Source organism: Nipponia nippon, unplaced genomic scaffold (assembly GCF_047370975.1).
Source record: "Nipponia nippon isolate SJK-2023a ecotype South Korea unplaced genomic scaffold, ASM4737097v1 scaffold_6, whole genome shotgun sequence".
NCBI classification, from domain to species: Eukaryota; Metazoa; Chordata; class Aves; order Pelecaniformes; family Threskiornithidae; genus Nipponia; species Nipponia nippon.
In genome coordinates this window covers 29,975,897-30,042,312 of record NW_028262380.1, presented here as the reverse complement: position 1 = coordinate 30,042,312, position 66,416 = coordinate 29,975,897, and the positions used below count along the sequence as shown (strand labels likewise).

The 66,416-nt window shown below is 39.9% G+C and overlaps 1 protein-coding gene across 2 annotated transcripts; it reads left to right on the top strand.

Annotated features, from left to right (window-relative positions):
- The first annotated feature begins 5,765 nt into the window (after positions 1–5,765).
- On the top strand, positions 5,766–40,269 carry USP46 (ubiquitin specific peptidase 46). 2 transcript variants are annotated; one of them, XM_087736027.1, is made up of 10 exons: positions 5,766–6,174; positions 18,903–18,983; positions 19,774–19,987; positions 22,248–22,477; positions 25,931–26,007; positions 33,480–33,563; positions 33,863–34,060; positions 34,900–34,978; positions 35,977–36,127; positions 39,923–40,269. In XM_087736027.1, exons 1-9 carry the CDS (start codon positions 6,139–6,141, stop codon positions 36,076–36,078), a joined length of 1,101 nt encoding a protein of 366 aa, XP_087592153.1. In that variant the 5' UTR covers positions 5,766–6,138; the 3' UTR covers positions 36,079–36,127; positions 39,923–40,269. The 2 variants fall into 2 exon arrangements, with proteins under 2 accessions (XP_087592153.1, XP_009472518.1); XM_009474243.2 differs by having other exon boundaries at positions 35,977–40,269.
- The last annotated feature ends 26,147 nt before the right edge of the window (positions 40,270–66,416 follow it).

The following is a 66,416-nucleotide window of genomic DNA, read 5'->3' as shown; positions in this document are numbered from 1 at the left end:
GCTTGACTAGTGAACATGAAAGTATTTAAGGGAGGAGAGGGGGAGTACAGACAGTTGTTACAAGAACTATACTTAAGAATCAGATACTTAATGTGCTACCTTTGTTCCGTACTGGTCACCTCATAGCGAAGAAGAGCTTTTGCTTCTTTTCGGTGTCAGAGGTTAGCAGGTTCCACACATGCCCAGGAAAAACTGTCAGGCACCCGGTCAACCATGACAATAGATGTTGTTAGGTCTGTTTACATTAGGGCACTTCCACAGTCATGGAGAAGAAAATCTGAAGGTCTGCATTTTGAAGTTAGCTAAGTGGCAGCTGGATGCCTTGGTTATTTTGTGGATTTAGTGTTGAACTTTTTAAGGAGTCTGTGGTGATCTGAACTCAGTTGTTCAAATCTTGAAGAGCAGTGCTCTAATCAGCCAAGTCTCTCTTTGTGGGATGCACGAATTTAATCTCAAAGTCCCTGGTCTGATACCTTTATCAGCTGAAAGACTTTTGAAAAACAGTTGTTAAAAAACATCATGGTGGGTTCACCAAGATGCACAATTGTCACTAATGTTTCATTTCAATTTCACTGTCTTTCTCCACACTGATACAAAGGAAAACCAAGCAAGTAAAATCTTGATGTGTCCATCAGTCTTTGCAGATGGATGATGGTATCCATCTGTATTAAATAACTGGCAGGTTTGGGACCTTACAATGCAGTAGCCTTTTTTTTTTTTTTACTTGATTAAAACTTTGACATGCTAATGTAATAAAAATGTAATTTGATTAATTTATGCCACAATTTACATAAAATGAAAAAGCTATTTAAAATTCGTGCTGAAAATAGACTAAATGCCACTTACAGCCTGTCTGCTGTCAAAATATCCTTTGTGTTTGGTCCTCAGAGTGTGTGTTAGTTAAAATTAGAGCCTGTAGAATAGAACAAAAATAATAAATAAAATCTTTGGAGAAGAAGAGGAGGGCAAGCCAGAATTGTTATTTCCTTTCCAGAGGCAGAAATAGCAATACATTTCTGTTAGAAACTTAAGTTTTCTGTTGTTTTCACTCAGTGAGTCTCGTCTCTTTTGATAAATTACTTACATGGATAAAAATTTTGGTTATCCTTTCTAGCCGATATGTATGATTAGAACTTAAATAGTATCTTTCCAACTGAAAGCACATTTTGTATAGATAAGAAAAATGCCAGTAAAGTTTGCTAGTGAGCTTCCTTGCTGAATAAAATACCCGATAAAGAGGCCATTCTTCAAGCTTCTAACTTATGGAAATGTGGGAATATTTTCAGTTGAGTAGTGAGAGTGAGGGAAGATTAATATTATGTAAACTGATGAAGCAATATACAGAAGTTCTCTTATTTTCACTGTTCAGAGCTCCTAATACTTTTTTTTTTTTAAACACAATTAAGCAGAAGGAAAAAGGCACGAGTAAGATTTTCTGAGATCATCACACCTCTAGGCCATTATCGATCATCGAACTGACTGTAAAGGCCTAAACAGCCTCTTCACAGAGTAGGCTGTTTAATGGTTATCGCTATAGAACGATTAGCCCCTTTTATCTACTGAGTCAGCCTTTGGTGTATTTGACATGAATGTATTTGCACCTGTCTTATTCTGCTGTCTTTGGGCTTTCAAATCTGATGTCTGGCCAAAAAAAATGAAGTCAGATGCCGTAAATGTATTTTGTTTTCTTCTGTCAAATAGCAATTTCTGAGAAAAAGGAAGAGATGGTATTCCCTCTCTGCCAACTAGTATAATGTTTACATTAGCAAAGGTAGGCAAGATTCAGAGATGAATGTAATGCAAAGTTTTATTTTCCGTGCTTCATATTTGGTAGGTGACAGTAAGACTTGTTAGGATTCTAAAGATAAAGTTTTACTGTATTTTAAATCAAGAGAAATAATTTCTCTGATAATTTGGAAATGCTAGGTAGGGGTTGCTTTGAAACTGAGAGTCTTAAAGAAGAATAGTGATTCCGAAGTTTGGGGGGGGTTAGATTAAGAGGCCCCCAGGAGACTCCCCATGTTTTCTGTGAATTGCCATGAATTTTTCATGGACTACAACTCACTCTTACCATAAGAATTTCAAGTATAAATAGAGTGGCTTCGCAGACCTGCTAGGAGCCAGGCACTACAGCCTCAGTCCGTGGAGTGCAAGTTGGCATTTGGCATTGTACTAAAGCTCCCAATCTGTTCTGCTGCGGGGGCCAAGCTTCATGGAAAATCCTTAGTCCTCATGCTTGTGTCTACATATTTGCCATTCTGTTAAAGACATATTGATATTTTTTGTAGAACATAATTTAATGTGAGATACAAAATATAAAAAAAAGTTCATAAAATTCTAAACATACATTGTCAGCACTGAAAGTATTTCAGATATCTGAATTCTCTTTTAATTCTTATTATGTATTCTCCCACCTTCCAGAAAACCTGAGTATTGTTTTAACTGCCTTTTCCATTAAAATGCCTTTTTAATTGCCTGGAAATGTATCCTAAATTTGATTCTGTTCCAAACACTTGTTCAGCAAAACTGACTGATGATTACCCGTTTCTGGACCAGAGTTTATTACAAGAAAAACATAAATGAACCCTCTGTGGAATTTTCCAAGATTTCTGGAGAGGAAATGCAATATCCTCTTTGTAGCACAGAGTGAGCAGATATTCTAGTCCCAGCTTTGCTACTAACTTTCCTGTGTAACTTTTAACAAGTTGCTAAATTTCTGCTGCCTGTTTTCTTGCTTTGTAAAAGAAGCTAATATTAACTTGCCACTCAATAATCTGACAAGTCTGAGTGAATGTTTGCAAAGTACTCTGAGAACGTCAGATGGAAAATGTTATGGAAGCCCAAGCCTCTGCTAGCCAAAGACTATATTTACAGTAGGTTCTTGTTTTATGTAGTGAAATAAAAATGTTCAAGCGTATAACCAGATGAGACCAAGACTGATCTAAAATTAAATGCAGGAGGCATTTTTTGACCTTTCAACAGAAATTATATAAGCACTCTTAGGTTATAAATAGTCCTTTGTTTTCCTTCTCTTTGTCTAACACTCAGAAGAAACACAGGGTTAGTTGTTTGTTATGAAGAGATAGGGCAATACTTTAGAGTGGAAACAATTGTTCACTGTTCTTTATTTATACAGTTCCTATAATGTTTGTAACTAGCATTTGTTGCTTTTCTTAGCACTTTTTTATCTTCAAAAAGCTACAGAAATAAACTTTCTAGTCCTGAAAATGACAACACCAGAAGAAAACCAAAACACTCACCAGCCTATTTCAAGTGTGAAAGTTTCTTTCCTCTTTGCTGGTTTGATATATGACTGAAGACCAAAAAAGCCAGTGATAAACTACTGTTAAACTGGCCTATGAACACTTGTATATTATTTCCTATTTTTATTATGAATCCTCAGAAATAAGACATGAAATGTGTCCACCCTTAAATGAAAGTATTTTTATTAGTGTGAAGGATAATGATACCTAATTTTTCACAGAATGATGTGTGTAAGTATGTGCATATTTTCAAATATGCTTATTTTCAACAGTAGTCATTTTCTTGAACAACCAATAAATGCTTAACTAATAGCAATTTAATTTTGTGCTTAAAAAAAAAAAAGTTTAACAAACAGAAACCACCTGAAACCTTACCCTGAACTCAAGTAACTGGCATCAGTGAGAAAGCAAGAGTATGAAAATACCACTTACCTTTTTCTTACTTTTTTGTTTTCCTACTTTGTATGATTCTCTGGGGTTCATATTATAGCAATAATGTCCTTGACATTAACATATATGTGAGGTAAGTGGCTTTATTAGTTACCACATTTTGTTTCATTTGAATTTTTAATCACTTTCAAACCCATTCATTTGCTTCATGACTTTTCACTGGGATCAAGTACGATTCTCTGCAGTAAACTGGAATAAACGGGCTGCAGCAAAGAGTATACAATTAGGCTTCTGCAATAAAAGGGATGTATCTGAGTTTAAAAAACAGCTATAGTGCAGTACTGTCAGTCTCTATAAGCTACTTAGGAATGCACTGGAGACCAAGGAGGCCTTGATTGCTTCAGAACTGAAGCTGAGGGTGGCCAGTCCTGAAATGACGCCTCGGCTTAATTCCCATTTCCCTTGGTTATGTCGAGGAAACCTGTGATATTACGTATAATCCAGTCCTCAGAGTTTAAGCAAATTAAACACTTGGGATCAAATTCACACGTAATGTAAGACCATGAACTTAATAGAATTATACTAAGGATTATTTTTTTCTCACTGTTACATTATTTGATGGCTCTTTTACATAGTGATTCGTGGATTTATGAAGCAGTTTAGTAGCCCCGATGACTTCACTCCATAAATGTCCAAAAATCTTTTTCCATCCTATACTTCAAATGTCTACAATGATTTGGTATCACTAATCCAATTTATTGAGGAAAGAAAGTTCTGTCTCTGTGACAACTCCATTTTAAGTTTCTTTGCTGAAACTGTCAACAGGATACCAACTAATGCCAAATTTGCTGCCATTTTTATAAAGTGGGAACTTGTCCACCATGAGCTGGATTGAGGCCACTTACCTAACAGTATTCTCAGGGTAGGAATTTATCTTTAGATGCTACTGCTGATGCCAGATTTTTGTTAATAATCATAGAACTTCTCTTGAAATAAAAAAAAATTATTGACTTCAGAATGTTTGCTTTAAGTAACGCCTGTGGGGCCAGGCTCTATAGGCTGAAATTATTATATTCTAACATCAGGAAGGGAAAAGCATAGCCAAGCCTGAGCGTGCCATACTTCCAGGTGCTGTTAGGAGCAGAGGTGCCTGGAGAAATGTTAGCAGTTGTCTCTCTATTTGAATGATTTCCTCAGCGTAGCAGGGGAACAATACACGGGCCTTCAGCTTCTGCTGAAAACAGTGACATCTGCCAAGGAAAAGGGGAATTCTAAGATGAAGCATTGCCCTAGCTGAGCTCCGTTCTTGCTTCTCTCAGAGATTTGCTGTGTGGCCTGAAGTTAGCTATTTAACAACCTTGTGCCTATTATCATGTGTGTAAATTTAATGTACTCATACTACTCTACCTTGGAGAAAGGCATGGGCCTTGACTGACTTGTGTTTGAAGAGGAACTGAGATTTTTGCATTAACAGTGCTGTGTAAATGCCACGTGTTGTAAACTTGTGAGCGAGCACTCTGGCACTAAGCAGCGTGGTGTGGACACGGTCCCAAACAGCATTTGTGAAGATAAATGTTGGCTGCATGAACGGCAATGCAGAGCACCTGCTGTGGGCCCTAAGTTACACTCCAGCCCACTGTTGTGGGGTTTGCAAGTGCCTGGGCTCCCGTCTACCTCGAACGAGGCGGGGAGAGCACGGCCCAAAGCACAGTGCTGCCGTCGCTGCCGCACACCCATGTCCTCCCGCCCGTCGCCCCGCTGCCCGCCCGTATGATTCCGTGGGCGCCGAAACCGGAGTCGGGCAGCCCCGCGGCCGTGCCAGGCCGGGTGATGAAGACGGCCCCGCTGCCGCCGGAGCGCCCGTCCCACGCCGCAGCATGCCGCGGGCCGGGGGAGGCGGCGGGGCAGCCCCCCGCGCCCCCTCCTCCCCGCAGCGCATTGGCTGCGGCGGCGGCCGCCCCGGCCGGGCCCGCCGGGCCGCCCCCGCGCCGGCCGCTGCCGCCGACCTGCCCTTCCCCGGCCCCGTCAGCGCGGATCGGCGGGCGCGGCGCTGCAATGGAGCGGCGAGCGGCAACGGCAGCCGCCAGGAGAGGAGGAGGAGGAGGAGGAGGAGGAGGAGGAGGAAGGGAGAGATTCGCGCGGTGCCGGCTGGCGCAGAGGCGCGGCTGAGCGCTCCAGCGGGAGCCCGGGGCCCTGCGGACCGTGCGAGAGGCAGAGGCGGAAGGAGCGGAGATGCGGCTGCTCTCCCCGCGCTGCTGAAGCGCCCGGCCGCTCGCCCGGAGGAGGGAGGGCAGGGAGGCCCGTCCTCGCTGCTCTGCGGGCGCAAAGGGTGCCGGTGCAGTCCCCTCCTCTTGCTTTTATCCCAGCCCCGGAGCAGAACCCGCCGCCGCCGCCCCCTCTCCCTTCCTGCGCTCTTCCCACCATGAGCGGGGCTGTTTTCACCTTATAAAGATGGCGGTGTGGGATCGCTGCAACCTTTAGACTAATGACTGTCAGAAACATCGCCTCCATCTGTAATATGGTGAGTGCTCGCGGGCAGGCGGGCCGGCGGGGCGGGGGCGGCACAGCAGCCCCTCCGGGGGCAGGCCCTGCTGGGGTCGGCGGAGGGGCGGCCGGGGGGCTCCCCCCAGGGGCGCCAGGCAAAGGAAGCCCCCGCATCCCTGCCCCCGGCGGCGGGGGAGCCGCGCAGGCTGCGCAGGGACGTGCCTGGGATGGAGCTGGCCGCCGGAGAGTGGCGATGTCCCGAGGAGTTTTCCCGGGGCAGCCCGGGAGTGGGCCGGGGAGGGACGGAGATTCTGAGCTGGTGCGGAGCCCTCTGGAGCGGGGCTGGCCCCGGCCGATACGCGTTGCGGACGGAGCCGCAGCCGCCCTTCCTCCTCCTGCCCTAATAATCCCGCGAAAGGACCCCAGAGTTGGGCTTTGAACCCACATTAAGTCAGTGACCCCATTTAACCCTCTCAGGCAGGTACTCTGTGGTCTCATGGGGTCAGGAGCTCCCCAGGTTTCACAGAAAACGAGGATGTTTAGATGCCTGGTAATATGCTTTTGGATCCCGATGCTAGGTACCTGTTCTAGGAAGTCTTGGCTTTAGAGGTAACATCAGGGTTTAGCTTGCACTGCATGTCACTCAGAGAGGACTGCTGTTTGTTAAGGACTCTTGAATCACTTAGCTTTCTCTAAATGAGACTAGGCAATTAGGAAGGAATGAGGAAACATTAATATTTCGGTTTCTTGTGTTCAGACTTTGCCACTTTCCTCCCCAGGAACAGTTGAAAGGACACTTTCTGCATTGTGCTTGGGTCTAATTTTAATCCTAGCAAACTTGGAGCATCTGATTGCATTTAGGTTTTTGAAACTTCTTGGCAGGGGAAAGGAGAGTTCAAACTTTGTCTGTCAAAGGTTTATTAATACAGTGAGGCAGTAATAAACTTGCCAAAGAAATGGATGTGTGCTAAGCACCCCAATGCAAAGGAGAGAAGCCTATTTCTGCACATTTTGTTGTTTTAGTCTGTATTTCCCCCCCCTTATTTCCAGGTTCTTCAAGAGCAGCTACACGCAGTTGCCAACTTCCCTCCATGTGGTGCTCCAGCATGCCTTGTGCTGGTGATGCCACACATACCATTCATCTGCCCTGGAGAATGGAGCCTACCTCTAGGGTAAGGCAACAGGCACAGCCCCAGAGGCCTGGCTCCTGCCGGGTCAGCAGCAGTGGTCTGGGGGAGGGTGTGCGGATTGCGAGCCTGCTCCCCTTCCACGTGTCCACACTTCCACTGAAGTGGGCTTGCTCTTTTGTTTCCAACCAGATGCCCAGGGCATCCCATGCATAGTTCTGACTTCAGCCTCAGTCCTCCCTTTGAAACGCCTGCTCTGAAATGCAGAGAGGGAGGGTTGGATTTGGGGTTAAAAAAACTTAATACAAAATCCAGACTTGGGGTAAAATAATCTGGATGCTCACCTTTCTTCACCAACAGCAAGTAGTTTCCTGAACTTTTCATTGTTCTTAATAGTTTTCAGTCCTGTGGGCCAGGGATACTGCAAAGAAAGGTTTAGGCAACAGTACAGGACTGAAGAGAAAACCTGGGCGCACTTACCATCCTTCTGAGGCAGGCTCTGGTTTTTATTGCTGATGAATGGTGAGTGTGATGCCCTGCAGACTACATAAGAGAGCACCGCATGAAGGGGAGCTGGAGACTCTTAGGTGGCTGTAAGACTTTAGCATTGGCATAAAGTACTAGGAGCTCCACAATTTCTTTCATGTGCTTCAGACAGATGCACTTGCATACAGTATGCTTCTCCCAAAGACTGAACAGATTCACAGCAAAACTGATGAGGTTGTTCTAATGGTGTGCTGCTCAGCTGTCGCTGCCAGTATATCCTGCAAAAGTAGCATCCGAGAAATGGAGACACTGAAGGGAAGAATTAGAGCCTCAGGCAGAAAAGGCATACAAGGGCTCATAGTTCAGCGCAATTCTAGCTCATGGTACCAGTACTGTGACAGAAGGTGAAGTTGGCTTAATGATAATGATGTTTTAAAGCTACATATTCCCTGGGGTCTGTGCACTTAGCTTTTAGAGATGTTGTGTTGTGCTGGTCATGTTTAGTCTTTTCTGGATAACCCACAGGGACTGGAAGTCCTTTTAGGAAAGAAAGCTGAGATTTTCAGAAAGCTACAGGAATTTGGGGCTGTAAGAGAATCATAAATTCTTGGAAGTATTGGGAACACTGCATTATGGCTCCTCCAAAAACGTGTCCGCGTAGATGAGGTGGTGGACTTGAACTCAATGGTCTCTAGGAGGAGCTATAACAACCCTCCATAAGAATGGGACTTTGGAAGGTTAGAGGTATATAAGAAAACCTTATACCTGTATAAAACCTGAATATTTGCAGTGCTAGTTTGATTTAGGGCATCTGTAGAAGTCTACCAGACAAAGATGTTAATTCCCAGACCTTGTTCCTGCACTATAACATAGTGCTTGAGGAACCGAACTACTTACAATTTGTGGACTAAGAAATAGCTGCCTAATTCTTAGGTAATATAATACATTTTGGTATATAATGCTGCATAAAAGTATGTTTCTAAGTTTTTTTAACCTGGTTGAACACAGTAATGAAAAAAAAATTCTGTTCTTTTTTATCTTTTTCCATTCCCTTTTCACTTGAGAGTGTTCACAGAGATTTTTTTTTCTTAACTTTTGCAAAAAAATGGATGATGCCTGGTTGATTTGGGGAGGGGGGACAGGGGGAGAGAGATAGAGGGAGGAGTTGATCCTGAAATACTTGTCCTTCTCTGAATGCAACATAGATTGTGTTTTCAATGGTAGTCCTTTCTTGACAAAGTTTTTTGTGTTTGTTTGTCCAAGTACTTTCAAGTCCTGAAGGGTAAAAATAGATGAAATTTAACCCAATTAATTTAGCTCAAGACAACCTGGCTAGTCAGCATTTTAGGGTGTATGTTTGCTATTTAATTGACTTCCTGAGGTCTAGTATCTCAGGTTGTAGTTTTGATCTCCTGAAGATAGAAGAGATTCAGTCTTTTCCAGGAAAGATCAGAACAAGTCTAGTGAAGCAAGAAAGCCAGGAACACTATTTAACTTGCTTGCAGAAGAGATCTATTACTATATATTCACTGGATAGGCTCTCACATGCTGAAGCAGACACGGTAGGAGCTAACCAGTAAGAAAAAAAGTTAGGTGCAAACATTCCACTTGGCACATTTATTTGTAATAAATATTCAAATGCACAACTTCTAGAACAAAACAAAATTCCTCTATGGTCTTTTATCAGTTTGGTCCCCCTGGTTATAATAACAATAGCACTAGTTATTATTCACTCATTTGGTTAATGAGACCAAAGAGCTAAAACTTGTTCTGCTGGGGCGGAGGGAATGAAGGGAACTGTGCCTGAAGGAATCAGTGGGACTCTTATGCGGGCACAGTGGCCACCCTCACTGAAAAGGGAAGTCTAGTCCCCAGAATGTTCCTCTTACCTGCCTTTCAGACACTGGGCAAGTTCATCCGCTCTGTCTGCTCACCAGGTTCACCACAGAAGGAGGTATACAATAGGCAGTCATCAGCTTTTACGTAGGACAGGTAAGGCAGATGTGAAGCATAAGATGCGCTGAAGAAACCCTGTTTGAGGGAATATCAACACCCAGTGCCCTGTAACCCTTGTAGACTGCAGACACAAACTAGGGATGTGCTTTTAGCCCCTAGGATGCTGTAATCCTCTTTGGTATTGTTTCTGTGAGATAACCCGATGACTCAAGTACAAAATGCTGGTTCAAAGGTAGATAGGCATGCTGGCATGTTAGGATTGTTGCTTACTGAAATCCTCTGCAGTATGTTTCTCTGTTGATGAGCTTTTGGTACAGCCTTGAGGTCTGAATTAAGCTCGTGCTGCAGCTGTGGCCTAGGGATATACTGTTATGTGCAGTGAAGGACATCTACCCATTTCAGAACGTATTGACATATTTTTACAGAGATGGCTAACAAGCTGTGTGGACCATATTTCTCCTAATACCTTTTAGTATTCTGCTGAGAACAGGTATTAATCCCCCCTTTCATAATTTTGTAATAGTATTTCAAACAATTTGATCTGCACTTCAGAGTGCTCTGTCAAGTTAATAAATGGGACATTCTGAAAACATTTGGATTGCTTCTGATACAAGGTATCATCTGAGATACCTCACAGTTGCTCCTGGTAGTTGTTGTATAGATATCCTTTGGAAAAAAAGTTGTACTTCCTCACATTAATTTCATTTTTTATTAATTGGGTTTTCATGCTACTCATTCTTCTCATAGTCTCTATGAGTTTCATAACAATTGGTGTTTTTCTTCAGGAAAACATTCACACAATTCACCAGAAATTATGTGAATACCTGTGAATTTCAGCTTTCATTTTTAAAAACAAAAAAAAAAACTTTCTAACCATCCTAGAAACTAGTACTAGAGAAAAAACATAAAAACCTGGGAGTTTCTGCATTCAGGAAACAAATTATTGTTGGATTTTTTGTTTGTTTATTTGTTTTTAATGTCATGATTTTAGAGACTCATTGCAGGATTTGTTTGAATATAGGGCATTGGCAGAATGAGGACTCAAACTACAAACATACATTTGGAAAATGCTTGATATAAAAAAATTACAATTGTAATGCTGTAAAAATAGTCAGATTCTGCTTCGTACAATAGGAGTGTTATTGGATTACAGAATTGATCACTATGACTTTCAACTGGATTTATTCATTTGGACAACCTGCAGTGTATATTTCTTCATGGCTTTTAAAACGTCTCATAAACAGAGATTAAGGCAGAATAATACATGCCAAGACAGTAAAACAGTTACCTGAAGGCATATTTAGATTGATGAAGGAAACCAGATTTTTACATCTGAAAAGATTAGTTACATGCAGTTCAAGCAATGCAATTTTAGAATCATAGTCCCAAGAGTGCACAATTTCAGTATGATATATATAGACAATATAGAAACAAAAATTTGAAAAATATAGAGAATGTGAAGTCTAATTATTGTAATACCTTTCTGAAGTAATGAGAAACTTGAGAGTATGGCTAACAAGTGGGTACCGGACTGACAAGCAGAAAGTGTGCATTCCATCAAAAGATAAACAGAAGTCCACAAAAGATATTTTTTATTGAATAGAGGAGGATATGCAAAGTGATAAACACCCTAATACATCATTTCCAATGTATAACCTGAATTAATGACTGAGGCTTGTCTTGCATGAATACCTTTTTTATGGCTAAAGTGGTTATCGTGCACTTGCTAGTTGTTCAGAACATAAGCACAACAGGATAATTCATGAATACAGTTTGTGGCTTACAGTGTGCTTCTTTTAGATGCATATAGTCTTTGGCTTCAAGTTGCTGAATTAAGAGCAAACTAGTGGTTATGCTAAATACCTTAATAAAGGAACCTCTTAATTACAGCTCAGCAAGGCTGAGTGAGTCCGAATTGTGGAAGAGATGGGATTAAAAGCAGACTCTGAACCCTGATTAACTGTGCACGGTGGGCAAGTGCCACGCAGGAGGTGAGGTTCTGATGGGCTTGAAGAGCCACAGTCTGTGGCGTGTAAATCATGGCCAGTCAGAGAAGCAGTTAGCAAAATCTCTTCTGCTGATCTTCCTTTAGCCTCAAGAAACTGTCCTTGGCTGGCTGTTTGGTAGATACACTTATATACCTTATGTACTCTTAACATCACAGTATATCTGTACTTCTGGGGAAGAAATGAGCTTGCATCTCCACCGTCGGGGCTCCATTATAAGCATGTTCTTGGGTATGCTCAGACTCTGCAGAAAAGGCTGCTGTGCTGATGGTTTCAAGCCAGCCATTATTCAATATTGTGTGTTGTGGTTATTTACTTTGATTTCACAATTAATGACCTAATAATAGTGGCATCTAAACTGTCCTAGGACAATAAAGTCTCCAACTGTTCACTGGGATTCTATTTGATAAACCTGTGTTACTTCTGATGTACGTCTGTCAAACTTGAAGATTCCCAGTGATGGTGACTACATCATTGCTCTAGGCAGTCTATCCTAATGTTTCAATGTCCTTATGACTAGAATGTTTCCTAATGTCTTACCTGAATCCACAGTACTGTAATTTGAGCTTGGTACTTCTCACCCTGTCCACCCTTGAGGCTGAGAACAGACTAGTTCCCTTCTGTAACAAAGTATATACTTGAAAATATTGTCATGCCCTGCTTCAGCCTTTTCTGTCTTATGCAACACAACCCTGTTCAACCCTTTTTTACAGGTCATTTTTCTCTAGAGTTGAATTTTTTATTTGGACTGCCTTCTGTCAGATTCTCTCCAGTTATCTTCATCTTTCTTGAAACCTAGCACCCAAACCTGGATGTATGGTCCTATCTGAAGTCTTACCAGTGACAAATCAAACAGGAAAGTTACTTTAAGAACTTCGTAGACTCCTGTCTGTAAGAATTTCATTATGTTGTCAACATTTTCTGTTGTTGTTTTTTTGCTTTTTGAAATAACACTGCACAACTGATGCTTATTCATCTTATACTACACTATAGTCTCTAGACTTTTTTTTTTTCCTTTTCTTTTTCTTTTAAGCACTACTGCCTTAGTCAGCTGTTTCCTGTTCTGTACATGTACAAGTGATTCTTCTCTTCATGTGCAGAATCTTGCCCTTGTCTCAGCTGAATTTCAACAGGTTTTAGAACATTTCTCTAAAAGAAAAACATCGTCAAAAATTGACTGTCAAAATAATTTTGAATTCTAAACCTGTCCTGCAACATAATTGCAGCCCTCATAACTGATGTTATATCGAGATTTAATGAAGATATTCTTTCTTCTGTCTCCGGGTTATCAAAGAGTACTCCAGCTGGTGCAGCTGTGATGAAGTCTAGAAGGTGCCTTGCCTTTAGAATGCTCTGAGGCACCATGTATGCAGTCTGGGTGGCCCAGACAAAAATGTTATGGAAGAAATTATAGTCTGTAAGCAAACCTCTGTCTCTTTTTCACTTGTGAGGCCATCTTGAGGTTATTTATTCTGAAGAAGGAAACTGGCCAAAAAAAAAATGGTTTTGCTACTTGTTCCAACAAAAGCGTGAGTGCCACTAATCCAAGAACAATTAAGCTGGGAATGGAAACAGATTCATGAGAGAATACTGAGTTGCCGTTCGGTAAAGGTTGTCTAATCATGGAAACTTTAAAGGTCAATATTTTTAAAAAATTACTTATGGATTTAGATACTGCACTTGTGACACTTCACTAGAACCTCACTTCCCGTACCTGGTTGCTTTGTGCTTTGAGAAAAACCAAGTTTTTTAAGCTATATAAGACTGAGTGCCTTAAACACTTTGTCCAAGATTTTAAGTGATTCGGGATTTCAGGCCTCTCAGTTTTTATCCGTTTCTTGGTAACCACACAGTAAATAGCTGAAGTTATTTATGGTATATGTAATACATAGATTTGTGATTAGAGATAGTTTAGTGCATCCAGCAAAAAACAAGTTGGGCATTTCCTTTCAAGCTCTTATAATATGCCTTAATGATCAGAAAACTCTTTAGAAAAAATTCACAAAAATAATTTATTTAGATACATTGTCTTAAATCACCTCTCCTTCAAAAATACAAGTACATAGTGGTTTTTCAGTCAGTCAATATCCTTCTACTGTTTACTATGATCCCCTATGTTTTTCATAGCATCCTCTCTTTCCTCATTTATCTTGTGGCAATAAAGACCCAAAATAGCTCTGCTGGAGGAACAATAAAACATTTCTTTGCAGAAAGAAAAAAAGCTAATCATCTGGTTAAATTCTTGTGGGACTTACACTTTAAAAATTACAGAAACATTTCAGGTTTGACATTTAATATCTATGAGTTTGGAAGAAGGCTGGTTCAGGTGTTCCAATTACTCACCATACCAAAGTTGAGGTTGTCCCTGAGGATAGTCGAAGTCCAACACCGGGGACAGGTGATGTGTCTATTGAAAGCAGTTGCATATATACTGCATGGTGTGATATTGCTTGCTCTTCTCTCACTCTCGTTTTCTTTGTGTTGCTTCTGGGAGCTAAGTTTGGATTTTATTTACCGTTGCTTTCTCTCTTTTGAGTTATCCATCACTGCCATTCGGTGGCCAGGAAGCCTTCCACATCTTTCTTTACCTTCCTTTTCCCTTTTCTCCCACATGCTGTGTCTTCCAAAATCCTGAAACTCAGGATGCCTGGCCCTGAAGCCATTCCTATTTTTATTCTAATTTCTCTTCTACCAGCTCAGACATCACCCTTAGTTTGTCTCAAGTCTTCAGTTTCTCCCTTCAGGAAACAACTCTATTTCTAGCACGTTGCTCTCACTTTCCCTGAATACTAAGGAAAAAAAAAAATCTTGTTCACAGCTGTATATGATCTGAAGCCCTTCATCATGGACCAGCCATCTTCCTTCATTGATCTCTTGTTCCTTATATATTTGTTAAATTTCTGTTTTCACCGTTAAATTTTTGTGTGTTTTTTCTTATATTTTTTAGATTTTCTTGTGAACAAGATATTTCTTGTTATTTCTTATTTTGTATTTTATTGTTTGATGGTTATTCATACTGTGTTTATGTTTATTTGGCAATACCAATTTAGTAGGTTTTCCACAGGTGACTTACGAAATGTCCTAATTTCTTTACTGCACTCATTTACTTTAAATTAAGCACATGCATATTTCGACAAAGTTAGCACCATTTTTTATAGCTCTATCACACTAGAAAGTCTAGTCTGATTTGCGGTCTTCTGCTTGCAGTATCTTTCATATTAGCTCTAATCCATTTCTCATCCCCCATAGAATAATTGTATTTAGGTTATTTTGCTACATGTGATTTAATGATCTAATCTGATGTCTTTTTTTTTTTTTTTCCCCTGCACTGTTATTTTGTTTACGTGCTAAACGGTAAAGGAACAGGAGGTTTTTTTTCACTTAATCTGTTTCATGTGATGCAAAGCACAAATTAAACTCTTAGCAACATTATCAGAAATTTCAGCTGAAAAGAAAACTGGCAGACTTATCCATTGGAAGGCCTAGAGCAAAATAACAAGAGGAAATAATATAGGTCATATGGCCAGAATATTTTTGGAGCGATGCTGTGGTAGAAATCTTGGCTTAGCCTGCATTGGCCCATGCTTGGCTATGTCTCCAACTGTATGTCTTTGCCATTTTATAAGGTCTGAATACTGGTTGTTGAATTAAGTGGTGAATACTGATTGTTGAATTAAGTGGTAATACTTCAGAGAAATCAAGGTTCACCAACACCACGGAATACATAGTAGGAGTTTCCACATTGACATAGTTCTCATTCTCATAAGGTCTGGCCACCACAGTCACTTTGTTGTATTTCCTTCATTAGTGTATTCTTTGAAGAAGGACCCAGTCTCCTTTATTGTCTCTAGACCCTGATATGAATTTATTTAATAGTCCCAGATCCCAGTTCATTGACTTATGTGGTCTCTCCTCATTTCAGGCTCTGTGGGCAAACTGCCACTCTTGCTGTTTTTTATGAAACTACAGTAGATTCAGCTGTGGTAGGATATTTCTCCTAGCTGAAGCACAGGACCGTTTATAAAACCATAGAGAATGGATTGCATTAAAAATGTTTGAGACTGCAGAAGTGGCCAAAATGGCTAGCGTGAGAGTGGGAACAAGCACAACCATGGTTAAAACCATGGTAAATAGTCATGGTTGATTTTTGTTGTAGATTAACCTCAATAGGCGAACATGTTTTTTATATTTGATATGGTTGGTTTAAACTGAGTTCTGAATCATCTTTAACACATCTTTAATAACGTATTTTTTCCAGTTCAAACCTGGCGTGGGTGTACAGTTTCTGGTATATTTTGGTTGGAAAGATTTCCAATCATTTCTTCTGCCATCATATCAACTGCTTCTTGAGGAGACTTCATATGCAAAACGTAATATATATGCAATGTGGCATGGTTTGAGTTTACTAAATAGTCCGCCTACATTTTTTTTCTCCATGTAAGAAATATACCCTGCTTTGAAGGATTAGGTCTCTGTGCTTCTTACCTGTTTTCCTACTCTTCTTTTTCTATCAATTTAACTTTTTGGAGACCTTAAAATAAATCAGACTGAAATTGGCCTTGATGTAAGAAGGCCCAACTCCTAATATAAAGTTCATGGGAGTTATGTCAGTTTACCCAAAGACTGAAATTAGCCTCACTGCTTTATTGGGAAACTGGCACACAGTGCTTCATTTTGTATTTCCAACAGCCAAGGCCTGGTTTTGGAGAGGTAAAGCTCTATGATGAGCTGTAACTAAGCATATGTTGTTTCAACAGCATGTACTTCAGAAATTTCCATGCAATGTATAGTTTTTGTATGAACATCAGTTAGTGCACATCATGGATTTGTTTGGTTTTCAGTGGTAATTTTGTTTGGTAAATCCTGATTCTTGCTCTTTCTCACAATATTTACAAGACAATTTAAATGCTAGAAAGGATTTGTCAAACCATCTGGCATCCTCAGAAGTAAGAAACCCTGGCCCTGGAGGAAAGGCAAATGAATAATGTAGGAGCAACTAGTTAGCAGAGCACTTGCATTCTACTTGTCTAACAGCATACACTAACCTGTAGTTTATGAAAGAGTAGGAGGTTGGTTACTTTTTAGAGATATTATCTTCCATTGATTCTAGAGTGAGAATTTTTTTCAGTGTGGAAAATACTTCCTGCAAAACTGGAAAAACACTCATTTCATTTTTATGTTAAAGAAAGAACTTGATTTGAACGGGAAATATGTAATCGAAGAAAATCTTTGCTTTGATCTGATTGCTGTACAATGAGTATTAACATGAAGATGGTTTTTTTCAGAAGCTGCATTAATCTTCTGTAGTCATGTTTTTCTTTTATCAGGCAAGGTTTTGAGGGTAACAGGGGCTGTTTGCTTCTCTGTTAATATCAGATAGGCAAATGTCTATCAGTTTCCTCCCTCTTGAGAAGTTGGATGCTTTGCTGAATCTGTGCATCTTTGGCAAGGCTGACTTTCCAAGCAAAGAAACTAATCTTCATATGGAACTTACATAGTTATCACACTGTCCTCTCCCTTGAAAGGTAGCCAATAATTGCTCTGTACAGATCATTCCTTTTTCCAAGTTTCTCTCTGAGGCTTAGCAGAGCCCAGTGAGGACATGTAACGTATCCCTCAAGCTTTGCATGGAGCCTTGCGCAGGTAAAGTACTTCAGTCTCAAAGGGAATGCCTTGGAAATCACATACGCTTGGTCTAAGCAATGAGCTATGTGTATGTGAGAGAAAGGGGGAGACTGGAAAGAGATCTGATAAGAGGATGTGAAATACAAAATCTTTGGAGCTTTTCTGGAAGCTGCCAACTTGAAGGAGCTGTTTTACTTTCAAGGCTTGCAAATTCTCGAAGAGCACCTGTGCTGAGTTTCACACCGCTGATTCTGTTGACTAAAATCATCTTCTTTTGATAATTTGACATGAAATAATCGTCTAATATAGCAAGCAAGCAGTAAGGAAACACAAATCAGGCTTTGGGGAGAAGACAGAGACGGGATGCGAGAATTATTGAATTTGATTACCAGTAACTTTGAAAATTTTAGCCGATCTGAGCCAAGTCTCTAAGCAAATGATACATTGAACAAACCTCAGGAACACAGGGAATTTCAGAAATTTTCAGATGTTTTATGTGTTGGCATGTTTACAGGGGCATTTTACATGGTTTTATGAAAGTCAACCAACTGTGCTGTTCTGGTGTGATGGAAATTCCAAGGTGTAATATATTAATTCTTCACACTGCAGAGCATGCTCAGTAAGGAAATAAATGTATAATGTCAGTAAAGCAATTATAATGCAGATTAAAAATTGGCTAACTGATAGGTCTTGAATAAATGTATGTAGGGAATACTTGTCCAAATACAGCATTTTTTTGTGAGGTCCTACAGGGATCTACGTGCTTATAGAGTGGATAGGAGTGATGCCGTTTGCTTTGGCAGCAGCCTAGCTTGCTTGCTTGCTTTGTAATCTAAGCTTGTTTAAAAATGGGCATTTAAATATAGCAAAACTACAGGTAACATACAAAATTAGTGGTTGAACTTCCCAGACCAGTAGTTGTGAAAGCAACTTTGTTGTTGAAGATACAGCTGAACATAACTCGCCACATCAAGGCAGTGACTAAGAGATGTAACAGTGCTTGGGCTTATGCACCCTTTGATGTTAGGTAGGACAAAATGGCAGATATATTACACTTGCTTTTAATGTTTGTGATGTTGTTACTAGAGCTGGGTGCCGGCCTGGAGCCCAGTATTGTTAAAGGCTGCTGATGAATTAGAAGGGGTTCAGAGGAGTTTCAGTAATGCTTAGAAAACCTGCCTTACATCTAACTGGTTTATGCAAGATAACTTTAAGGGTTTTGCTTAAGATTAGCAAGTATGTCTATGAGGCAAGAGGGTAATGGGATCCAGCTGTTCATGTACACAGTAAAAATAAGGGGGAGGTTGGTGTGGGGAGAACCACTGTTGTTGTGACCTGTTCACTTCTAATCAGCCATTACTAGAATGTCCAGGTCAGGCCAGCTCCACTACCTAGAACTGCAAATATTTTTATTGGCTCACGTGACCGTTGTACTTGCCTATTAGTAAGAGTTAGCTTGGCTAATTGTAGCTGAAAGGAAAAAATGAGTTTCTGTCTTGATGCTGTCCATAAATTTATTTTAGAATCTTAATATTCTAAATAATTTCTTCCTTCTTTTTTTATAGGGCACCAATGCCTCTGCTCTGGAAAAAGACATTGGCCCAGAGCAGTTTCCAATCAATGAACACTACTTTGGATTGGTCAATGTAAGTACCATTTTCAGTAGGCAAACCATATACAGAACTATGACTTTGATGTTACTTGAACTTTGGTTTCTTTTCTTTCCCCACCCCACCCCCATCCTGTTCAAAGGCAGGATTGTCTTTTTTTGAAAAAGTGCTGCTCACATTCCAATTTTAGGCAAAGTGGGTTGCAAAACTGTATCAGATGTTTGAAGATAGCTTCATACGCCCCCAGGAAAAACAATTTACTGTTCATGAATGTTTCCAGGGAGTAAAACTTACACTTCAATAAAGTTAAAGCTCTATTTTAGCTCTGAAATGTGAGGGAGGAAGTGATGGAAGTATGTACAAGCCTAGGTACAGCAGTCTGCATTGGGGACTCTCTGGGGAGGAGCTTTTTTATCTGACTAAGGAGAAGGGTGTTTAATCGCTTGTTTATTCCCATATAAATAAAACAGATACAGTAATTCTTTCCATTGAAAACATTAGTCATTCTGCTACTGAGCAGTAAGATAATGCTGAGCAAGAGTATATTAATGTATGGAAACAAGCTTAACAAGATCCACTACAATAAATATATCTCTTGCAAGTGGAAACTTTTACTTTGTATCCTAGTTAATTTAGAACACCATAGGTTTTTTTTCTGTGAAGTGTCAGGGGTGGGTGTGGAAATATATTCCTACAGCAGCTGTATGGCTAAATGGCTGGTATGTGACGGGGCACAGAAGCCAGAAATTGAATGAAGCAACTACTTTTATTGTGATGCACAGGGATTAAGATGATTGTTTTTAATTTTTTTAATTTTACATGGCAGTTTGGAAACACCTGCTACTGTAACTCCGTGCTGCAGGCATTGTATTTTTGCCGGCCGTTTCGGGAAAATGTATTATCATACAAGGCCCAACAGAAAAAGAAGGAAAATCTCCTGACTTGCCTGGCAGATCTTTTCCACAGTATTGCTACTCAGAAGAAGAAAGTTGGAGTTATTCCACCAAAGAAGTTCATATCAAGGTTACGAAAAGAGAACGGTAAGTGTAAAACTGGAATCCTCTTAGACATTCATACATTGATCAGGAAAGTATAAACAAATATTGGGCAATGTGGTCATGTTAATCAGATGTTCAGGTTAGATTTGTAAATTGCTTTTAGTACTTTTTTGGGTTTAGATATTAATATTTTAGTATCTGTGTACATGATATTATTCTTGAAATAACTGTACCAGGTTTCATAAGGTCCAAGAGGTGCATGAATTAATGATGTTTTCACAGCATGGTGGGACAGACCACACTGTACAGTGAGGTAGGGCTGGGAATAGGGTGACACTCTGCTGTAATTTTTTTAATTACTTTTTTGTGGAGTATAGCAAAGAGAAACATTGAGGGCAGTTGACAGTATAGAAACTGCGTGACCTAGAAGTGCTACAGGCATCACTAGTCCAAAACACCCTGGAGGACAGGTAACTGTATGTATGTGGGGGTGTTCAGTGGACTACATGTCAACTACTGCTCTTGTTTTTGGAAGTGATGGGCATAGTCTTACTTTGTGAAGCAGCAGGCCCTTTTTGAGCATTAGGTTGGCAACAGCATATGCCTAATCTTGTAGTAGTTATGTCTAAGGGATATGAGGAACATCCTGAAATAAGGAAGCCTGCCACACAGCTCCATTGTGGCCTGGATTCATATCAATGTGGGTGGTATGCTTAGAAACAGGGGAGCTTTGAATGAAGAGACAAAGTATGAGTCGAACACCTGGAAGAAATTGCTTCCTGGTGGCAGCATATAAATGGGCACACTGTTCATTCCAAAGCAGGCATTTGAAAGTGTGACAAAGTTAGCTCTAAGTCATCTAGTGGTAAATGCCCCCACACTGTTGGGGATCACTTTTAGGGACTGGATCTTATGTTTTCAGCTTTTTTAAATTACGGCCAGTCTCGGTGTGTATTAACCTGCTTATGTGTCCAGGCTAGACACTGCAAAGCCGAAGGATCTGTGCAATATTTTCTGAGGAAATCCACGTGAGCTTTTTCAGGAGCAGGGGGATAAAAATACACATTTCTTGGGAACCCAGACTCTTTTTTCTTCAACATGGTGGGCAAATTAAGCTTTTACTGGAGAAGTCTGTACTAAAGTACCACTGAGATATTCTCCCCTCCTCCTGCAAGCATTTCTTATTGAAGAGGACAAGTCTCTGCTCATCAGAATTGTGTGTGAAAAATGAGCTTTGTTAGATGGTGTTATTATTACTATTTGCAGTGGGTTAACCTTGGCTGGCTGCCAGATGCCCATCAAGCATGTCTCTCACTCCCTTCCTCAGCAGTACAGGGGGAGAAAATAAGATGAAAAAAACTTGTGCATTGAGATAAAGGCAATTTAATAAAAAAAAATCAAAGGCTGCATGCAGAAGCAAAGCAAAACCAAAGGAGATTTATTCTCTACCTCCCATCAACAGGCAATTTCCAGCTGCTGCTTGGGAAGCAAGGCTTTGGTATGCATAGGAGTTTCTTCGGAAAACAAATGTCTTAATAATGAATGTCCCCCCACCACTTCTTTCTCTTAGCTTTTATTGCTGAACATGAAGTCACACGCCATGGAATATCCCTTTGGTCAGTTTGGGTCAGCTGTCCCAGTTATGTCCCTTCCCAGCCTCTGGCCCACCCTCAGCCTACCAGCCTTTGGCAGGGGTGGTGTTGGAGAGACAGTCCTGATGCTGTGTGAGCACTGCTCAGCAATAGCCAAAACATCGGTGCATTATCAACACCGTTCGAGCCACACGTACAAAGCACACCACTGTACGGGCTGCTATGAGGAAAGGTAACTCCATCCCAGCCAGACACAGTACACTAGCATGCATTAGCATCCAACGTCTTCAGTTTCCCCAGCCATGTGTCTTACTGTCCAAAATCTGTGATGTTCCTAAGTGTCTGAGGGACTTGGAATATATGGGTGAGAGTCAGTGCTGCCTAAAAAGTTAGGCATCTAGTCTAAGGAATTAATTCAGCATGAGCCACCCTGTTGCATTCTTCACTGACTGTAGTGGGAGCCTACACAACCAACTGCAAAGAAAAGCGTAACCTTTCAGACAGCTAAAGTTAGGTGAGATGAAGCCTTCCCTCAAAGTAGCTTCACTGAAGCCAGTGTGACTGCAAAGCTGCTCTTCTTTGGCATGATTCTAAATACTTTGCTGAGCAAGAGCCAGTGCATGTATTTGGAAAGAAATAATTAATTTAGTTTGCTTTCTTGAAGAAAAGGATGTACTCAGCTTTAGAAATCTCGACTCTCTTCTTCACAGATCTCTTTGACAACTACATGCAGCAGGATGCACATGAGTTTTTAAATTACCTGCTCAACACCATCGCAGACATTTTGCAGGAGGAGAAGAAACAGGAAAAGCAAAATGGGAAACTGAAAAATGGCAACATGAATGAAGCTGAAGAGAACAATAAACAAGAACTCACCTGGGTGCATGAGATTTTTCAGGGAACACTGACTAACGAAACTAGATGTTTGAACTGTGAAACCGTAAGCATTGGGATAGATTTTTTTTTTTTTGGTTGTTACCCATTAATAGATAGATACATTTTATATATATAAATATATGAATCTTTTCAGACATCTGAGAATTGTGGATATTCCTGTAGACTTTACTTCTTGAAGTGAGTATATTCTTTTCTAAAAATTTGTTTTTCTAAGCATTACTTGGCTAATCTATGCCAAGTCTTGCTGTCCTGATACATATCTCTACAGTTAAAATCCTTGCTAGTTAATCAATACCCTTCCTTATTACTGTAACTTTGGGAGAAGACATTCATATCATTATTCCATGAATAAGTGAAATGTTAAGATGAATTTGTGTTAAATCAATCCTAAGAATGTGACTGGCATACAGAGGGTTTGCTATTAACAAACCGTATATTTTCTTTTATCTCCCTAATATTTTCTAAAGGATGCCGTCAGTTTGAAGTCTCTTATGTTTGAAGTATAAGTAAAAATTAGTTTTAGTTAGGAAACCTGATTGCAAGTCTCCTGTTGATTTCTGTGGTTTTCAATCACATGCTCCTACTTAAAGGGAAAAGAAATAATTTTTTAAAAAGTTTCTCTCTGTGAGGTTGCTATGTGAAAGAGTAACACAGACAGGAAAACAATCTGTTTTGGGGAGAACAGTGACACTGACTTTCCGAAAAGGTTGGAATTAACCTCACCTAACCTTTGCTTTGTAAAAGGCAGGCATCAAGGATGAACTAGTTTTCTCAGCTCCTTCTGTACATGATGGAGATTGCAAAGGAGCTCCTGCAGGAACCTCCATCTGTCTCTAGGCTGTTTCATGAAACAGAAAGTTTTTAGCAGTATCAGGTATCTTGCTCCATACAGCTTGTCCTGGTTCCATGGTGTTACTGAGCTGTTGCATTGTTGGTGCAGCAATGCTGTGAACTGGGGCAGCAAACTGATCTGGCCTAAGAATAATGTGTTTTTAACTCAGACCAGTACTGCTACCAAGGATTGCCTCTAAAGAAAATGCAGCTTTAGATTTAGAAAATGCATTAAAATGGGTGCCCAGGGAAGGTATCTTCAGACAGCAAGCTGAGGTCAAATAGCTAACTTCAGACAGCTGAAGTTAGGTGAAATAAACTCTACCCATGTCCTACCAGATGTGCAAAAGAACATATTCTGATATTTCTAATCATAAAGAATAGCTCTGTACTCCAAGAAAATATGACTTCTCCAGGGATCTGGGTCAGAGAGGGGGTAGGAAAGAGATACAGTGATAGTCAACGTGAAAAAAGGGGTTGGACCAAGCTTGGAACAAGCTTGTATAAGTGAAAACATGAGAGAGAGATTGAAAATTAATTCTTTAATCTATTTCAATTATAAAAACCTGAGTAATAATAGCAAGTTACAATAAGTGAAAAGGTAGAATTATTTTCTAACTGACAAGCTCCTTTAAATGGTTGTGGCCTAATTCTAAATTGGTATCCAGTGTTTACTCACACAAACTGTACTAAAGTCAGGATGTGTCCTTGGGTAACAGAAAAACTGCACAATACCCTATTTGTAGTTCAAAGTGACCAAGCTCTATGGAAAAAATAGTGCTAGGTATTGCTGCTGTAGGAAGGCTTGTCTGTAGCTTCTTGTGAATGCAGAAATACTGTTACTACTTAGGATATTTTCCAGTTGGTTTTTCTTGTATTATTGTATCTTGAAATCTTTGGGAAATAGTAAAATGGATTAAAAGATGTTCCTTTGCCAAAATATTCATATATAGTGCATGAAGAATTATTCAGATTCCAGCAGTTCTTATTCTCACTTACAAAGAGTGCAGTTTGAATCTGATTTTCTAGCTACCTTTAGTTTTGGTCTGTATTATTCTAGCTCCAACCAGCTCATCTTCCCCTTTCCATAAATGCTTGATGTGCTGAAATCAATAACAAAATTCCTAGCTTCTTTGTGGTATTCATATGAAACACTATACTTGCCAAAGACTTTTCCAAGTATTAACCTCTTGATATGCAGTGTGTCTGACAGAACTCTAGTTCCAGCTGTAGAGACACAGTGTTCTCTGAAGCTTTGTTGCTTTATCTTTTGAATTCTAGCTGTATGTTTATACTGCAGTTGATTGCTGCCAGTTTTGTGGTTTCCTGTCCCCTGTGGGTCGAATCATGCCTCAGGGAGGATTTTTGTTTGAAGAACTGCTGTCCATTTTAATTGGGTGTGCATTATGCCTCTGTACATCTTTGAAAATATCAAAATTCATCCTGCTAAAGGTGTTCCTCTGGATTCAAGACTAATATGGGCTGCCTTCACCATGTTTATAGGATCCCTGACATAATGCAAAGATGAGCTGAAAGTAGTACATAACTTTCACATCCATAGAATTGCAGAAATCTGTGCATGAAGGACTTGCGTCAGAACAATAGATTCAACCCCTCACTGAAGTTCTTGATTTGAACTTCACTATCCTATCATCTGATTTAGTTATTCTATGGAAATGCAGCCACAGGAGGAAAAATACAAAGTGTTCGTGCAGCATTTTATAAAGAAAATTGGTTGTTATGAATATGACTACATTCATGTGCAGTAAGTAATTCTGCAATCTTTATGACTCAGTTGAAGTATTACAACAATTATTCGTTTGGATGATTTTTTTTTTTACATCATCTTCAAGATGAAACACTCAAGTGAAAAAATCATCTTCAAAGCAAAAATCAAGATCTGTCATTCTGAAAATGTTTGGGGTTACTTTTTTAAATAAAAACTCTATTAGAATTTTTCTCCTCTTGTTCTGTCTAAAAAACATTGGCAAAATCAAAATGATTTTGCAAGATGTTATCACTTTGCCATTTTTACCTTTAATCTTCTAATTTTTTAATCAAAATTATTGACGAGGAACAATATTCAATGGGGAAATGCAGCTGTGTTGACCAGAAATCCAAAGCCAGCCTTTTGAGTACTCACTGGAGAGAAAACATAACATGGTTAAATATGACATTTATTGACAGATGCTTATTTGGAAAATATCTTCATTGCATCCTTAATAGTGGAAATAATTATGTAGGGCATAAACTGCATTTATATAGTGTAATATATTATACAAAGGGTAAATAAAATTCCAGTAAAATAAGAAACCAGGCTGTGTTGCATAACAAGGGAACATATGTAATGCACCAGTCACAGCTAACACAGGGGATGATGGTCCCCCTTCAATGAACAATAGACTGCAGTCACTGGCCCATGGCTGGTGGGCTTGGATAAGTGGAACAGATGGAAGTTAAATTATATGAAAATTGGATTGGTAGAGTTATGAATAAATATAGTTACACTGAACTAGAAAAAAAAATTAAAAGCATTGAAGTTAATTATTTTGGTGTAATTTATTTCTGCAGAAATTGCTCTAACATTTGCACATGGATATAAGCAGCATTTAGATGTATGGCATTTTACTAAGTCTCTGTTTTACATGTATATTTTTTGCAACAGGTTAGTAGCAAAGATGAAGATTTTCTTGACCTTTCTGTTGATGTGGAGCAGAACACATCAATTACACACTGTCTAAGGTAAATGCATGCATCTCTTTGGCAGATAGTTCTGTCTGACTTTGCTAAATTTTCCAAGTCTAGTAGTTACAGAAAAGAGAAGTAGAATAATGTTGGGTTTTGAGCTTTTCCTAAGCAGAAGAAAAAGATTGTAAACTGGATGTTTCCTCTAATGACAAAATATACATCAATGTATTTTGTTTTTCTCACTTTCTCTTTCAATGTATGTGTTTGAAAGAGAAAAAAAATCATCTCTTGGGGAAAATAATTGATAGCCTTGTCATCTGGAAGAATTGCTGCACAATAATAGTTGGCTTCAAAGGGATTTAAGCGTGCTTATCTTAAGCTTCTACTCAAGTGCTTTGTTAATTAGGACTTATGTGCATATTAGAAGTTAAGTGTGTGCTTTGCAGAATGAGTGCTAGAGTCCCTAGATGTCAAAAAGATTTCAAGTCAGTTTTTCTGCCATATAAATTCCTTATTCTATATCTCATCCTAAAATTACGGGGACAACTCTTTTATTCTAAGTTTCAGTTCTGCCCCTAGTACAATCTTAACTATTAAACAAATACTTCAGAGATGAAAATAATTTTCAGACTTGCATGGATGATTATTCTGAGATATTTAAAATATCTGGAGTTTTGGCATTGATGCAATTAACCTAGATTTGAGACAATATGTTGCTGCTCTAAGGTAATGATTATCAATTGGTCAAATTACTCTTTCAATCTCCAAAATTGCTACCAAGTTTGACATTGCATTTAACAGTTATTCTGGAATGCCTAGGAAAGGTTGCCTGGCATCTCACCCCAAGCTAAGAGTTACAGAAAGAGAAAACATACGAGGTACTAACCATTTCCTGAGTCAGAAAGCAATGATTTCTCTGTGGATACCACAACTGTACTAAGTAACTTCTGTTACATTTTAAAGTGCTAGATCCAGTACCATTTTTTTTCCTTCTCAACTTCTATTCGGTCTCCTGTAGGATACTGTAGCAGTTCTTAGCCCTCAAATAGTCCGCACTGCAATAACTAGCCTCATGTTAAAAGGTGAGCAAACTGAAGAGTGGCTTTGGAAAGGAGTGCATTATTTTCTTTTTGTTTCTTGTTAGCTCTTTGTCTGTTCATGGTCACCAATAATTCAATCAGTATCGTTACTACAGGCTTTTGTTTGCACACTTTTAAGTTCTTCACTGTAGCCACTACTTTGAACTTGTTTTTTTTCAGCATTACTTACCTTTCCCTATGGTATTCAAAGTCAGTTTGAAAACATGCTGACATGCAAGGAGGCTGAAGTGTGCATCTTCTGAGGTCCTTTCTAACCTGAGTTGTTATTTGGTTCTATGATATACCGTTACTGGAGACTGAGCACTGACTTTTTCTTACAGCTTAGTTTGGTGAACTTGTTAGCAACTGCTGCTGTACATAACTTGCCATCTGTCCTTCAGCTCTCTCCAATTTTTTATTTAATTTCTGAGTTGTTAAGCTTCCTGGAAATGTTTTGTTTGGAAAGGCCATTTTATGCCAAGGCGCAGAGTACTTTAGTAAAAGTACCAATAACATTTCTACTACTGAACAGCCAGTGGCTGTAGCTTACAATGTGGAAGAACTCCATCTGCACTACTGCAACCAGCAGGTGAATGATAGAGTCAAAAGTTGCCCCAAGAGGTTAGCCCCTGTCTCCATCTCAGACAGGATGCTTGTCCAACCTGTTCCAAAATACCTTTTAGCAGTAGTAGCTCCATTGCCTATCCCAGTCCTTCCTGTTCTTACTACTAACAAGTTTTTTTTGCTGTGTAACATGAATCTTCCTTGTTTCAGTTCAAGGCCATTTCTACTTGCCCTGTGTACTCTGGACAGAAACCAGGTGTCACTTCCCTTCCTCTTAGCAGCAGCCTTTTACATACAGGAAGAATTTCATCACTTTCTTTTTAAGCTAAACAGCCTAAGGTCATTCAACCTTTCCTTCACAGTCTATATTCTCTAGAAGTCTGCTCATGTTTATTACCTGACATGTTCACCTGACACAGCTGGTGAGGGAGCCAACTAGGGAAGGCACCCGGCTGGACCTCTTGTTTGTGAACAGAGAAGGACTGGTGGGTGATGTGACAGTTGGAGGTTGTCTTGGGCACGGTGATCATGAAATTATAGAGTTTTCAATTCTTGGAGAAGTAAGGAGGGGGTTCAGCAGAACTGCTACCTTGGACTTTTGGAGGGCAGACTTTGGCCTGGTTAGGAGCCTGGTTGACAGAGTCCCTTGGGAGGCAGTCCTGAAGGGCAAAAGAGTCCAGGAAGGCTGGACATTCTTCAAGAAGGAAATCTTAAAGGCACAGGAGTGGGCTGTCCCCATGTCCCAAAAGATGAGCCAGCACGGGAGAAGACCGGCCTGGCTGAACAGAGAGCTTTGACCGGAACTCAGGAATAAAAGGAGAGTTTATGACCTTTGGAAGAAGGGGCAGGCAACTCAGAAGGACTACAAGGGTGTCGTGAGGTTATGCAGGGAGAGGATTAGAAGGGCCAAAGCCCAGCTGGAACTTAATCTGGCTACTGCTGTAAAAGACAATAAAAAATGTTTTTACAAATACATTAGCAACAAAAGGAGAGCTAAGAATAATCTCCATCCTTTACTGGATGTGGAGGGAAACATAGTGACAAAGGAAGGGGGAAAGGCTGAGGTACTTAATGTCTTCTTTGCCTCAGTCTTTAATAGTCAGACCAGTTGTTCTCGAGGTACCCAGCCCCTGAGCTGGAAGACAGGGACAGGGAGCAGAATGAAACCCCCATAATCCAAGGGGAAATAGTTAGCAACCTGCTACACCTCATAGACACACACAAGTCTATGGGGCTGGATGGGATCCACCCAAGGGTGCTGAGGGAGCTGGTGGAAGCGCTCACCAAGCCACTTTCCATCATCTATCAGCAGTCCTGGCTAACCGGGGTGGTCCCAGCTGACTGGAGGTTAGCAGATGTGACACCCATCTACAAGAAGGCCAGAAGGAGGTTCCGGGGAACTACAGGCCTGTCAGCCTGACCTCAGTGCCAGGGAAGGTTATGGAGCAGATCATCCTGAGTGCCATCACATGGCATGTACAGGACAACCAGGGGATCAGGCCCAGTCAGCATGGGTTTATGAAAGGCAGGTCCCGCTTGACTAACCTGATCTCCTTCTATGACAAGGTGACTGCTTAGTGGATGAGGGGAAGGCTGTGGATGTTGTCTATCTGGACCTTAGTAAGGCCTTTGACACCGTTTCCCACAGTATTCTCCCGGAGAAACTGGCTGCTCGTGGCTTGGACGAGTATACTCTTTGCTGGGTAAAAAACTGGCTGAATGGTGGCCAAGAAGGCCAATGGCATCCTGGCTTGTATCAGGAATAGTGTGGCCAGCAGGACCAGGGAGGTGATAGTGCCCCTGTACTCGGCACTGGCGAGGCCGCACCTGGAGTACTGTGTTCAGTTTTGGGCCCCTCACTGCAAGAAGGACATCGAGGTGCTGGAGCGTGTCCAAAGAAGGGCAACGAAGTTGGTGAAGGGCCTAGAGCACAAGTCTTATGAGGAGCGGCTGAGGGAACTGGGGTTGTTTAGTTTGGAGAGGAGGAGGCTGAGGGGAGACCTTATGGCTCTCTACAACTACCTGAAAGGAGGTTGTAGCGAGGTGGGGGTCGGTCTTTTCTCCCAACTTAACAAGTGATAGGGCGAGAGGAAATGGCCTCAAGCTGTGCCAGGGGAAGTTTAGGTTGGATATTAGGAAAAATTTCTTCACTGAAAGGGTAATCAAGCACTGGAACAGGCTGCCCAGGGAAGTGGTTGAGTCCCCATCCCTGGAGGTATTTAAAAGATGGGTAGACGTGGTGCTTGAGGACATGGTTTAGTGGTGGACTTGGCAGTGATAGGTTAATAGTTAGACTTGATGATCTTAAAGGTCTTTTCCAACCTAAATAATTCTATGATTCCATGATAACTTTTTGGCCTTCTCTCCAATTGAACCTCTCTCTTGAACTCTATCTTTCTCGAAGTGCAGTTGCCTAAAATTAGGCACAATATTCCAGCAGAGATCTACGCAATCCTGAGAATGGATGCCTGAAAAGTTTGTTTATGCATCCCAGTATAGTATCTGCCTTTACTCGAACAGCATGACATGCATTTTGAAGTCCACCCATTGTTCCTTTTGGAAATAAAGGGAAGGAAAATCACAGTTTTTCTTCTCTTGAGGTGGGACGTGCAGGTTGCTATTTACAGGTTAAACAGGAAAGGAGACATCATCTATCATCTATTCTGATTGCCTTTTACACTAGCAGCATGTCTACCTCTGTTTAGAAAACATATATTCAGTTAGAATATAGATTTCCTCTCATTGCTTTATGGTATTATGCATTATTAAACGAATTGTAAGTGCTTTTGTGGTTTCTGTTAATAGGAATGGCCAAGTTATTACTCTTTTTGGAAACTTTGCTGTTTCCTTTTTTTAACAACTGCTTTGCTGTGCCTTTACAGATTTAAGTGGTACTGCACTGAAAAGGTAAATTAAAGAAAAACTGCACAAGATAACATTTAAGTAGAATTAGTTTCTTTGCCACTACAGATAATTGTTCTTTTTAATTATTTCTGTAGCTTTTCAGATTGAAAAGGTCCTTGTGTACATAAGAGGCCCAAAGAATACAAGCCTCTGGCATAGACTAACTCCACAGGGTACAAAATCGGGCCTGAAGCAATAGAAGTTTAATAACAAATATGGTACATATCCATTATTTTTATTTCCATTAGGAGTTGCAAGGTTTACCAGTCCATTTGGTCCTGACTTAACTAGTCCGCTTGTGCTTTTTTATTCCACTAAGAATTCTCTCATCTCTTAAAACAGATGATTTGTATTATTTATGTATATAAACAATAGAAAGCATCTTTCACACTGTAGCATAGAGGCTGTAGAGAGATGGACTGTGGAAGCACATGAGGTCAATGATAAATCAGTATGTCTTGAGCGGGTGTATTTAAAAATTCCTTTCTTCTGTTAAAATACCATATAAACAGAATGCTCATTGACCTGTTAATAGAATAGGAAAGAATTAGAAATGTCTTGAAACTAGCTCTGCGGGTGTAGAGAAAAAGTTCCTCAAGCCTATAGTTCTTGTACATACAGACTTTGTGTGAACTCCAGTCAATGATCTGTTGTTTTTAACTGTTCAACATCTATTAGAAGTGCCCCACTGAAAATTCTCGATTGTTGAAACAGCTACTGAAGTTGCAGTTGTAAAGGGCAGCAAAAGCATCTAATTCTCACCTGCATACCTCCCTTCCCCCAAGGAAAGCGTTATTGCTTATAAATATGCCACCAGTTTTGTTCCTGGTACAGAAAAAGGAATTAATATGTGCTGAATAAGCGAATTAGTAGTGCCTCTAAATTCCATCACTGTGCCGCACCTACTTTGGTAGAACAGAGCAACAGCCTGTCAAGTGGAAGTAGAAGACAAATGAACAAAAGAGCAAATGTCAAGGGACATGTGAGGGAATGTCCCTCAGCTTGTCAGGTATTTGCACATTTCTCTGGCTTTCACAGATGTAATTCCCATAGCAGTCAACTTATCATTTAAAATGTTAGATATCATTGGTTTCAGAATAATTAATACATTTTAAAAGGAATTCATTTTCACGGGAGGCTTAGCATAGAACAAACCGATACCTATGAAATTTCTACCATCTGTACATGTTTGTTTATGTTAGAAAAATATTATTTCCATTGCTTCACTTTGAGGTGGGAAGGAAACTAATAAATTCCACAAGTTCTGTTCAAGACTCTTTCCTTAACAGAAGACCTAAAACTTACACAAGCATGTTCTGCTGAATCTCGCAGCATTATGTTCTCCACACATATAACCCATCTCTAATCTTTTCTAAAGTTTCATCTCTTCAGTTATGATTCCCTGAAAAGTTACCATGTTTTTCAGAAGAATCAGCTGAATTCAGTTAATTTTATCTTTAAATTCAAATGTGAAGTCAGATATTTGAGGTCAATGTTTACCGCTGAAGCAAATCCTTTCCAGTGATTCTGCTTTATTTTTCTTGTAGATAAGAATTTTACTTATGGTCAAAGTTTTGTTGCAACTTGTCTTTCAAGAGATACATTTTGTCCTAAATTTTAGCACTTTCTGATCAAATTGTTTAAGACCATATAAAGAAAAAAACCTAGTGAAAGCATTCTCAGCTATTATAAATATTATTCAATCATATGAAGTGCCTCTCTGTCATGGTCTGTCAAGAATTTAAAACTTGAAAATGGAAAATCCTCCCCTTTCATGAAGTTATGTAAATAACTTCTAATACCTATGCCTTGGCAATCTATATAGTCTTCAGCTCTCCCATCTACCCCTGTGGTGATGATGCCAGGAAGAAATAGTCATCCAGAATCCTCCCTTTGCATTTGTAAGATGATTCTGGTGCTGCCTACTGTGAGAGCAGGCTGAACTTGCAGACAGTGCGGCTTCAGCTTCCGTGCATGTGAACTGCAATGGTAGAATGGAGTTTATTAGGTCTGAATGGGTCTGAGTTTGTCTGGAGTTCAGAAGTCTATTACGTACAAGGTAGGTGCAATCAACAGGACAGTTCTGTACTTCAGATATATCTATTTAAGGCCCAAAGTCACAAGAAAACCTGTGTGCTTAAAGTGGAAGATAGGTGTTTATGTCTGCATTTACAGTTCTCAAAACACCTGCTCAGCCGCAATGTAACACTAGAGGTGACAAAAAAATTACTCTCATTTTTTTTACACTTAAGTTTTTTTAGGTACCCAAAATTCTGCTCCAAAGCATATCAGCACTGTGACTTCCGACAAGTCTTTTCTGTGAACTGAGACACACTGTCAAAGCAGCCTTCCTCTGCCTCTCTCACTTCAAAAGCTCAATCCAGAAACATTTCCAAGTGTATTTACTTGATCAGGATTTACAAAATCTTCTATACTAGCTGACACTTTCCTTTTTAGACAACAAGAAGGTATAATCAAATAACTTCTGGATGGCAGTTCAAGAGGTTAGAGGATGCAGAAAACTGAGTTCAATTTATTGAACTGTGTAAGAGGATTCAAACCTATCTTACAGAAGAACGCTATAAGATGTGAGCTATTTGGGGATGATGGAAGTGCACTGGAAGCTGTTCCATTTTGCAAATAATTTAAAAAGGGACTGGATGGATTGAGTGATTACACCCAAGTCTAGGCAGCCCCTTGACATGTAAGAGACCAGGATATAAATCCCATTTTGAGATACCTGACCCTGCACCTCTATCGTATGGAGGGCCTCAGCTGCTAATACAGGGCTGTCATAGCAGCCAGAAACCTTTAGTTCTTCTGCAAACCCCAGTACAGTTGCTTTAGATGTTTTAGAAAACTGGAGACAGTGGAGAGAAGAATTCATCCTCCGTGTCTTTTTAGGGTTCCAGTTCATCAGCCCAAGTGGGGCAAAAGTGTTAAGGTCCTTTAAGAACTGATAATTGTATTTATTTACAGAGACTTCAGTAACACAGAGACATTATGTAGTGAACAGAAATACTACTGTGAAACTTGCTGCAGTAAACAAGAGGCACAGAAAAGGTAAGCAAAGAGCAGGCTATTTCACCATGTCCCTCCTTGGCCTTGACAAACCTCCTCCTAGTCATTTATTGTGTTTAGATACCTAGACGCCTTACACCCCAACTGCATTCTCTGTGTGGGCCAGAGAACCTACAGACAGATTCAAAGCTGTTACATGTGTCTCAGTCTAGAAGCTACTGCTAGCCGACTACTGTTACTTAGAAAGTGCTTTTGTAATGCAAATGTTTACTCATTAAGGAAAGACAGAATGGCTTTGCACTGGTCAGGTCTTTATCATATGCACTCTAATGGTTTCACAGGATGAGAGTAAAAAAACTGCCAATGATTCTTGCCTTACACCTCAAGAGATTCAAGTATATGGAGCAATTGCACAGGTATACTAAGCTGTCTTATCGTGTAGTATTTCCTCTGGAGTTACGTCTCTTCAACACATCTGGCGATGCTGTCAACTTAGATCGGATGTACGACTTGGTAGCTGTTGTTGTTCACTGTGGAAGGTAAGATACTTTCAGGTATATCTCAAGCTATTGCCAGACATTTGCCAAGGGCAGAGGCATGCCTGACAAAATGTGGGGAGAGTGGGAGGGAGGATACAAACCCTGCTGCTGCACCAACTTGCCTGTGTCTTGGCCTGAACCTCTTAGCCACCCTCCCTCATAGTAAATGTGTACTTGTTTAAAAAAAAATGTCTCAGGCCTCCAAAAGTCACAAGATTGGCTTAAATTAACGGAGCTGTCTCCTTCCTCATCAGCCTGCATAGAGAGCTTTGGAGTCAGGACTCTGTGAGGGCCAGACACTGCTAGCATGTAGGCCCTACAACAGATCACCTTGGTGTCCTGTCAAGGCAATGAAAATGATAGCTTTAATAAAGCTTCCCACATATGGGGTATTGTCAAATACAAAACAAACAGAAAAATCCTTGGGGCTCTAGGAATACGACTGGTTCTCCCTCTTCTCAAAGACTGTATGTAACTGAATGCTCACGGTTGATACCAAACAATTTTCCCCCTTAAATTTAGTTCATAATGTTTTTTAAATATTTGCAATAGATGATGGTGCCACGAGCAAATTAAGCGTTCTATAGGTTATTTTGCAAATTGTCATGGCACAGACGAAAACAACACATTTAGCTTTCAGTTGATGAAGTCTTTGCAAAAACCCAGTAAAAAGGTGAAAGGAGTAAATGTCTACTGTACCACCATGGGTGGGTTTACTATGTTCTTTGTAACATTCAGTTATAATTCAGTCTGCTTGCATCTAGAAATGTGACTTATCAAAATGGACTCGGTAGTATCTTCTAATATTTGGGGGTTTGTGTTTTTGTTCTGCTTTCTAGTGGACCAAATCGGGGGCATTATATTACTATTGTGAAAAGTCATGGATTTTGGCTCTTGTTTGATGATGACATTGTAGAGGTCAGTATGCTGAAGGTCATGAGCACAACTTGTGTGTTGATATTCTCTTCTCTGTTTGGGGTTAAAATTCTGATGCAGACCTGGGTATAGATTACTAGTCTGCAAAGCCACAGTTTGGTTGTAATGTGACATTTAGCTCAACTCTGTTAGGAAGTAAGATTGCAAAGAAAATTATTAATCCTGTAGTTCTTACTCTGTCAATGTCAGAGGAGGTTGTTTTATTTCAGAGCAACATCAAATGTTTTTAATATCAGACTTCATGAGTTTAATTTGGAATGTTTTCTGTGTCTAATAAAATCAATTTAGTTCATTAAAACCTAAAATATCCAGGAAGTATGTTGCAATCCTTGGCAATATCACTTGGCAAAATTGGACTGGGTAAAGCTAGCATTGCTGTAGAATTTTAGTTTTTGAACAATTGGGAAGTTACAAGAAAGTCTGGATTCTGTAGTCAATCTGGGCTTGTCTGAATGTAAATTAGAGCAGGATCTAGCACACAGCTATTACAGATTCTGTTCAAGCATTCTGCAACTCATTCCTAAGCAAACCTTTTATGTCATTGTGGCACCTTGGCAAAAGTGAGGTCTTGAGTCTGATTCCCCAGGAGTAAATCCAATGGAGGAAAGTAAGCACTGGGACATTGGATGGGGCATGTCTTGAAGAGGGTTTCTGGAAATTTCAGAAAGATGGGGTCACATGGTCACATTTGTGTGTTTTAAGTGTTCACTACTGCATTCCAAGGAGTCTCTCTGTTATTGGAAAAAGCCTAATTCAGTTAGCTTCAGAGACAAACATTCCTATTGACTTCCATCAGTGAGACCAGTAGGGCTTAGCCCCTGAACATTACCCTTTCACTGCTTAAATTGCAGACAGAATTTGCTAATTGCTACCCTGAAACAAATAACTGAATTTGTCTTTTGTGTTTATATAGTCATTTAATCCATGTTTGGTATTTCTTTTACCTAACAGCACATTAAAAATTTTTATTTATTTTGCAGAAAATAGATGCTCAAGCTATTGAAGAATTCTATGGTCTGACCTCTGATATATCAAAAAATTCAGAGTCTGGCTATATTTTATTCTATCAGTCAAGAGAGTGACTTGGCAAACTGTGACAATTGCTCACAACGATGCTGCACGGAAAAGAAGGTGATGGCCCCCCTCAACTGACTTCTACACAGACCACATCTGTATGGTTGAACAACGATACGCTCTGTCTCCTATTAAATGGTCTATGTGATATTGACTATAACCGTCCATTTTTGACATGCGGAACTTTGTTTTGGGGAGGGGGGGTTGTTTGTAGTTTTTAAGTCTGATTGAAGAGTTAATTGCAGTCAGATTTTAGTGGAATTTATATGGACTAACAATTACGGATAATAAGATTTGGATGTCAACTGTTAAACCCAATCCAGCTAGAGTAGTATTTTATAGAGAAGTGTTCATTGCATTTAGGGCAAAATTGTTTAAAACTTTCTAAGTGGCTTTGGGGTGTGTTGATTTACAAAGCATTCCTTTAAATACATCCTGACATATACTCACCCATTTTAAGTGTAAGGAAAAAATCTGTTTCATCATGATTGGAATTGTGGTTGTATAGGGGATTTTTGTACATGTTACTCTCTGCTGCAAAAAAGATATTCTTCCAAAATCATTTTAAGCTTTGGGTTGTTAAAGACTTTCAGCGCATAACCTCAGGCCTAAAATTCACATAGAGGGATTTAAATTACAGTGGAACTAAGTAGTTCTATATGTCCAGTCACATTGTTTATCATGAGATAGTACAAACGAGGAGAGATTTCAGAACTCACAGAGCACTGGAATAAAGGGAGCGAGATGACACATACGACACAGAGATAATTACATTTATAGAGATTGAGCTTATCTTGCTAATAAAACGATATCATAGGTTATTTACTTAATTGAGTTTGCAGAGATTGCAACACTGCTCACATATAACATATCCATCAGGACTGAAATTACACAGTCCATTTAAATAAGTGTTGTTTGTACAGATCCTGCAGTTTTCTGAGTATCTGTAGGTCCCATTTTCATTTCTCAAGACAATGGCCATTTCTAAGCAACATAACATAATACATAACAACCATTAGTTTACACACACTGTCATGTATATATCATCTCCAACGTTTTGGCCAGGTTTGACAGCATTTGGGTCACCACAGAAACAGATAGGGCTCTGGAGTGTTTAATTTTAAAAACATCAAAAGGCTTAGTGCAAAAGGCTTAGTTTGTGATTTTACTGGGTGAATTTGGCTGGCACTAGTCATGCACTGGCTAATAAAATTGCTGAACTCACATACTGGAATTTGGTAAAGAATGAATGTAGAAGAAAGTATCAATAGGGTATGAGAAGGGATCGATAGCAGGCGGAGGCAGTGGTAACACTGGGTAACTACCTTGCTTGGTTTGACACTTTCACTCCATTATACAATTCTTGAACTTCAGTAGCTAAATTCCTATTCCAATGAAGTCAACAGCAAAAACGCTCTTGTTGTCTTCAGGGGGACTGACAGTTGGTTCTAGTATTTACAAGGAAATATTCTCATCTCACAAAATCTATTTCTACCTGTTATATTTCATTCACTCTTGTTAAGTATTTATTAGACAATGTTGCTTTTGGTCCTTCTTTTTCCTCAAGAAGCCTGCCTGCCACTTTATGGCCGACACTCCATTTCAAGAAATGGCTTTTGAAGTGCAGCTAAATCTTATATTTTAGTCTTCTGTAGGAAAGAGAATAACTTTTTCTCATTGTGATCTACTGTGAATATGAAATATCTTTTGTTAAATAATGGTGAAAATGAAGAACTAGCTTCTACTGTAACATCAACTGAAATTCTGTTGGATTTATCAATGGCCATTTTGTAAACTAGGGAAATGTAGCACTTTACACTGAATGAGAAGCAGAAATGGACATTATTTGTGATTTCTCTTGTTATTACACCGATACAAGAAAACAGATGTAGAATGTAACCTTAGAGTACAGACTTAGGTGAATAATAGTAGTGGTCAACAGAGATCACTCACATGAGTGAAGGCTGGTATGCAGGCTCAAGACAAGCATAACTGCGATGCAGCTCTAGATATAGCTCAAGACAAGCATAACTGCAATGCATCAATAAAAGAACTATTTTATTGATGACAGAATGAAATGTTCTGTCTCTAACACAGAAGACAGACACCTTACAGGAGACTTCAGCTCTCACTGAGGCCCAGGAGCTTTTCCACTGAAAAGCTAAACCTGCAAATCCCTTTTTAATGGATTTATTCCTAAGCATTCAGAATTTCCATATAAAAATATAATAATCGCTTGCCTTTTAAAATAGGTAAGGTTTCCTCGTTGTGAATGAAGGCACTTTCTAGATCAACATTAACCAGTGCTGGTCCAAAGGTCCGTACTTCACAGTTTACTGCTGAACGTTCTTACGGCATTCCTCAGTTTTAAAACAAGCAACAAAAAAGATATTATTAAGGCGTCATTTGAATGTTTAGGGCTCATGTTTATATGAAAAGTAATTTTTCATAAAAATAATTTTTAAATCAGTTCAATTTTAGGAAATGTTTTCCATATTTCAATTGACTTATCTGAAAATTGATTTTTTAATGTTAATAATATGAATTAATATTTAAATACTGAAGTACAGGATAATAATCTTTGGTTTTCTCCAGCTGCAAGACAGTTCTAGGTTGTAAAACATACAGATAATTGCAGTATGTTACTGAGAGTAAAATTACTAGTATAAGCCTTTTCATAAAGTTTGAAAAAACATTTTCAATTCATGCTAGCCCATGAAAAGATCACAGGACTGGTATCACACCAGTCCAACATCAGTGGTCTGACATCAACTCTGAAAAATTGTGGAATACTCACTTTATGCTAACACTAGCTAAACGAAGGAGCATTTTCTTTTGATTAAAAAAATAAATTGCGGTCACAATTCTATAAATTATATCCAGTCTACAGTGTGCTGAACGTCTTGACTTCAGTCCAGCAAAAGCTGTCCCTCACGTCTGTATGAATAGTGCCAATCTAGGCAGCAGAACTTCTCTTCTATGTCAAATTAAGCACATTCGCATAGGTTTTGCAGGATTGGGATCCTCACGGGAAAAATTATATGATGTAAACTATTTTAGTTGATTAAATAAAACATAATCCTTTTTCTCTTACACTTATGTATAGATTTCCAGTCCCTTATGAAAGAATGGAAAAACATCTAGGACAATAAAAGCTTTTCAGCCAGCAGCTAGAAAACGAATTGTAGCACAGATGTCTAACAGTATTCTGTGCTTCTCCAAAATGACTATTTTTATGGCGTCAGGTTCTGAGTATATTAGGCCTAATGATATCTGAAGTTTCCTGCTTGTTTCACACACTGTTGCTGAGATGCGTTGTCCATTTATAAATTTTATTACTATTTTCTTACTTTAAAAAAAAGTACATTTTTGTCCTGTGCTGTTTTTCCACTGAACCCAATGAAGCACTGCAGTGCTGATGAATCAGTTATGTTAGAGGATGAGCTCAGACCTCAACTTTTATATTTCACAGAACAGGCTGTCAGCATTTTATGTAATTTCTATTTTGGGGACAGAGCAGAGGGAGGCAGAAGAGGGGAGTGATGGAGAAACCATACCAATGAAGCAGAACACCTTGTTGAAATTAAGTCCCCAAATTACTCCTGTCAGTTTTATTTTAATAATTTACAGTTACCTCAAAGCAGTAGATTACATCGTAAAAGTCTTGTTCCTTTAGCAGTTAGAGTAAAGAAAATAAAGCAGTAGGTGTTTCCTTCACCTTAGATTTAATAAAGATATTAAAGACCTAACTAAGCTGCAACTGAAATTCATGTTACATGGTGGATCCTAAAGTGCTACCACAACCTGTCTTTTATCTCCAGACATTACATTTCATTCACCTGTCTGTTACAGCATCATGTACTTGGGACCTGAGCCGACAACTTGCAGCTGCCTGTGATTTGATGCCTCTCAGCAGCAGACCCTTCTTGTTTCATCTCTTTTTTGCGGCTCGTGGCTGAGAAGCGTGAGCAGTATCTTACAGCTGAATGGGTACTAGAAATTTTAAGAAGTTTTGGCTGTGTACCTGTTCTTTGCTAGTACCTTTTATCAGTGTTTGTTTTAATTTATTTCTCTTTTGTTGGTCTGTTATTGTATTTGTATAATAAGTTATGTAGTTAATATTATTAGTTTTCTGTTTTAATTTTTATGTGCTTTGATTTTTTTAAAAATATAATCAACCCAAGCACTTTAAGCAACAATGTCACTCTTGTGAAATTCCAATCAGCTTAACATTTTGCCTTTGTCTTTTTGCTTTTGCAGCTGTTTGCTTGTGATCTAAAGTCTCCAGTTGCAGCCCAATTTCCATTTTTAGGCTTCTAGTCCTAGTTGGAGTGTAAATTTGGGAAGCGCAAATTTGTTCATACGTAACAAGGATGCAGTATTTGCTACGTCTGCTACACCTAGCAGTACGTACCTGACGAGTTGCACTCACGGTGCGCATTTCATCACCTTTTTTGCACTCTACCTGCTAACCCGTCTGAGAACGACTGTAATACTTTAATCTGTGGCACAGTTATCAATGACTATAACTTAGAAAAGCTCCACTTCTCACAGGAGAATTCTCTTTTACCAAACACAGAGTTAGCTGTCAATCAGCTGATGATACAGGTATTGCTCTCTCTGCCATTTTATCTATGCTCTGTACAGTCTCAAGTATGAACAATTTTAAGAAGAGCTGCATTTATTCTTGGCCCTTGTGTGAGTGCTAGCAAGGAGAGCGGTCTTTTTGCATCTTCCTTCTCTCCACTTGGGCTCGTATAAAGGGAAGAGATAATGAAGTAGGACAAGTGCTGGTGTAAAAAAACCACACCGTCCATCAAAGATACAGGATGTTTCTTAGAGGCCAGTATCTATGGTATCCATATCAGAGTCACTGACTTTCTGTGTTGTTAACACAAGGGTTATTCTTAGTTTTTTAGACATCGTATTCTCTTTGATCAACGAAAAGACCAGGGTTTTTCCTGTTGCATCAGTTCTGTTGCTGAGGTATTTCTTCGCAATTTAACGTGGCACTTAATATTTAAATAGCCCTTAGGAAGCCTCAGTAGACACCCTTTTAATTTCCTTCCAGTTAACATGCATCACTTCAAAGAGATTTCCTGAACCTGTCCACAAGACTTCTTCAGGTTAACGCACTCCTTTTGCACACAAGGTGAAATAACACCTATTGGGAGGTACACCCACCTGATGGGACCATCTGGGCTGAGCTCACATCTTTTTACACACTAATGACTCTTCACCTCCTAGGAGGTTTGCTTGCTGGCTTTGCCTGAATGATTTAATATGAAACCGCACATAACTCCTTTATTCATGGGATCAGAGTTGCTATAATTCTTTAATAATTCTGCTTCATTTGGTTATAAGGACTGGGACTATTGCACAATGTAGAATAAATTGCATGTGCCATTCACAGTGGTCAATTTAACAGCCTTATGCTTCTGGTGAAGGCTGTTGCAGGTGGCAACTTCACTACACGTAAGAATATTAAAGAGTAAGTGACTTCTCTGTGATAGCATGGTAGGTCTGTAGGAGGAGCTGGACTGGCATGCAGCTTCCTAACCCTCAGCTTGTACCCAGCTGAAGCTGGTGCTCCATCCGCTAGATAATCCTGACCCTCCTCCTAGGGGTCCCAAAGTGGCAGGAGCAAACCCTTTGCGAAGACACCTTGCAGTTCACCAAAATATCTTGCTTGCCACAGTAGATAATTAATGAATATTTGCAGCCCCTCTCTCCCTGCTCCCCAAAACCTCGGTAATAGGTATACATTCCTTAAAGTGGCTGAACTTAAACATCAGCTTTGTATTTGCAACGGTGTTCATATTTGCAAACGTCCCGAGACAGATTGTGTTCACATGCTCTGCTGTTTCCCAGGCCTCTCTTAGCTCTCCTTCCAACAGCAAGAGCAACGTCAGGGCAGCCATGTCACGGGTTCAAGCGCTTTTCCTGGAGGCAATTTTCTAGCTTCAGTGGCTTTTGTTAAAGAAGACCTAGCACAAGCTCCATAACTTATCCATGACTCTTTAGGAGTAAAGTCACCATATGCTCTATGAATATGAGCGTCAGGTAGAGGGAAGAAGAGAAAAAATAGGAAAGGGCTGTTTTTTCGGAGGCTTTGAATATGTATATCTGTTTGTAACTATATAGTCCTTCTCCACCTTGTCAAAACGATGCAATCATAATAAAACTACTTAAATATTTTGTGTTAGTTTTTTAAATGGAGTCAGAGGTAGCAAAATTATTAGGCACACAATTGGGGACACATAAAAATACTGAATTTCTAGTAAAGCGTACAATACATGGTGTATGTGTACAGTTGAGTATTGGCTCTTTTTAATCATGTACATGTAATTAAACCCTGCACTACCTGCAGAACTGTAAGATAAATCTCATGTTGGTTATCAAGGTTGTAACATAAGAAAACAGTATTTTCTCCTGTTAACATGTTTATATTTTACATAAAATAAACTCCCTAGCTGATCTTGCTTCCATTCAACTTGTTTTGAATTCAGCTGGAGCCAGACTAAGGCTGAACATTGATGTTGGTTGTTACACGATGTGCTGCTGTCAGGTATCTGTATTCTTACAGATGGCAAGACGGCTGATGCTCGCGTTTTATTTCATTTAATGGAGTCATTGCATTTTAAGTGACTTCAGAGAATATTTCGCCACCAGTGCTAACTGCCTCTGAAGTGTCTTAAGGGAGCAGATTTTGCATGCAGTTCTTGAGTCGTCTTGGTGGAACATACATACAATTGTGTGACTGAGCTGTACCTAGTTAAGGCACACCGCTGACCTTGCCAATGTTGCTGAGAACAGCCAAAACTGAACAGAATAAAAAGCACCAGAATTGAACAACCTTTTGCATCAGGGAACAAGAAGAATCCCCAGCCCGTTAGCCTGGGATTTTACCTGTGACTACCGGAGCGGGAAATGGTTTTGCTGAGGAGGTCTAAAATTCTGTCAGAGAACTGGAAGGTTCCTGTAGTCTGCTCATTTTCCTGAAGTTATTCATTAGCAAACACAATTTACTTTCTCAAAAATGAGGTAAATAAAAGGCTGGAGTTTCTTGCTCTTCTCTAAATGGGTTCTTGTTACTCCTTCAGAATCATTTAGAGAACCAAAATCAAACATAGCTGTCAAACTGCACATTAAATTTATAGCTAACATGCTGTAAGATTTCTGGCACATCAGACTATCAAAGGACTAGGTTGAAAACCATTTCATATCTTAGAGTACAGGTTTCCTCTCAAATTAAAAACCTTGAAGCACCTTCAAATTTACTCCTAGGTTATAAGAACATAAGCTTTTAACTGCAGGATGGAGACAGAAATTTAAAACACAGATGACTGAAATAAATAAATCACAAATCCATACTTTTAAAACATTTCAAATGAAAAAGAAATGAAATTTATAGCGTACATATAGAGAAACCAAGTGAAGGTTTCCAAGAGCAGCATTCACAATCGCTGTATGTGGGCTCCACTAGAATCGCTCTCACTTCAGAAATGCATTTTCCCAGAAGTTGTATGATGTTTCTCTATGTCTCTGTTCTTTATTTTTTGGTATGAGTTAGATTAATCATTTTAGATTAGATTGGGTTGTGTTCTGTGTACCAGATAAACAGAGAAATGCTAAAAATATAATTTCATCTTGATTGAGAACTCAGGTATGGTAGGAGAAAATTATAAGATTCCTCATTTAAATACACTCACCAGACTTGGAACAACATTTATTAGACATGACTAAATATATGACATGGAAGACCATGTTTCTGGAGATGTGAATTACCTTGAATGTCTGTGTGCAATTTAAAAATCAAGTAAAAATTTTTAAAGAAGAAAAATAGGATAACCATTTTCAAGACGTACAAATATATATATATATATATATGGTAACAGAACATTTCAATTATCTGTTCTGAAGAATGTTCCTCTTCACTTATTAATTTTATATCAAATAGTAGAAGATTACTCCATTGCCTTCTTAAAGTTCCCTCACCTTCATTGCACGAGTTTTGTATTATTTCCAGTACAGAACCTCTTTGTGTTACATAGGACAACACATTAGCAGATCTAGAAAAAACATAAACGACCATATGCACTCTCCTGCTTCAGTTTGCTCACATGATCTGAACCTAAGACTCCCTTAACGAATCAATCCAAGACCTTTCTGAACCATAACAACTTTTCCCTTTTTTTCCCCTACGGTTCCCTTCCCCATGTTCTTGTACGGCTGGGGGGAGGCACTCAGCCCGTGTTGTCACAGCAGGTGTCTGCTACTCTGAGCACAGCGTTCGGGTTCGGAGGTGAAGGATGGGCTTGCTGTGAAGGAAGCCATTGGTGGCATTCGCCACTGTAAAAAGTGATCATTATCAAAGTGAACATACTCTTTGCCTCCGTCAGTTCAACCAGCCACAAACACTTCACCTGGTGCTAACAGTGCATTTCATCTCACCACGAAAAACAGAAACAGCAGAGGAGGCAAGAGCCTGGAGTTTGCAGGTTGCCCCAGGATGCACGGAGAGACCCACCAGGATCAAACAGAATTCAAGAGGTGGAGACTGATAGGCATTTTTTTTTGCCAAATCACTGCAAGGGTAAAATAAAGAGGTCAATACTGGAATGAAGTTTGGAATAAGCCAGAGTCAAACGTTCTCCTTTGGATTTCCTTTCACACACATATGAGGAAAAATATTCAAGCCATGTTCCAGAACAGCAAAGATGTTGAAACAGAAGACGCAGATTTCACCCAACATTGCAAACTAGACATCACAAATGCTTAGGCATCAACCCAGAGACTACCTGATAGGGACCAAATTCTACCATCAATCACTTCGGTGTAGCTGTAAAGAAGCTCCCAACAGGTTTGCAGTTTTACGGTGGGATTAGTAATAACAGAAACTGGAATGAAGTTTCTTACAACATCCTCATAAAACTTTTGGGGTGCAGAGCTGTGTTTTCTGTGCAGCTGTAAGACATGGTTATGTGTGGAACACTGTAAGCACTGGAGAAGAACTACAGGTGGGATTATCTCTGCTCTCTGAAAATGCAGTTCAGGAGCGCAAACAAAATCTTACGCTTTATTTAGTCACTAATCATATAATTCTCATTGCCATTTATGAAGCATTTTTCATCCTCAGAATAGTTTACCAGATAACTTAATAACTTTCCAACTCTTAATTTGGTGAAAATTGTAGAAATTGGGTAATGTATACCAAAATCCCTACGTATTTTAGATAACTACAACTTTGAGCTGAAGCTGGCCACCCTTCAGCTAGACCAGTTTAACTAGTAGGAACATTTTCACCAGCTCCTTGGCAGCTGCCTTGATGACCTGTTCACTTCTGGCTGCAGTTCAAAGTGCAGACCTTGTAGCACATCGCTCCAGTATAACCTGATCCCTTGCTATCTCCAACACAGCTTGTCACGCCTGGAATGCGCTGGGGCAGCCGAGGTTACTCGGGAAGTTTGTCATAACAGCGCTTTACTTTCCAAGGAATGGATTAGCTTTCTTCTGCTCCCTAGTAATTGTTAATTATTATACACTAGCGGGAAATATTAGGTAAAGCAAGGATGATATAATTTATTTGGTTCATTTCTCTTTCTTCATTCTGGATATTCTAGTTACATTTTCAGATGAACAAAAGTATTCTGAGGCAAGGTCACTGAAGTTTTGACTGTTTTAATTCAGCAAGATGAGTAGTTCAGGCAGAGCCCCGTGTTGGCTAAGACACCACTGCGGCACTCAGTTGCCCCTCAGAAGCTGTTCTTGATGACAAAAACAGCCCAAAAAGTAAGCAGAATTATTCCCCCTAACCTTTACAACTAAAATATTTTTAAATGCTCAAGCACAGGTTGCCAATTCTACTGTCAACACATATGGGGATATTTCTGGGCATATCGCGTCGCTATGCGGTGGCGTGGTTTCAACCAACATTGAATTAACCACACTTTCACAATAACATGCTTCAGAGTAGTGTTCAATATTTATGTTAAACTGTATTTTTACCATGGCTTAAAGAAGGTGGTACATGAAATCTAAAAGCTTTACTTTATGGTAACGTTACACATTCATACTCATTTATTGTTCCCAAATGCAGTTACGGAGGTTGAGGAAAGACAGCCAGTTTATCATCAAGCAAGCTGTGCTGCAGAACACAGGCCGTGCACAGCCAGCGTTCGGCGTGATAACAGCAGTGAATAAATGCTCGCTCTTCGGTAGGCCCGTTTAGTTGTCATGACACTTGTAGAAGAAATGTACCTAGAGAATGTGTTTCCTTAATATACTGAATCTCTTGCTCTCACTCTTGTGCAGTCAATTCCAGCCTCCAGATACTGAGCTGAAAACAAAGCACTCCATTCACCATGCTCTATATACAATTGAACTTTATTTATTCAAAGGTATTTTACTGAAAATCCCTGTAATATGAAAATGAGCTGTATCCCCCAGGCAAAACATTTTTTATCTTGAAACTGTTAAACCTGAATCCATGCAACCATTTCTTAATGAAAAAAAAACCAAGGTTCAAGTTCCCTGGCATAATTTCAAGTGACATTCTGCCCCCTTTTTATTGGTTTGGCTTTTTTTTCCCCATAAGCCATGATGTACGGGCTTCTTTATTTTTCCTATTACTCCTGTAATTTTGGACAGTATCTTCTACCTTTCTAGCTCTCATTGAATGGAAGAGTGCTTAGCTTCTCTCTGAGGGATTGCAATGTCAGTCCACCAGCTTCAGTGAATTTTGCAACCATTTAATACCCAATGTTACAGGCCACAGCTACAGGGCTCATCCTTCAGGAGAGGATATTCAGGAAAGCAGCAAGGTCTATGGACTGAACACGAGAGTCTGTGATTTCCAATCTCATCCCTATCAAGAACTCATTGTATTACATGGGGCAAATCTTGCAACCTCTTTCTCCCCCTATTTCCCACCTAGAAAGTGGGTATGCCAATATTTACCCATCTCAGAGAACAATGGAGCTTAGGTCGGAGGAGTAGAGGCTGAAACCTCAATCACTCTCATATGCACCATAATTAGGTTATAAAACACTACCTTTTTTTTCTTTTCAGGCAGTCTTCTTTTAAGAACTGCAACACTCCCTTCAAGGGGGGACGTTTGCAGACAGTAAGACTAGCTGACCGTTATTTGACAGGAAAAGATCTTTACAAAGAGATGAAACAACTGTCCAGAGGTGACAGGAATTCATTCAGTGATACAAATATACTCCAAGTTTGCCCTGAAAGGTCAGTATTATTGAATTTTATTTCCAAGCAACATACTCCATCATAACCCCAATCAAAGTCAGTGGGCAAAGATCAGGTCCAGAGTGAGCAATAGGTGATCTAACAAGGGAGCTGCTGCACGTTTCTCCCAGCTCACTGTCTCTCACGATGACTCTATCTTGAGATTTCAAAAGGAAAGGGTGAAAACCCTATTGCAGACCAGCTGTGAAATAAATGACCCATTAAAGAAGATCATTTCCTTACAAACCAAAGAAAGGAAAGTTTCCAAGGGAAAGAAACTTTCTCTCCAAACTGACTCAGTTAATTGTTGCTTTTTTGACAGATAGGAATTAGGCTAATGGGTTATGCGCTGTGTACTGCCTGGTCCTTTATGTATTTGCTTAACTCATTTCCCCCTAAAAAATATTTTGTCACCCATAATAGTTTTCTATTTATGCCTCAGATAATAAGATGCTATCATGTTATTTACAGTATCACTTATTATATCTTGGGCCCTTGGAAGGATTTTAGGATAACTACAAGTTCATCAACAAAACTGACCTAACAAGGATAAGATAATACAAAAAAAAAAAAACCTAAACACCCAACCCCTCAACAGTTTTTTTGAAGTTAAATATTAAAAAAAGCAAACAGCAGCATTTTTTTTCCCAGAAATCTGTCCTTAAATTATTTCTTTCTTGGGATTTTTACTTTTCATTTTAACCTTAGTTTTCACATCTGCAAAGGAGAGAAGTCAGCTAGATCATTGCAATATGCCGAGAAGGAAATGGTTAATATTCATGAAGGGGAGTAAGAAATGCTGTGTTTCTTCTATAAAGGGCAATTCCTCGCCCACATAGGCGTTTGGAGCTCATAAGGATCAGGTTTCCAAAAAACCCACGTTTTGAGGCTGGAACAAACACTAGCAAATATGCAGAAGTGAACCATCCTCAGCTGGTATTGTGATGGACTGGTGGTTTATAGAGCTGCTCTTCATTTTCAACATGCATTCTTATCAGACCGCTTCTACTGGGCACCCAGCAAAGAAAAGGCAGCTATTCTCTTCCAAAAGCTGATAAGATCTTTTGTAGAAGAAAATTTGCATTTGGCTGAATGTTAATCTTATAATGCTGTCCAACTACATACAGCAGAATAATTTGCTTTTGTTTCCTCCCCACACCCAACATGCACACAGCCAGAAAGGGACTCTACCTAACCTTTTCAACTCCTTTGAATGAATTAAGCAAACCCATATGACTGTGTGGCTTTTCTGCTTAACAGAGCGATACTTCACAGAACAAATAAGAGTCAAGGACGCTACCCCAGACAGACACTCTCCCTTGGTTTTGGGCCATATCAGCTATGTGACATGAAAATGTTTTATGCTTCTTAGTGCTTTTCTTTGTGGATGTTTATCAAGTGTTGCCTCTATGCTTTGGCTTCACAGTCTTATAATAATCATCTCAGCATTCCCAGACTTTGGGAAAGGTCAGATCCAGACCAAAAATCAGTTCCAAGTTTTATGAGTTTGATGTAAAAACATTAGTAATACTTGGTTTTAGAAGCAGCACACGGGACCCAACTAAACTCACATTAAGACTGCTATGGGATTTACAAGCCATATGGTCCAAATCCACTTACAAGTAGCGAAGGCTGGATAGCTTGTGCCTAATCTCCTGATGGGTGATACAGTGGATTAGATAACCAACACAAGTGTGTAACACAGGAACTTGTAAGTGACAAGGATTTTTTTTCTACACAGTTAAATCATCATCCACGTTTACTTACTTCTCGGTCAATACACAGTTTCACACACAAATTTCTATCTCATAGGTTTAAGGTCTGCTTGAGAAAATGATGGGAGAAGCGACGGATGACTGCCTCAGGCATGAGCCTCAGGGCACGGGCATCCTTGTGCTCCAGTGTCCTGCAATGCTAATGAGAGCATCAAGCATCATCCTACTGTCACTTTTTAAAAAAGATTATTCTTAATACCACGTGTGCCCAATTGTTTTGCAACAGCAGCTTCTCCTCCTGTTGCTGTTTCCTCTAGACTGTAACACAGATATTAATCAAAATAGAGAAACTGCAGTAGGAGAAACCTGTGATCTTATTTCTCTAATACAGTGTATTTCCTTGGCAGCAGATGCCTTTTGACACTGACCTCTTTCACACTGGAACTGTATTTTCCTACTTCTGTGAAAAAGCTCTGCTTTTCTTCCTCCCAAATCCTACCTGCCATCCTTCCATAACAGGAATTTAATAAAAAGCCAAACCCCCTGTGCCTCAAAAAATCCTAACTGCCAGTGGATGAAACAGACCCAAGCACTGATGAACATGGTCTGACAAAAGATGAGCTCAAACCAGAACACCACATCCAAATAACCCCCAGCTGGCATGAATTATCACCATCTACATTCATGCAAGATTTAATACATATGAACAGATGGGAAAGAAATCCTGCCTTTTGCATGTTACAATTCAATGTGCTTTGGGGCATTCACTGAAGTCAACGTGAGCAGTTTTTATCCTGTTATGTTGGAAAACTGGCTAGGACAGCCGGTAACTAGGTGTTTGTTAATTGAAAGTACGCATGTAATACTCGTAACTAGGTACATGTTACTATACTTGAAAACATAGTGTAGAGATGTTGGACCTTGGCAGGTCCTTGATGAATTTCCTGAAGTTATAAGCACTCCGACAGTTTTGCCTGTGCTTTCCAGGACAATTTCCAGACAACTTGAGTCTGAAAAGACAAAAAAGAGCCAGGTTTCTGGAGGAAATATCAGCTCCAGGAGTGTGGCTCATCATGAAACAGCAGGGTTTGGAGGTCAGTAATTTTTTTCCCCTCCCTTTTAGTACCTGGCCGTAATCTAAGGACTTGCGCAAGAACAACTTGTGCACAAGGAGCTTGAATAAAAACAACTTCTAAGCTGTTTGATCAAGGGTCTGTTTGACAGCGGGCTCTCTTTGGTGTTAGGAGCAAAGGGAATTTAGAACAAGCATGTGCTAAACCTTAGAAAAAAAATACTCAAAAATATTTTCATGCTGCCTTTCTTTTGATAAAAGGCTCCATACCTCAATAACGCTTTGCTGCCTGTGTCTCTCATCAGTATGTATTTTGTCTCTGCAGCAGTAAATTTCCAGTCTCTATTACCACAGTAAACAGAAGCTATCAGTTAAATTGAAAATTGTCTATTCTTTAATTATTTTATGACTCCTTTCACATAAATCACTTGCATTTAAACTGCCTAAAATCTCTCCTACAAAGATCTTTTGTATGCATCTCTATAGCAACACATAAAGGAGCAAAAGCTTTTGTTTTACTGTATACATAAAATATAAACCCACTTTTCACAGATTCTGGCATAATATGTAGTCACTATTTCCTTAAATTGGGTTGTTCTGGGTTTGGTTTTTTTTGGGGGGGAAAAGGCTGGTATGCCCTTTGGAACAAGAGAAGGGGCAAGTCCTAGTCTCCCTTTCAGGACTGTGTAAAGGGCAGGAAGCCTGCGCTCTTTGAAAGCAGTTTGAGGAGATGCGAGTCTTTCATCATCTCCTTAGGACCCCCGAGGTTAGCTCTGGAAATACGAGCATGCCCTTTTGCAAGGACCTTAAAACCCTTTACAAGTGTTCATCCAGGTAAAATCCTTGACTGGAGTAACACAACACCCCAGCGACCCATGGGCAATAAAACCCAGAGCTCCTAATTCCTATGTCTCCCTAGGCTGACCCAGGCCCCCCTCGCTCCCATCCACACTGCAGACCATTTGTCCTTCTTCCCACGCCCACTGGCCCGTGGGACCCTAAGGTAATTATCCACGTTGCTTGTTTCACCAGTAAAATACCTGCTGTTACTACAATAAAGGGCAGCAAGTCACCTAGCTCCGAGAAGGGCTGGGACTCAACTAAATAACACCACTAACAGCATCGAAACGTCTCCCGTGGAGCACAGCAGTGGAAAGACAAATGTCATGGTGATAAGTATAAATGCTTTTACAAGCAAAACTGAGGTTATCCTTATTATAATTCTTTCAACTTTTGGCTATTTTTGTATTAACTTAGGTTAATGCAATGTACTTCAACTATTTTGTGGGTACTCAAAATATCCTGTTCTATTTTTTGGCTTGAAAATAGGCAAAGAATGTATAACTGCCACTTATATGGCTTGCTTCTGCTCCTTCTGAAATCAACAGGGAAATCTTTCCTTTGAATCCAATAGATTTTGCATTAAAGTTGCATTAATAAAGCTGCGGATCTGGACCTGGTCAGTGGTGGCGATGGGAAAATGGAATAGGTGCGCATTTGGCCTTACAAAGCTTGTGTAGTATGGCCACTCCTGATTTCAGTTTATTTCAGTGGGAACAGCACTAAATTTAAGGTACTAGCCAAAAGTTGCTTTACCCAAGTGCTAGGTTTTAATATAGCTGTTTATTTAAATGTCAGAATGTTATGGTTGGTTAATAAGCATTTTAGTTAAATAATGAGGGTATTTAGATTCTATTTTTTTTTTCTATCCACTAATCCCATGTGGATTTTAACAGCAGTTTAAAGTTCACAGTAATATTTCTTGCTCCTCCTGGCCCACTCTGTAAGTTCAAATTCAGTTTGTGATCATTGCTGCCTTTCACGAGATGAATTGCTCATAATTCCTTATTTATTCAAGTGAGAACCTCATAATCTAATGAAAGCCATTAAATTAAAGATTTCTTTTGCAGTCCCATTGTATCTTAGCTGACAGACTCATAATAAAGGAAATAAATCAGCTAATGAGATGAAATAATCAGATAGCTAAAAGATTGTATGCAGATTGTACTGTCTGAAGCCTATTAAAAATGGTACGCCAGTTTATGCCCTTTATATTCCATTATAACCCCCTAAATTCAGAAGTCTCTGACACTGAATACACTCACAAATCCCTACCTCTTCTATTTGAAATTTACTATGGGAAGTTTCCATCAAGGCATTTCATCAGTGTTGTCTAGTTCTTAGAGCAAGGAAGACGACACTAGAAAACCTGAGGTTTTCCCCAGCATCAGCACGCGTTGAGCCCAGAGATTTTAGCCTTGTCTCTTTTGCACTGGGGCTGCCCGGCAGCGCGCTAACTCTGGCGTGCACCTCCAAGAACAGAGTCATCTTTGACAAAAAGCTGTGTAGGTACCTAAGGAATCAAGTTCTCTGCTGAAATAGGCTGGGTAGCTCTACTGGGACCCAGGAAAACTTACTGATTTTCACCACATGGAACCCATCCTCCATTTTTAATTGTTGCTGTCTTTTTCTGAACCAAGTGGTTCCGATTTCAGACGTGTAGCCTTGGGGGCATGGGGGAGCTGCTACATGAAACTCTTTGTGAGTTACCCCTAGAATGTTTTGATACATAATATCATGGAAAATTAATCTATCCCCTTCCTATTTAGCTTACCATAAAAATGGATTCTAGGATTACCAAGAAGAGATAGATCCAAGCATCTAAATTACGCTTTTGCAACCAAGCAGAAAGCTGTAGCTCTGCGGTTTTCTCACAGGAACTCGTGCAAACTGAAATAAGATTCCATCTTACCCCCGTCTTCATGATTAGCTGATGCAAAGAGTATCTGTGCTGCGTACCTAAAGCAGATAGTTGTTTCTTCTATTTGTAACAGAGCATGAGATAGGCTTTCAAAAAGCACTTAAGGCAGAGTCACAGCTTCTCTTCACTAACGCATGCTTGAAACTCCCACATCAGCAGGCTTTCTATATAGGCACTTCTTCTGATTCATATGGCACTATAGTTGAGCTGTACTTGGTATATGCACTTATAAAGGGAAAACTATGACCGCATCCATCTAGAAATAAGCCCTGACTTTTTTAACTATTACACTGAATCATTAGGAGAGGCTTTGCTATCTTTCTTAATCTTCATAAGCTAGGGAAAGAGCACCTGAATTGTTCATCAGTCAAAATAAACGGCTCCACAAGGATGCGGTCTTTTGGTTTGAAAAGTGTGGGCAGAATGCTGCAATAAGTGGAAAGGAAGCAAGCGTCCCGGCGGGAAGCAGAGGGTGGGTGCCATGCAGGGGTGCTTTCGTGCCCAGTGCATCACCCACACAGCAGCTGCAGCCTGCATCAGGCCAAGCAACTGTTCTGCCACCCTTGAAACCCAGGACAAAAAATTGGAGAGAAAAAAAAAAAAAAGTCATACAGCTCCCCACTCCAAGCAAATTCAATGATAAAGGCCTATGTGTTCAGCAGTAATAAAATCCGGGCTGCAAAAAATTAATTGCCTTCCAAAAAGATAAGGATGCAATACTAATATAACTAAAGATATCAGCTGTAATGAATCATTGGGCTGCTTGGTTATTGGACTGACTTGAACCATTTTAACTTGAAATGCTTTTATACAATGCATAGTCATTAATTTAATCTGGATAAGGCGTCCACTGAAAGGATGATTGAATTTGTGTCAGTGTGCGAGTGACAATAACATATTTCTGCCAATAATAGTGAAGAGTAATGTTAAACAATGCAGCAGGACAAAGAGCTTCTTTCTTATATCATAAGCCAATACGTAAGCATTAAGTAATGGTTTGATGTCATATTGGGAGGCAAACATTGCACTGACAATATCAGAGTCAAAAAAGCACATAAGAAAATACAGAGATGACAGTATTTTTGTGACTAAGAAGGAATGTGTGTGCGACAATATTTCTTTGTCTTTTTCTTTTGTCTTTCCTGTTACTCAGAAACAGCTTTTTGTTATTCAAGATCAGGATTAGGCTGCTACTGCAAAAACATTCCTAGTTTCTCTCAAATCTCAAACATTAGAAGTATTTTTCTGATTTAGGGTGCTTTGTACTTGCCTGATCGTCAGCGGTATAGTCTGCGATCTTTCTCATTTTTCTCTGTCAGGAGGCGCAGGGTACCCGCAGACATGCGGATATGCTGCCAGGGTGACCCAGTCTTGCTCCTGGACACCAGCCTCCTTTATGGGGCAGCCAAGTAGCACCAGCTGGGGGACCTGGCAGGGACTGAGGGATACTAGATTTTTAAAATTTTTTATTAACGGAAGCACCTGCAAAGGTTGATGGACTTTTATACACCCAGAGAGGTGGGGCCCGAGACTGGAACCATTTAACTACCAGCAAAGACAATTCAACTTCACATTTGAACCAGGCCTGGCAGTGAGATTTGGAAACATTTGTTTACACAGACTCCTACTATTAGCTGTTGTTCTTACAGGATCACTCATGAATTCAGTATGAGTAAAGGATAACGCTGTCTTTTTCTGTATCTTTGCAGAAGATGTGAGCAGACAGTGTCAACAAGAACTATGTGAAACTGGAGAACTTGTGGAGAAACAAGATGACTTGTGGGCAGTAGAGGTGGAAGAGAAAAGCATTCAAGACACGTGATAAAAAATGTCAATTGTGAAGAATGCCAACAAATTATGTCATACAACATTTTGTAAACCAACACTTCACATGTTTAAACCTCTGCATAAATGGTAAGTAGCTCATCTTCATAATACTGTAGCAAGCTTTTATCTTCCTTTGAAAGACAGAAACTTCAAAAAAAGTTGATGAATTGCTCAGTGTGATAGATCAGGTCAGTGATCCATCCAGAAACAGAATGTGACAATTTAAAACAAAACAGAGCCAAGAATCGGTTGGGGTTTCGACCTTTGCCAAATATGAGTATAGCTCAGCTGAACCCTATCCATGAGGGCCACACTACACCCAATGGAATTTGCTTCACCCACAAATATGAGTAACTGTGGATATCAGCATGTATTGGTCTTACATAGGACCATAATATATTTTTGTGATTATTAATTTCTTTTTTTTTTTTTTTTTAAACTTTCATTTAGTTTAAAAACCTTTACCTAGTTCTACTGCAGTGACTTTGTTGGTCTGGTTTCCCTTCTTGCACAATGCCCGGTTCTCTTGTGTACAGATATTTTGCAAATACAACTCTCTGTAGCTATTCCTAGGAGATACTCACTGCAGTATCTCTTAAAAACAGTTTTGTTGTATTAAGAAGTCCAAGTGTCACATTTCTATACCACTGCAATTACCAGATGACAGTGTTTTTACTTTTAAAATACCATTTCCAAGTTTATCATCCCACTCCATGACTTGTAATTCTTCTGGATAAACATGTTTCAGATCTGTGATGGTTTCCTCGGAGATGGTTGCCATAGTGCTTTGCAGGATTTTATTTCTGCTCATTCCCCAAAAGCAGGACTTTGGTTCTCTGTGGGAGGCCCGGAGTTGCACTAGTCTCAGATTTTATTGTCTTTGCTATTCTGCCCCCACTAGGGAATAAACCATGCAGACATGCCACTCTTATCTTTACCATATTCCATCCACTCTGCTCAAAATGCATGTCACAAACCATTCTCCTCCTTTCTGTAGGACCTTATTACACATCTGTTGAAGTTTCCATTGGTTTCTACTTAGTTTCCATCTCAAGCACAGATTATTCTCCATTAAAATTTCAGACTACATTTTCTAACATCATGCACAATACACTGAGTTTTTAAAATTTCAGTTATATTAAAATATACTTCAAAAGACTTAGAAATCAGAAATAACAAAACCACCGTGATTGTAATTGCCTCAAGTGCTATACTTTCCACAGGAGCAAATACACCTACCTCTGACTGGTTCAGTCTCACTCATTTTGCTAAATGCCTTCCCTAGTCCCCTCCTTTTTTTTTTTTCCTAAGAGATTTAGAAAAATTGCTGAGTCTGATTTCTATGAAATGACTGATACAATGACTATCTCAGAGGCCATGTCAGTGGCAATTAGGCATCAAAATCTCTTTGGGAAGCTGAGCCATACTGATGCATTTGAAGAGGTAGACCATTTCCCCTACCTTTGCTTATCTTAAAAGGTACTTTCGGCAGTGCCTTGTCTAAACAAAGTCAAAGCTGAAAGATCATTTCATATAACAGAGACAGAATCTGGTTCACTGCAGTTTCAAAGTCAGGTGTTCAAACTGTGGTTTCTAAAGGGCACATATATAAAACGTATATCACAATGAAGCCTCTCCTCACAGTAGACAGAGCAATTTTAAATGAGTAAGTACAGATATACACAAACATTTTCTATAAAATAGTAGTAACTGCCTCTCTCCTGCAGGATTTGCATCTTCTGAGTGACTGATGAACAGAGAAACATAAATGAACTCTCTTACAGCCCAATTTAACTTTTGAGATTTATTTGACCAGAGAACAAATTTGGCATAAAAAATTCAAGAAATATGCAGGATGCAATTGAAGGCTATTGGAGAGGAAAAAGCTCCCAGAGGAGCATGGGCACAAGGCAGTAGCCTTCCAAACTCCTTGCCAAATAACTTTTGAAGTTTTCTAGTTTGTAAAACAGCAAAAAAGCATGAAAAGGTGTTTCTGGGAAGACTCATAACCAATCTTACTGCTAGTCTCTATACCAACAGTTACATATCACTCACCTCATGTGCTTGCTCAGCCATAGCAGCGAACAAAGAGTCCAGCCTTTGCCTGTTTCCCTTTCCTGGTGGTAATTGGACCGACCTACCTACCTGAACAGAGCGCAACTGCAGCAGCTGCAGCAATTTTAAACTTAGATCATCCTTATCTACTGCAATAATTGTCCTTTTAGAACATTAACCAAGCTGCATGTGCTGAAGAAGAAAGAAGGTAGAAATCACCTGCCTGGAATGCGTGTAAGGGATGGTATGCCCTGTTAGGCTATCAGAGTTAACCAGAGGCAGCTGTTGACAGAGAGCTGCTCCAGGTTCTGCTCTACTTCATGGCCAGGATCATGAGTTCCACCTGTGAACCTCTGACGGTTGCTTATCACCCTAGGGGAAAAATGGTACCAGTTACCAGGCATATCATGTAGGTCAATCCAAACGTGTCTACGTGACACAGAGCTGTGCCAAGGAAGCTAAGCAGCTAAGTTTAAAATCCCATCAGTGTACTGTTCAGCCTGGGCAAATACACCTTGTTGGTTAACAGGACTAATTAATTTAGATAGCCCTACATAGCTCTGCTGCTGCAACAGAAGCATTCCCTAGTGCCTCACCAGGGCAGAGTTTAAACCAAAGAGAAAACACAGTGCCAATAAGTCAGTAAGAAAACAGTGTCATCTTTTCAAAAGGACATCAGTCAATGTTCATCTACTTCAGGTAAAAATAGAAACTCTCCTATAATGACCTAGTTCTTCTGGTTCACATTTCTACCTCTGTGTAAACTTGCATCATTCAATGGGCAATTCTAAACTTTCCAGAGAAGCTAATGCCTGCATTTATAAACACGTCATAGTAGATTTACTGTTAGACCAATTATATTATGTGTGTCTCTTAGAAACACGCACTAAAAAATTATAAATACTCTAAAGAGCTTTAAGTACTAATGAGATAAATGGACCCTGGGCATTGGAAAGAGCTAGATACGGTTCAAGCAGGCACCAGCCAAGCTTCCTCACATACTTCTCCTCGTGTCTCCAAGGCCTGAACTGCAATACCCTTCTTTTCAGGGGCAGGTTCCCCTCCTTCCACCACCGCACATGTCCACATGCGGCCAGGCAACCGTTCCCAAAACACCTGCCATCAACAAGGAGCAGGGAGGTGGCATCGCCTGAATAGCTGAAATACATACATGCATGCATATGCGTATCTACCTGTGCACACATACTGGACTAGCCTCAGGGCTTTTAATAGCTGAGAGAGAACGAAAGTTGGTGGAATAAGCGCAGAAAGTGGAACAAGTGACAAGAACAAGTCCAAGGTACGAAGACAGGGCAGGCGGCTCTTAAGAACAGAAAGAAATGGGAAGTGTATGGCCTCTTAAGAGGGCAGATACATTCAGACATGTTGTGGGATAAATAAAATGGCCAGTGGTGTCAGATGGCAATATTAGCTACAAGAGATAACAGCACTTAACTTGTGCTGCCAACCAGCGAGAGATGAAAGAAGGATTGTGCTGGAAGCCGTGCAGCCGATGGCTCAGGCAGAGCCATTCTCCAAAGCAACAAGCACCTGGCACCATCAGGCGCAACCGAAGCGCCAGCGAGGATGGCCAGGTGTCAAAATCAGAGAAGCAGCAAACAAAAAAACTGATTTTTTTGAGCTGTTACAGAAAACCCAGGGACAGCAAGGACTTCTTTGCAGAAAACCTCCTCTTTTTGGTATCCTGTTTCTTTTGCCGTTGTTATTGCAGTTGAACATTCTTTGAAGCTGAAATAATTTCCATCATCCTTCTTTCCTACCCCCCTACCCTTGTGCTTAGCCTGGTTGAATTAACAATTTAAATTAATTAAAAACATACTTGTCTAAGTCAAAGCTCTTTTATACAACGTGTTAAGAAGAAATATGACACGTGGTTATAGTAGTTTCAAGTTTAATAGATTTTACCTTCCAAGCTCTGTAGATTTTCCCTATTGAGAGGACCAATTTTCTGTGATTACAGGGGTATCTTCAGAGCATAATTGTCACCAAATTTCATTCATTCCTCCTTCAGGAAAAACCTTGATCTTTCTGACTCTCCTCCCATTTCAGTGGATATTTTTTTAATATGAAAAATACTTGATTGTTTTTCAAACTATTTACATTCTTCCCTTTCAAGCCTTTTGTCCTTGTCCAATAGGATTTCTACATGCTCACAATTCCTGGGATATTTCCTCTGTGTCTGTCCGTTCCAGATGGAATTGGCTTTGGGGGGTTTTATGAACTTCTACACATATTCCTAGCAACAGGGGCTTCACTGTCTCTGCTTACTGATCTTATCGTAAGCCATTTACCATTTCCATTTTATCCTTCAATTAGACCCTTTTTGAAACCCATTCTTTCACATTCCTTCCCTAGGTTGTATAAAAGAGAGGTCTTTAATCTCTCCTTTCCTCTAATTGAAGCTGTCCTTCCCAGCGTGTTTTCCACTGCAATGCTCTGGTTTTCATTAAGCAATGTCAGCAATACTCCAGTTGCTATTGCTTTCTGTTTAATGTGGTTTTGCAAGAATAATAGCAACTTTTTGTCTTTCCACAGGACATGGAAAGAAAGTTTTAATTTATTAGGCTCATAAAATAAAGCATTGCGGTACTGATGCCTTATGAGAACTAGGGTAAGGAAAAGACAAACTTCCAAGTCCCAAATAGGTAATGCATTACCAAGAGTTGCTGCCTGATTAGACACTGACACATCAATACCTTCTAACTGTAACTGGAATGACTGCAGGTCAACCCTGTTAGGTAAACAACATGAAAAGGTAGAGCTGGGAATGAAACAAGGAAAGGTTCCCTGAGTCACGTAATTGTGCTGTCCAGGGGCACAGCGCGCTTAAACAAAATCCTGATCCAGATCTGCATAGCCGGAGGAGCTGGGACTAGCAAATCCCAGCAATAATTCAGTGTAAATTGAGGGGAGATGCTAAACATTCACACTTTGTTCTCCACTGGAAATGCACTAATTAGCAGCCGCTAAGGATCTAATCAAATTAAAATAAGACAAATAGTGGCTATTTCCATAAGCAGGAGGTCTTGGTTTCCAGCGATCAACAAAGCTCCACTATTATCCACCAGCCACAGAGCTAACATTTTCTCAGATAACACACACAAGCAGCAATAATGGAGCAAGTTCCTAACCTGACTCGACCCAAATGTGCAAGTTGCCAGTGCTTTTGTGGTGTGCAGTTTCTTAGGATCACACATGCAGACAGCTAAGTTTGCTCAGAGTGAGACAAGTGATGAAAATGAAAACAGCATACTCAATATGTGCTATAAATTGCATACAGCTGTTGGAGTAGGATAATACCTGCTTTTCTCATAGTTTGTTTTTAGTTAAAAAGAAAAAACAAGCAATTATAGGTTTTGAGTGGGAAGGGAGGAGAAGGAGAATTGAGGAACGGAAAGTAAATAAAAGCTTCTCAAGAAATTTTCTGGTGTTTGTTCTTGCCTTCTTCCAGGATATTTCAAAGCCAGAGCTTAAAGATCAGCTTGAATTGGATGCAGAGAACGCGTCGATGTTCAGAGTTTAATCAAGCTCAGCATTACAGTGAGATGTGGCACAAAACCAGCTGCTTCTGACTTACATGATTCAAAGCCACTGCAAAACCTACAGGGTGTCTACGAGGTGCCAGCACAGCTGAAACCAAGGCATTTCTAACTACTAAAATATATCCTGGAAACCAAGTTACAGGTCCTTCAGATAACAAGGGCTCTTGGGTTAAAAAAGGATTAACCATCTTCCCAGGTATTATTCCTATTGCCGCTTTCCTCTGTTATAGGTTTGTAAGTACTCTGCCTTTTTCTGTTTTTAATATGTGAGCAGTGAGCAACTTCCACACCTGTCAATAAAAAAGGATCTGCCAGCTCTAACAGCTAAGGAGAGCCCGTTTCTCCACCAAGGCTGTTCTCTCTGTGTGGTCTCAGGTGAAGGCTGGCTGCCTGGGACAACACCTGGGAGTGGGAACCCAGACTCCCAAATGCCACAGATTGTCATGGGGTTTGGTTCTCTCTGCTTTGGGAACATCTGTGCCTCACAAAGGTGGCTCTGACAAGGACAGTGTAGCACTGTGTCCAGATGCTACTGTGGATGCTAAAATTCGGATGAGCCAAAAGTCCTGCCTCTCAGCACAATTCACCACCCGAGTTACTTACCAGGTCTGGAGCTGCTGCAGTCATGGCCAATTCAGGAGCTTGCTGGCCATGGTGTCCTTCCTGGTGTCCTTCCCCTATTTGGTTCCTCCTAATGTGCACTCCAGTAGGTATAACAAGACATCTAATGAGACATCAGCCCAGGATTTTGGAATAACTAGAACCAATTGAAATTCAGAACTTGTGTACCATGAGGAAGTTTTGACATTTCAAGTTCGTTTTTGTTGTGAATCAAAGTTTGGAACAAAATATGTTTGCCAGATATTGAAAATATTCTAAGTAATTTGTTTTGAACCGAGTAAAATGTTGACTATTAATCTAAATGATAGCTTTTTACTTTGACTAAAAGATTAAAATTTTTAAACATTTACAAAATTAAAACTTTTAGAAAGAAAGTGAATTCTAAATGGTAAACAGAAGAGTTACATTTGGGAAATAGAAAAGGGAACATTTCACCATTATTGGAACACCTCACTGACTTCTTTTAGAGTGATATCTCACATAAACAAGCACGTGTTCAAAAAAAAAAATACTAATTAGGAAGCAGCATTTTCTGATCAATAAACACAGTGGTGGAACTTTTCTGTTCCACTTCAAAAAGAGTGCTGATTATGTGCTCTGGTGAGCAGGTCCCCATGAAACATCATCTGGAGCCAGGGACACGGACAAGGAAGGCTTTTACAGAGTGTTGATCTAAGGAGGATTTCAAGATTCTGAGCTTGCTGGTCTAGTTCTTGAGTCATCTTTTTCTAAGTTTTTTTCTTGTTTGGCAGGCAGCTCTTGCCTGGGTTTATTAACAGTCAAGTCCATTTGACTTTTTTGAAAGGAGACTATGTAGAGCAAGTAGAGCAAGACTCTCCCTTCCTTTCTTCTTTAAAGCCACCGTCAGGAGTCTAAGATGTAGTATTGGTCACCAAATTGTTGTAAATAAAGCTCTTCACGTACCATGTATTGTCAAGTAATAGGTTTAATTCATGCTGCATGGTTAGTGCTGCATGAGGATTAATCTAGTCACAAAACCTGTTAATTCTGGTTTGTGTCTGGAAATTTTTAGAATAAAAGACATTCCACTTTGCCTTTTGTTCCCAGTCAATGCTGCTCTATCACGATGTTTCCAGATGGTTATTTTAGACACTAAAGAATTTTTGTGGATTTTAAAAGTGTCTTTGTAATGCATTGTGATAAAAAAAAAAGTGTTTGGTTAAAAGACCTACTTTCCTGTAAGTGTATTGTAATTTTGTTCTAAAGATATTCATTAGAGCTTTTTTGATTGTTATCATCTAGAAGTATTATAAACTGTAGAATGAGAAAATTTAAATAAACCATACTATATTAGTCATCCTCTGGCTTTTAAGTACAGACCAGATTTCAAATACCTAAGTAATTAAAGCCAATGGCAGTTTATTTAGGAACCTCAGTTTTGACAACTTTACACTTAAGCCTTAAATTTTGCTCCAGCCTAAATAGCCATTCCACGTTCACGAAAAAGTAACACAATATCCCCTCTCCTGCCTCGTGAAACCTGCGCAAACTGCGACACTTTCTAACCACAGCAAAGACTCCCCAGTGCTGGGATGCAACTCTCTTACCCCCTCTTCCCGTAAGCAATGCACTACACTGGAAACACTTCTCTGAGACAAAGTCGGTTGTATTTTGCCATCACTGGTAGCTGGGCTGTGCAGTCTTCATTTTCCTTCCTAGCCTGGGTTACACTGGGGAGACGGCAGCCAGGGAAAGAAAACCGCTTACTAGATTTCTGCAAATATGAAAAATAAATAAGAACATAATGAATAATGCAAATTTTAGCTTGAGTCAACGAGCACACGATGCAGTTCAGGAAGCAGGCAGAGAGCAATGGGCGCTGCTAATAGTTTGGCAGTGGCTGTTGCCTCTGCATTGATCAAGAAACTGTCCTTTTCCAGGGAACATCTGAAATGACAATGCAGCTGAGATGGGAGGTGTTCACTGGGAAGAGCCCAAACCAGACTCCAGGATTTCACATAAACTTCTGTGCCACAAGGGCAAGCAAGCAATAGTTAATTAACAGTGTAGATTAGTGCATGCCATATGCTGCATATTATGGTACACCTGGAGTCATTTCAGTGCTAAGCCCTGGTCCATGTGCTGTGACATACTTATTTCCAGTTGACTATTTTTGGCTCTTCAATCATTCTTTAATTTTTCAAACTGTCACCAACAGTGTGTTATACTGCAAAAGTGTCTGCGACTGACGGCAGGCTAAGGTCAGACAGAGTGTATCAAGCTTTTTTATTTGGAGGAATGCACTTTCTTTTGCAAGTGGCCTCAAGCACCACTCTTAGTCTTATCATGAACTACCTCTTTTATCAGTGTTGTATAGTGTACCTTTGGTTCCTTCAGACAGTGGCTGGAGATGTTTAACAGCTTTGAGTGTCATCATGATTATTCATTTTGTCCCAGTGCTTTGTTGTCAGAGTCCTACCCTTCATTCATGAAAAAAAACAAAAAACAACAGAGAATCACAGAATCATAGAATCGTTAAGGTTGGAAAAGACCCTTAAGATCATTGAGTCCAACGATTAACCTATCACTGCCAAGTCCATCATTATACCATGTCCTCGAGCACCACGTCTATCTGTCCTTTAAATACGTCCAGGGATGGAGACTCAACCACTTCCAATGTTTGACCACCCTTTTGGTGAAGAAGTTTTTCCTAATATCCAACCTAAACTTCCCCGGTGCAGCTTGAGGCCATTTCCTCTTGTCCTATCACTTGTTAACTTGGGAGAAGAGACCAACCCCCACCTCGCTACAACCTCCTTTCAGGTAGTTGTAGAGAGCCATAAGGTCTCCCCTCAGCCTCCTCTTCTCCAGACTAAACAACCCCAGCTCCCTCAGCCGCTACTCATAAGACTTGTGCTCTAGACCCTTCACCAACTTCGTTGCCCTTCTCTGGACACGCTCCAGTACCTCGATGTCCTTCTTGGAGTGAGGGGCCCAAAACTGAACACAGTACTCGAGGCGTGGCCTCACCAGTGCCGAGTACAGGGGCACTATCACCTCCCTGGTCCTGCTGGCCCCACTATTCTTGATACAAGCCAGGATGCCATCGGCCCTTTTGGCCACCTGAGCACACTGCTGGCTCATGTTCAGGTGGCTGTCAACCAACATCCCCAGGTCCTTTTCTACTGGGCAGCTCTCCAGCCACTCCTCCCCTAAAAAGAGAAAAGCTTTATCCAGCTCATATCTTTGGACCCCACTCTCCAGGGCTCTCCAGACTCACACACTTCATTCACAGTGCCATATAGCTCTCTCCATCTAACAGCAGACATGGCAGGCTGGAAGAATCATTGTCTCCTGCACTTTCCCTGCTGCTCATGGAAGCCAAGTCCTCGCCAGCTTCCCAGTCCTTTCATGCAAGAGACCTTAACAGAGACACGTGGGTGGTGTTTCTGTAGCATGGAGAGTATTTCATCTTGGCAGAAATGTTTTTACCAGTATTTTCAGTTATGATAGGTGAAAAATGTTTCCATCAAGCACTGAGGATCTTTTCTTTCCACCTCTGATGGAATACGAGCATCTCAGGAGTGACAAATACCTATTTGACATTACTGCTATGGAAACAGTTACCTCCTAGTCATAGTTAGTAAGTATAGCATAGAATAAGAAGTTACAAGTTAGGTATCCCTGGTCGGGAGGATGTTGTTTCCCACCAGGCAGCAGATTCAGGCTGAGATGACCTGTTTCCTGAGAGACCAAGGGCCGTGTTCCTGGTCCTATGGCTTGGGTGCATAAAAACATACTCCAGGCTTTGATGAACAAAACCAAACATGCCACACCTAGCATAGCTTAAATAAGAACTTGTTCTTCCTTTCAACTTTGTCTCCTTTGCAGAGTCTTGAAATCATCTGCCTTTGTACACCAGGAACTGCGGTCCACATCACGTTGCTTAGCTCTTCGTGAATGGCTTCCAGATGTCTGGTCAAGGCTGTGTGAAGTGTTTAGTAATCAGGAGACCCAAATAGTAGGGTCACAAGGTGCACTGTAAAAGGGCATTGTGTATCGTACACACCATGTCTTCCTGCCTCATTACTTCTCCTCCAGCCAAAGCTGCCAAATATTAGGCCCATTTTTAACCACTCATCAGTCTCCATGTAAAAAAATGCTTATTGCTGCATTTTCTACATTACATCTCAAATTCACAAATAGCTTTATATACGTGCTTGTTCTTACTGTACCATGTGTTTGATTTTGATCTAAAACACCTACCCTGTCAAGCTATTGTCTGTGCCATATCTGATATGTGCTGAAGTAAGAAGCATCCTCTGTTTCTTCAATCTTACCCAGTTTCTTATACCTCACTTGTGGCAAGTCATCAAACACAGGCTGAAACATGAAAATGTTGCAACAGGGGTGTCATGGTTTGGTTTCCCCTTCAAAATCCACTTTTAGCTATGCGTCATCTTTACCTTTGCTACTTTGTGCAACCATCTTCAGGACAATCCTTGACACCTTGCAACCTACTCTGGGTTTTGCTCTCTGCCAGTCTGATGAACTTATCACCTCTCCTGTGCTCAGAACTGCTTTTCCCCACAAGAACCTTAACATCATTCATATATTTTTATCAAAATCATCCTTGAAATGGAACCCTTTCTTTATTACGGGATCAGGAAAGTAAGACTTGATATTTGAACACCAGCTGGATAACACAGATATTCAAATTAAAAAGAAAAATCTAACTAACAATGTAAAGCAGCATTAGTGTCATCAAATGTAATGGAGGAAGTAATCACAATTCCTGTATAAAGCATGGGAATACACAAGAAATTGACACCATTTCTCCATTAAAAAAGGCATCGTCTGACCTTGTTTTCAGAATTCTAGGAAGATTAAATTTCATTATTTAAAAGGAAAAGGATGGCTAATATGTTGTATATGCTGTTCTTTAGGAAACAAGTACCACCAGGAAATGGAAACACAAGATCCAAGATGATTTTCCCTCTAGATCTCTTCTGCAGCATTTCAAAATTCAATATCAACTCAGGTATACAACAGCACATACTGACAAAGATTGTGTTTTACCCATTTGTGTTTATATGACTGCTGACTAATGGGGTGATGGTGAATGCATTACACTTGGGAAGCTGGCAGAAACTGTTTGAATAATCCATTTATTCTCATTTCCTTGTCAATGTACAAGGGAAAAGAAATATAGAAACACACACCAGAAAAACCCACTAAGAAAATCAATGTGCATGAAGGTTGGTTTATATGTGATAGGATGATTCAATTAAGGACAGTTAAATTTTAATGGCACCTCTGAATACCCATTTCAGTCAAGTAACATGGTTCACTGACTCATCAGAATGAGTGACAGCCAATGTCAACGTATCATTTATCACTACATTTTCACTTTCCAGCCACTGGAGTGGTTATGTGTTATTTATTTAGATCTTTTACTTTCAAACTGATCACACCTCTGCATTAATTGTCGTCTATTGTCTTCAGTCACAACTCAGGGCTGGAGGGA

Bases quoted from the DNA above. Each gene is read 5' to 3' on its own strand.
- USP46 (XM_087736027.1), top strand. From the start codon at position 6,139: ATGACTGTCAGAAACATCGCCTCCATCTGTAATATG. The intron at 6,175-18,902 runs GTGAGTGCTCGC...CTTTTTTTATAG, and splicing joins TCGCCTCCATCTGTAATATG to GGCACCAATGCCTCTGCTCT. The intron at 34,061-34,899 runs GTAAGATACTTT...TCTGCTTTCTAG, and splicing joins GTTGTTGTTCACTGTGGAAG to TGGACCAAATCGGGGGCATT.